Consider the following 72,089-nt stretch of genomic DNA (forward strand, 5'->3'; position numbering starts at 1 on the left):
AGTGATGTTTGTGGCTGTGCTTGTAGGGTGGTGTCACCTAAACCCTTGGAAGAAAAAGGTGTTCTCTCTTTCCACACTGATTTAATTTTTAAGGGACCAATTTCAGGAATTTATCAACCTCGACGGAGAACATCCTTCAGATCTAGTGTGAATCTTCTTTGCTGTAACATAATGCTGTAACTTAGTGTTTTCTCAGTTAAGATGCAGTACAACCATTACACAGTTCTTTCCATTTTGTACAGAAAACTTATAACAACCTAAGTTTTATGATGGCTCAGACTTTGTTTACTGTGTCATCTCCACAACCTAAAACTGACACTTAGAAGGCAGCAATATGTGTTCAGTGAATGAAGGGGTGATTGGATGAATGGTCATTTCCAGGATAATAATGTTCTTTTAAACTTTCTTCAGAGATTATATTTCACCTCCACCAAAAAGAAGTTTCATTGTTTCCTCTGTACCCTGTTTACTTTGGTCCTAATTAAACACAAAATTCTAGACCTTGGTAGCTATGTTGTCGTGTTTATCACCATCACTATCATCATAATCAAAAACATTAAAACATTTATATGGTTTATAAAAGAGTATAAAAGGATTCCAATGGGTGCTCTATTACAAGGTCCTCTTAAAGACCTATCATCTCTTTTCATTCAAAGCTTACAAATTTAAATGGTTTTAGTTTCAAAATTGGGAAGAAAGGAAATCTAAGAAAAGGGATGCTATTTCTCACTCTTGCAAAATATTTAAAGAATTCAAATTGTTTTTGTTTGGCAATTACTAGTAAAATGTCAAAATCTGAATGTCTATCAAGAGAAGAGATAAAGGATTTATAGAAAGTCTGTGCTTAAAAGTATCTGGATGACCTAAACTGATCTTCATGTGTGTTGTTTTCATAACTTTGTCAGGTTTTTATCTTTATCAGGCCAAGGGAAAGAGTGGCTGATTTTCTGTTCCTATCTCTCTTTCCACTTCCGATAGGATAACTGAATAATGTCATGTAACATCTTTCCTTAATTCTCTCTCTGGGAATCTTTCCCATGGAATGTGTTACCTTTGACATAATGTGTACCTAAGGGAGAGGGTGTGGTTTTCCCACATGATCTATGGGCACAGTCCTATCAAATTTTGAACCTCACTAGGTCAAGCAAGGAATTGGAGAGACTTACTTCTCTTTCCTTTTAGTAATATACTTTAATAATGATCAGACTGGCAGCTAATAGAGTATCAAAATGAATATTATTTTTTATGTTATAATTATTTTGAATAGTCTTAGAATTTATTTTTTATGAGAAAAATAAAAGCAGATTTTATTTAGAGATAGGAGATATAATTCTCTCCTAGAATTATTCCAGAGACTGTCATGTATCATGATGTCATAGTACTTAACAGGTTTGACCAGATGTTCTTCCTTTGGGTTCAAGAAATTATTTACTCTTTTGTTCAGTTAATAATTCGTATTGTTCAATCATACATTCAGGATAGGAAATTGTAATCTTCCTACTTTTCTTTATCATTTCTGAGAGAGTCCTCAAAGGAGACAAGTTTTACAAGTTTTACCTTCCTAAGGTAAGACCAATCTTAATTATCATCAGAATGAATGGATATCAACGGAATCAATGGAATAGAGTTGAGAGTCCAAAATAAACTTTTACATTTCTGTTTAATTGATATTTGACAAGGCTGCCAAGACAATTAAATGGGGAAAGAATAATCTTTTCAATAAATAGTGCTGAGACAACTAGATAGCCACATGCAAAAGAATGCAGTTTCGTACACCATGTATAAAAACTAATTCAAAATGGACCATAGACCAAAATACAACAGCTAAAATTTTTAAGAAGAAAACAGGAGTAAATCTTTGTGACGTTGGGTTACTCAAATCCTTCTTAGGTTTGACACTAAAAGCACAAAAGGCAAAAGAAATATTGAACTTCATCAACATTACAAACTTTTGTGCTTTGAAGAACACAAGAAAATAAGACAAACCATAGAATGAGAAAAGGTATTTGCAAATTATATATCTGATAAGGAACCTGTACCTAGACTATATAAAAAACTGTTATAAATCAAAACATAAAACAAAGCAAAAAAAACAAACCAACAATGACAAACAACCCAATTAAAAAGTGCAAAGGATCCACACAGAGATTTCTCCATAGAAACATACAAATACACAGCCAATAAGCACTTGAAAATATGCTCAACATCATAAGTCATTAAGAAAATACGCATTAAAACCACAACGAAGTGCCACTTCATAGCCACTAGGATAGTGTAATAAAAAATACAGACTATATTAAGTGTTGGGGAGGATATGGAGAAACTGGAAGCTTTATATGTTGCTGGTAAGAATGCAAGATTGTGCAACCACTATGAACACAGTTTGGCTGTTCCTCACAGGTTAAACACGTGATCCAGCAAGTGCACTCCTAGGTATACAACAAATATAGATGAAAACATATGTTCACATAAAACTTGTATAGAAACGTTCATAGCAGCATTATCTATAATAGCCCAAAAGTGGAAACTTATGAAATGTTCATCAGCTGATAATGGATAAGCAAAATGTGGTATATCCATAAAATGGAATATTATTCAGTAACAAATAGAAGTGAAGTACTGACACATACTTCAACACAGATGAACCTAAAAACATTATGGAAGGTAAAAGAAGCCAGTTACAAAGACCATATATTGTATGATTGCATTGATATGAAAAGATATATGTATGTCCAGAATAGGCAAACTATAGAGACAGAAAATAGATTAGTGGTTGTCTAGGGCTGGAGGGACTGGGGGGAAATGGGGAGTGATTGCTAATTGGCATAGGTTTCTTTCTTTTTAAAAAAAAAAAAATAAATTCATTTATTTATGTATTGGCTGCGTTGGGTCTTCACTGCTGCGCACAGGCTTCCTCTAGTTGTGGTGAGCGGGGGCTACTCTTTGTTGCAGTGCGTGGGCTTTTCATTGCAGTGGCTTCTTCTGTTGAGGAGCACAGTCTCCTGTTGAGCATGCGGGCTTCAGTAGTTGTGGCACATGGGCTCAATAGTTGTGGCTTGCGGGCTCTAGAGCACAGGCTCAGTAGTTGTGGCTCACGGGCTTAGTTGCTCTGCGGCATGTGGGATCTTCCCGGACCAGGACTCGGGAAGCCAGGTATAGGTTTATTTTGGTGGGTGATGATGGCTGCTCAACACTGAATAATCTAAGAATCACTGGGTTGTATACTTTAGAAGAGTGAACTTTATATAATTTATGCAAATTATATCTCAATATAGATGTTATTAAAAAATCTGGGGGATTGGCATGTGATTTAGTAGGTATTTATATTAAAGCACACCAAACTGCTGCTAATGGGCACTGTGCCAAGGTTGGAAGAATAAATTTTGATGTGGATGCAATGTGGTGCCAAGAGGAAGAGCACAGCCCTTACAGCTGGGTTGTCTGGATTTGAATCCTGAGATGACCTCTTATTAAGTCATGGGATCTTGGGAAAATTATTTACTCTGTGGCCTAGCTTCCTCACTCACAAATGAGAATAACGTTACCATGTTATCAAGTTGCTGTGATGTTTAAATGAATTAGATGCTTTTATGGTGCCTGGCACATAGTAAATCATAGTAAATGCTATGTAAATATTTGTTATTATTATATATAGTCTACACAATTCAAAACATAACTTTTTGGTGCTAACTGAATTCCAACTCTTCCTGCTTCCAACTTAGTAAACATATGAAAAAAAGGAGCCAAAGTTTGAGTAAGGGAAAACAGATTTCTAAGGGACAGATTTCAGACAGATAACAACAAAACAAAACACAGAGGAAGAAGAAAACAACATCTGCATTTGCCTCCTCATGTTGCTACATTCTAAGAAATAATATCTTGTTTCTGTGAAATGTGATTAAATATATCTCAAGAAAGAGGCAAGATGTCTGCATTTACCTTTGGAGAGCTGTAATTAGGAAATTCTCTAACTACTAACTCAACTACTGAGTTACTAAAGTTGTCAGCGTTGGGTTGCTCCCACAATTCTGGCCGAAGCTGCACTATGATGATCCAGTTCTTGGGATGATGGAAGAGTGGAGAGAAAGACTGAAAGAGTTCTAGCCAGAGGTGGAGTTATTAACCAGTGATGGGAAAAGAAAGATAGCTGAGGGCCAACTTGAGGGTCAAGGGCCTCAATTAGAAAGGATCATGGAGACGGACCTAGAAACTCTCATACAGAGTGAAGTAAGTCAGCAAGAGAAAAACAAATATTGTATATTAACGCATATATGTGGAATCTAGAAAAATGGTACAAATGAATCAGGTTTGCAAGGCAAAAACAGACACAGACGTAGAGAACAAATGTATGAACACCAAGAGGGAAAAGGGGGGGGTGGGATGAATTGGGAGATTGGGATTGACATATATACACTACTTTGTATAAAATAGATAACTAACGAGAACGTATTGTTTAGCACAGGGAACTCTACTCAATGCTCTGTGGTGACCTAAATGGGAAGAAAATCTGAAAAAGAGTGGATATATGTATATGTATAACTGATTCACTTTGCTGTACAGTAGAAACTAACAATAGTGTAAAGCAACTATACACCAATAAAAATTTAAAAAAAGAAAAGATCAGAATGCAAAAATCTAGACATAGTTAAACCACACTTCCTCTTCTGTGTTGCAAAGGGTTAAATTTTTTGAAATGAGGGAAGATGGTCTTCCTATATAAAAAACATTAATCAGTTAAAAACTTTTTCTGCTACCACAGGTTAGTCCTTCAAATGTAAGTAATGCATTTATTTCAGTGTATTACAAAGAAAGTTGACCTTATAGAAGTCAATGGTATATCAGGACATTAGTTTCAAAGGATTGCTCCTTCTCTCTTAAAAATAATATCAATTTTCTTGAATACAAAAGACGGTGTCATTAAAATGTTCAAAATTAAAGGTTTCAAAAAAAAAAGATCATGGAGGAAAATTGTACAGAATGATTCACGGTCTTGGGTTAGCAGGTCAGGATTCTCACATGGGGCAACTTAGTTGATTGGTGATATATCAGTAATAAGCCTAGTCCCAGGAAAGGTCCTGTTAGCACTAGGAGAATCTGTGTTAAGATTTAGGATCTCTACATTGGCTGATTTATTTTGAAGTCTCTCATTTTGAAAGTAGAAATCTTTCAATACCTATTTCTGCTATTCTGATGAACATTATTATTACTTAAAATTGAAAAGTTTTGTAAAAAATTCATTGGCTTTAGTAATTGATATAGTTGCCAAGTTGTCAGATTCATGTTCTCATTATTTATATATCCATGGAAGAGACCGTGTCATCTTCCAGGTTAAATATGATATGTATGACTCACATTTAACAAATCACAGATGACAGAGGACTAGCTGGGTTATCTGACCGAGGGGTTGAACCCATGCCCTCGGGCAGTTGAAGCTTGGAGTCCTAACCACTAGACCATCAGAGAATTGCCAGGTTATTGCTTCTTATTCATTTTTTTTTTTTGCAGGATTTCTAATCTTGTGGGATCATTTGAATGCCATTTTCTAATGTGGCCTTGATGGTCACAGTCAGTTGCTCAGTTGTTTACATCATAACTCAGGTTGGAATGACCTGTGTGCTACTTGACTTCTCCTCCGTCACTATAAGAGGGGAACTGAGGAGTAAATCAAGACTTCCACACATATGATAAGATGAAAGATGTAGCAACACATGGAGGTCTATTCTAGAGTAAAATGATAAAAAGGGTATTCTAGAAATCATCTGCAGTTAAATCTCATCAAAGGGAGATTAGAAAGAAATCCAGGATCAACTGGGTTTCAACTGACATTAGACATAGGGAGTGACGCAGGGCGAGGTTTCCTATACCTTCTCTTCTGGATTCCTGAACACTTTTAAGCTGTTTGGAAGGTTTGCAAGATTTTAAGGGATTGTGTAAACTAAATACCATTATGTTTAATTATCAGATATACTTTATATAAGCATTTGGTGTTTCCATATGGATGAAAAACACACATTTTCAACAGAGAAGAAGGGTGGTGTACATAGAAAGAATATTGAACTGGGCACCTTTAACTACCATTAACTGACTTCGTGACTTTACATACGTGATTTTATCTCTGAGTTTTCTCTTCAAATTAAGATATGGAGGGCTGGGACTTTAGGGAGGGGGAACAGGTGGGTGGGCTATATTGTTGAGGTTCATTCCTTTACTAAGATACTATGGTTCCTTCTGGAACTTCTTTGAAGCTGGATCTATTGTTCTTTTGTTGTAATGGGGGCGGAGTGGTGCTAGTTTCCTTTAGAAAAGTACATTAGGGTCAGAGAGCCAGCTGATTTTATTGTCAGGTCTCACTGGGGCTCTGAGGACGACCTTTGAATTACTAACAGGCATCTAGTCCTCTTTTCTTTCCTCCCTACCTTCAGAGTGTCATTAGCTGTTAGAGCTGCTTTATTGAAACTTTTCTTTCAAATTCTTTGTAAGAGAAGATACCCAGGAGATAAAATCATGAAATCTTTATAGCATGTAAAGAGTTTACTAAAGGTAAATCAGAGCTTAGTATCAAGTTCAAAATGTCCCTGGACAGCAGTATCAGCATCACTTGGGAACTCATTAGAAATACAAATTCTCACGCCCTACCCCAGACCCACTACATTGGAACCTCTGGATGGGGCCCAGAGATCTGTGTTTTCAGAAGACCTGCAAGGGATCCTGCTGCACATTACAGTTTGAGAGTCACTGCCCTAATGTTGATGTAGCTAACAGCTGGGAAGCTTTTATTGGATTGCTTGGAGACTGGAACAGTGAGATCTTCCCAAAGAGGAATTACTCGGTCTGCAGAATAGCTTGGGTAGAGGCCATGAAGCAGGAAGGTCTCCCTGTTTGGAGTGCATGGCTTTGCATTCTATTCCTGGGCCGCAGAGCCAGAGGCTAATAACAGTGTGGCTGGGTTCAGCAGACATCCAGGCTCACAGAGAGCTCTGTCTTTCCCATTTCCCAGCTCCTTTCTGCCCAGGAAGAAGTATGATTATTAAAATTGTGAAAAGAACATGGATTCAGGTTCCGCTTCTGACAGGCCCTTAGCCAGCTGTGAGAGCTTTGGGAAATAACTTCATTCCTCTGAGCCTCAGTTTCTTCATCTTTGGAACTAATACCTCTGGCAAAGCATAGTGCGGTTTATGTGCCTCACAAATAGTAGGTATTCAATAAACACTAGTCCCCTTGCTCCCCAGGTACCTAGGGCTGATGCTCAGTTGGTGCAGGATGAGACTGGCTGCAGTCACTCTGACTGGTCAGTGTCTGAGCCGTCCTAGCTGTTAGTTACATCACGTCAGCACCGCATATTTCCTTATAGGACGTTTCCTTATGTGGACAGTCTTACAAACCACACCTGGGGTAAGTTTAAAGTGTATTTAACAGATGAAAATAATGTTAATATTTAAGTTATTGACAAAACAAGACATTGCAAAAATTTTTTAATTGGTCAAACAAATTTTGGAAATATGGCTATTTCACAGTGATAACCTCTCTAGCAAGATTTTTGATATCTCCAAAGAAACCCTAGCAAGATTTTTTTTTTTGATATCTCCAAAGAAACCCTTGTTGGGAAGTTAAATGGAATAGCACTGACCGTGGTGCCATGAGGCATTCTAAGGAGACTGGCCATGACCAGGTCTGGGTGCAGTTCCTAAGCAGCTGTTGAGCCCAGAATTGACCCACCATCCCAGCTAGGTGCTAGGGGGCTGCTAGGCTGCAGCTTTTGGAGAGCCAGGTGCCATGTGGTTACTCTGAAATGCCTTCATCCCTGAAAGAAACCCACTGCATGAGCCTTGGGAGCTCTTCAAAGTCCTGGAATCTGGTTTTCATAAGATTTTTTTCAGCAAGGTATTAGTGCATCAATAAGTTGCATTTGCCACCTTGATAACTTTCTTAAATATAAAATCCTTTGCATAAAACTCCTTGATTTTCATTCTTAGTTCTAAAATGTGAATTCTAAACGATCACTATAGCTTTGCCCATCAAAATGTCATTTAAAAGCTCCAATTCTCCATCGCCTTCTGTGTGGCCTTTGAAATTTCTTCACCAGATAGGGAGAAATATCAAAAGCAGTCAGTTGTCTTTCATGTAGCCCAGGTGCAGTTTTACGCAAAGATCAGTATTCTGTCAAACACTGGTTAAATAAAACAGTGTAAAATAGAACATAAGAGAAACATTACCTATGACCTATTTTCTCTGGGGCACCACATTTCAGCCTTCTCTTAATTTTCTCTAATGTGGGCTTGTTTGAAGGCACTCAGTTTTTGGGGTACAGCTCACCCACTAGTGGAAACTATGCCATATCTTATTTTTGTTTCCTTCATGATTGTACAGCCTACTTTTCAAACTTGGCTATCGTAATTTACTCAGTTTGGCTTCTAGGAGGCAGTGAAATTTATTTTAGGTTTTGATAAAGACAAATTTGAATTACAGGAAAGTTGTGAGGGTACTTGTTAGATAGAGGGGATATCTGACTTCCATGCAGGGGAAGGAAAGCACACTTTCTTTCAGATAATTGTGGTACCATTAAAACAACTGGCTCATTTTTTTTTCTCAAGCTGTTAAAATTTAAGATGAACAGGAAAATATATTTATCAAACAATCTATTATATCTCCTCCTCACTTCTTCCTTCTAATTTATTGAAAATCCCACCTACATTTTCTTTACAGAGCCCCTGAAAGGCTCTGATGTTGACTGTTTTTATTTTTACTTATTTACTTTTTAAAAGATTTTTTTGATGTGGCCCATTTTTGAAGTCTTTATTGAATTTGTTACAATATTGCTTCTGTTTTTATGTTTTGGATTTTTGGCCACGAGGCTTGTGGGATCTTACCTCCCTGACCAGGGATCGAACCCACACTCCCTGCATTGGAAGGGGAAATCTTAACCACTGGACAACCAGGGAAGTCCCTTGGCTGTTTTTATATTTGTTTTTCCTCCTAAATTTTACTTGCTAAATCATTTTTCATCTAGTTCATTTATATAATTTTTGGCTTTCTTTTGTTAAATGACACTAAATAATTCTAGATCAGGCAAAGTTTGTATACTCACTTAGATGACTCCCTATCTACCATCTGTTGTTTTTTTTCTCCTAAGTGGAACAAACTTCCTTCTGAAATAATTTACTGCAGTCCCAAATGGCTGTTTATGGTCATTTGAGAGATAAAATTCCATAAACTCAAGTTAGCACTGACATTTTGTAAGTGCTGTCAAGTCAATGCTGGGGAATGGAAACCATCTCACTTGGTGCTGTAAAGTGGAAGCATCTTTTGTCTGCTTATTATTGATTGTGAGAAATGGCTGGATTAAAGCAGAGAAATGTTTCATGATGCAGAGCAAAGGTGGCTTCCTGTTTTGTTTTAGGGTTTGTTTCCTTCTCTTCTCAATGAAGGCTGTGTTCTCTGACGTTCTGCAATCCTTTTGCTCAGTGATTTCCCATTGAAAGGGCAGGGTAGGAGGGCCTCTGCAGGTCATTCCATTTACAACATGCCCTGAAACGGGAGGAAGAGGGAGAAGGAAGGAGAGGCAGCTCATTAGTGGAAGGAGCAGACCAGGAGGGGATCTGTTTTCCATTTCCTTTTCTAGATTGCGCTCGTTTGGATCTTGGAAAGGGTCTTGCTGTCATCAGTAACATCACTATCATTACCCGGGTGGTGTACTTTTCCTACACATTCCTCTCAAGTGTTAGATGAAATTATTGGTGAGAAGAGTTAATAAGTGCCATTTTATTTTAGTGAGTAAAATCAGAAGAAAAAAAATGACCAAGTACTTTGAAGCAGTTTTCACTTTGAAGCTGAAAAGCAAAACTCAAAAGTTTTAATTCTTCAGGGCAAAGGAAAAAAAATAAAAGAAAAAAACCAAACAAACCCGTTTCTTGCTTTTGGTGGCCTATTTGTAATTACGTATAGCTCTTCTTCTTTTTTTATGAAAGGCCATTCTGCCCGCCCCCACCGCCGCCCCAGTTATTCAAAATGCAGACCTCTGTAGTCAGGAGCTCTGGGTGGATAAGGCTCCACCACCGCTGCAGGGGGCCCTGTTTTCTGCGACTTCGACGTTTCAAGTGATGTTGCTTAAGTCTTTCCCCCTAAGGTCTGACTTTCTGCAGAGCCGGTGATCACAGAGGTGAGGCTATAGTTGGCGTAAAGGAACTATATCCAGGGAGCGTGGGGCTCGGGTGGGTTCCCATGTGGGCAACTGGGGGCACTCCTTTGTGGGGATTTGGGGTGGGCTCTTCAGTGAGAGGCTGGGGGATCTCTTTTGGAGCCGGGGGCGGGGGTGGGGTGCTCCCGCGTGTGGGGGTGGGGAAGAGGTGGTCGTCTTAAGTCTGCTCTGTCTTGGGTTATCGCATCCTCACTGCTTCTCCAGGCTTCCCGTTCCTCCGCCTCCAACCCGCAGACCAGTCTCCGGACCCCCCGCCCCCACTCCCTTCGCGGGAAGGGGAGCGGACGCGGGAGGGCTGGGACTGCACCGGGGCGGAGCTGCCTGTCGCGCCAGGAGGTGGGAAAGTGAAGAGCAGCGGGTCCAAGGCACAGAGCTCCCGTCGAGGCTCCTCCTGCCGGTCCTCGCTTGCCAGCCGCGGTCGCTGCAGCAGCAGCAGCTCACACCAAAAACTGGATCTTTTTGCTCAGCCTACAAGACTTACAAATTCTTACTGCACCCTCCTCCCCCGTTAGGAGTCTTTGCCCTGTATTTCTCCCTCCTCCCCATCCTCCCTCCGGTCCTCCTCTTCACTTGATAGAATTTCATGCTTCTTTTAGCACCTTTTCGTAATCCAGGGGACGTGACACCTACCAGCGCTCCAACTACCTCGGCTGAATTCTACTTTTGTTTTTATTTCTCCCTCGCTTCCTCTTGTTTTCCTCGCATTTGATTCATCTGCGAGGCCCGATGCTTCTGCCAGAGGGAGCGAGGAATAAATAGATGCTGAGGCCCCAGAAAGCTTAGACGTCGGGAAAGAGCAGCCAGAGCTGCAGGAGCGGCAGGGGCGGCGGCGGCTGGAGCTTAGCGAAGCTCGTGGGACCCCATTGGGGGAATTTGATCCAAGGAAGCTGTGAGGTTGCCGGGGGAGGAGAAGCTCCCAGATCATTGTGTCCACTTCCAGGGGGGAGGAGGAGACGGCGGAGCGGGCCTCTCGGCGTCCTCGGCACTGCTGCACCCTGCCCCATCCTACCGGGATCATGGTCTGCGGCAGCCCCGGAGGGATGCTACTGCTGCGGGCCGGGCTGCTCGCCCTGGCTGCGCTCTGCCTGCTCCGCGCGCCCGGAGCTCAGGCGGCAGCCTGTGAGCCCGTCCGCATCCCCCTGTGCAAGTCCCTGCCCTGGAACATGACCAAGATGCCCAACCACCTGCACCACAGCACCCAGGCCAACGCCATCCTGGCCATCGAGCAGTTCGAAGGTCTGCTGGGCACCCAGTGCAGCCCTGATCTGCTCTTCTTCCTCTGTGCCATGTACGCGCCCATCTGCACCATTGACTTCCAGCACGAGCCCATCAAGCCCTGCAAGTCTGTGTGCGAGCGGGCCCGGGAGGGCTGTGAGCCCATCCTCATCAAGTACCGCCACTCGTGGCCGGAAAGCCTGGCCTGTGAGGAGCTGCCGGTTTATGACCGCGGCGTGTGCATCTCTCCCGAGGCCATCGTCACTGCCGACGGAGCCGGTGAGTCCTGACACTGCCAGACCTGCCCCCCCACCCTCACCCCTCGTCTTCCAGCCGCGCACTTCTTGGAGACCTTGTTACTCGCCTTTACTCTCTGATTCTGTCTTCTCTTTTCGGATCATTTTTCTTAATCTCTCTCTTAATCACCCCTCTATCGAGCACCGTGCCTTTTCCCCCCTCATCTCTTCACCCTTCCAAACTGATGGACTCTATTCCAATAGGCGATCTGTCTTTCAAAAACACTCAGTTCATTGCACTCCCATCACACGTCTACTCAACACTGCCCCTTCACTTCCGCTCTTTAACATCCAAGTAACCACATCTTGTATAGTGATGCTCTTTTCTTTCTTTCTCAATTTGTTTATAATCACTGAACTTTCCTGCTTGATTCTCTTGCATTCTCAGTCATCAGTTTTCTGTATCCCTCCTGTTTAGCTATTTGTCGGGATTGTACGGTGAAAACAGAAAACCAAGGCACAGTTTTCTTCTAATCATTAAAAAATGCCAAGATAATTCCAGTAACCTTACTCCAACCCGCAGATGTTAGTGGCATGTGTTTGCTCAACATCCAATTTGAGCAATTACCTTCATCTTAAATTTCCCCCTCTTTTCAATGAGATAAATTGTTCTTCCATTGCAGACTGAAATAGCTGTGAAGCATTGCTATGCACTGCTAATTAGCTTCTGAGACTCACTCCAGCCACGGAGCTGGCGGAGTGAAATTGCTGGGCTCTTTTCACATTCCCACATGCCTCCAAGTCATTTTGTAAATGACATATGGATGAAAGGAGTTATATTTAAGGCGTGTTATCATCATACACTCATGTAATGTTATTTTTAATCTCACCCCTTATCCCACTCTTATGCTCTGCAGATAATTTGTCTTCGATACCTCTTTCATGCCCCTTCTCTGTGTGCATCAGCCACAGATTCTTTTCAATCTTTCCCTACTATAAAACTTTATTGCAGTTCTACATTAAATAGAATCAATCACAAGTTGTTTTCTCACTAGTATTTGGTCTAATTAGGACAGTCATAACTCAAGACCCCAACTAAACCTAGTTCATTATGGTCCATTTAATTCTAACTCAATATCATTCCCACCAATTACCCAAAACTTGAAAATTTCACCCTTCATATACTTTAAATATAAACTTAATCTTTTATGATTGGTCCTCTTTCACACCCTCCTCAGAGCAGCTCTGCCCTTAGATGTGATGATTTTATACTTTCTTCTCTGTTCATTTCTCAGGCATCACCTTTTTCTTCTTTTGCCTCTCAACTTGCCCAGCTTAAGTTCATGTCCTTAGTCCATGTCTAGGTAAAATAGTTCTTGGTGGTCAGGGAACTGATTTGGAAAAATTGCTTTCTGTGCACGTTGACCCACTTAACATACAGTGAGTGGAGAGCGGAAAAGTACTTGTACAAATAGCTGCGAAACCAAACTGAGCAGAGAGATTTCAAGAGCTTTCTGATGGTCACCTCACTTGGTTTACTACCTTTGACTACACCTATTGTCATCTTGATTTTAATGATGAACCAACAACTGGTTGTTTAAAGTAATCAAAAGTGTTTCTTATCAATCTTTGGGCTAAAAGAGCACTCTTGAGCTTTTCTACTTCTCCACATTTATAGGCTGTGCACACGCTGAGAGAGCTAAGTCAGTTGCTGTCCTGGTCTGCCAGGCACTTAGATCAGTTAAATGCTGGTGCTCCTCTCAGGCTGAGGGCTAGGAATGAGGTGACCACGGTTCACACTGAAATGCATTCCTCCTCTTGCTCTGAAACCTCTCTTAGAGATGGACCTCAAATGAGAGAGGTTTGGCAAGGTTAATGGCTCTCAAAAGCCATGGCCAATATGGATGGGAAGCGGTTTCCTTAAGTGTCCCTGAGGTACCTATCATCGTGGACCAAATGTAGAACAATTGCCTCATTGAAGCATTCGAATAGGACATGCATGGAAACAATTTGTCAGTCCATGGGACCTGGTTGCTAAGCTGCTTTAGAATGCCATAATGTGCTTTGCTGACAGCATTCTTGCTAGCAAAAGAAGTAGGGGTAGGTGGCAGTTGGAACTGTATTTTAGTGATGTCATCCCTACCTCCTCCCTTTATCATAACCCTCTGTTACAGTAAAGTCTCTGTGAATCAGAGATTGTGGTGGCAGGAGGGAGCTGAAGGGGAGGGGGAGGGGGAATGGAGCGGTAGATTCTAGCCTGAAGGGTCCCCTGGCTTCCAAGGCCAACTTGCTGAAAATTACATTCCCTATCCTGGGTCAAACTGTCAGGCACCTGGAATTACTTGGGAACTACCACGTGGCTAGTTTAATTTATGAGGCAATATGCTCCTTGGTTCAGTGGGAAGTGGGATATGATCGTTCACGAAGCAGGGTTGTTGTTGTTTTCTTTCTTCCTTCCTCTAGGTATAAACAGAGTTCCTAAGTCTTACGCCTAGAATCTAGCAGAATATAAAAGCAAGGTCTCCCTGAATAAAATGCAACCACCTTTTACATTTCTTCAATGTCAAGAGGATTTTCAAATCCTACCATTCACACAGATACTGTTCTCCGGTAGTACATTGTTACTCCACCAAAAAGTTTAAGGACATTTTACAAAGCAAAATGAACTGGAATATTGCTTATTGAACTGGAATATTGCTTTTTGTCTTGAGGTATTAAGGGCAAGCATATTTTTATAAAGAAAGTATCATATCCTCCTGTTATTACTAATAAATTCACATTAAATTTATTCTTTCTTCACGTTTTGTATTTACTATAGAGTTGTGCTGTATGTACACCTGCTTTATCTGTGAATTCAGTTCAATTTATTCTGCCAGTTAATTAAGATACTAGTCAAATCTTTACTATTGTATGGTGAGTAAAGGCTATGGGCTTGGAGTGGGGCAGACCAGGTGTTGAATCTTGACTCTGCCTCATATCGACTGTTACTATAGGGAAATTATATAACCTCTCCAATTCAAAATTTTCTAATCTGTAACATGGAGATACTGTCTGCATTCCATGGACATGGTGAAGATGATATTAAACAGCATATAGAGTATCTGGTACATAGTAAGTCCTCAACAAATTGCTGCTGTTGCTGTTGTGATTTTACCATTATTAGCATTTTTATTCAGTTGATTTTTTGCTTGGTTTTTTTGGACAAACATGGTCTGTTGGTAAATGCAGATACAGCCTAGAACTTTTATCAGCTCAACTCTGGGCAACACGCTTCACACTAAGAACGAAAGGAGAAAGCAGACCTTATTTCTCCTGAATATAAACTTAGTATTTCATCTTGCACAAATCGACCTGGACCTCAGGTGCAAGAACAAATCCCTTTGGGAGCAACAGGAAGAAAGAATGAGTCTGAGGGATGTCCGTTAATTACCAGTAGTTTATCTCAGGAATGTAGACGTTGAGTGTTGCAGGAGATTTATGGTATGATATTTAACAGCTATTTATACAGCCCCCCAGTTTGCCGTGCCGAAGGCTTTATAACTGCTCCTCAGTCATTGCTGCTTTTTGTTGTCACCCCAGCTCTTGCCCGGCACATTTCTCCCAGCCCTCTCTCACCTGGCAGAACTGGGCCAGCTTTCACATGCATGCACTGCTGTTTAATCATTTCTCCACTTTCTGGGGAACAGGCAGCCTTTTCTTTAGCCCTGGTCTACAAATATTTGAGGGGCCAAACACCAAGAAGGGAGAATTAGTGAGTGTGATATGAGGAGGAAAATGGAAAGGAAAGGAGAAATGGAAATTTTAGATGAAGACCAGAGAGAAAACATGATTCTAAAGCATCTTCATGCTGTCAGCTATTGGAGGGCACTCGGGTGGGGTAGAGAAGAGTATCTTGGAACGCGACGATGCTGAATTCTGTTTGTAGCTGGCATGATTATCAGTGGTAATGGAATCTTACGTCGTCTCCAAACCGTATTTTAATAATTCACTTTTCTCTTGTTCCCACAACATTCTAAACAGTTGTTTGCTATAAATAGCAAAATTGACTAAGTTATATTTGTCCTTTCTCCTCCTACTAGGTGTATCGAAAGAGGAGACCAACAACCACCACCTAGACATAGAGTTCTGAATGATTAAGAATTGGCTATGTAGCCTCAGTTTAAAGAAGACCAGTTTTCGAGTTATAGGCCCTTAGTTGGAATCCCAGATTTGCCATTAACCTTGTACCTTGAGCAAGTCATTTGACATTAACATTGGGATTGTGAAGAACAAAAGAAATATTCATGTGACGTGAATGATAAATGGTAAAGCAACAACAGCGTGATCAGGAAGATGTCCTTCTCAGAACAGGAGTCATGAGCAGCCACAGAATTAGGACTAATGACACTTCGTGTGTTCCAGGTGCCCCTCTAAGTACGTGATGCATAATGATTTATTTAATTCTCGTAATAACTCTCATAAATGGTAGGTACTAGTACTCCTACCTGTGGAAAGGGAAGCTGAGTCATATAGAGAAGTTAAGTGAACCAAGTCCATAAAGCTATTAGTGGAAAGAAGACTCAAACCAGGACCTGTTCTAAGGTATACTTCCTCTCTTATGAAGAAATAGGTGATGCTAACTGTAGAGAGAACCTGTCTTTTGACCATCAGATTTCAGTTAAAGGAATGAGTTTTTTTCATTGCATTTCAAAAGCCCATTTCTATATGGCCTAGGAGGATAGAAGGCAGCCCTGGACAATGGATTCCAAGAGATAACAGATAAGTACTTCTCTGCACTTCGGAGACAGCAGAGGACATGCATTCCAGACGCTCCTGTCTAACCCTGAGCCCCTCAGTCTCTGCAGGCCCCAGAGTGAACTCATCATTTCCTTACCCTCATACACCTATTCGCTTCTAGTATTTTCTGTATTGTTAAGAGGCACCACCACACCCATACTCCAGGCCTGGGAGTCAGCCTCGCTTCCACCCTTTTCTTTATCCCCCACGTTCAATAGGTATCAAGTGCTATTAGATCTACTCTGAATCCAATTCCCTCCCCTTCTTCTCTAAAGCTACTTTCTTTGTTTGGGCCTCACCATTTCTTCCACGCATTATGGAGCTAGAATGCTAATTGGCTTGCTGACCTCCAGTATGGCCCCTCCGTATTCCAACAGCGTGATCTTTCTGAAATACAAATCTGTTGCTTAAGATCCTTTGGTATCTGCTTCTAGCCTTCATGATCTCATGCCTTCTTACCTTTCTAGTTTCCGTCCTCTCTGCTTACACCGCTCTTTTAGCCCCACTGGCAGACTCGCAGGGCCCTCAGTGAGTCCTGTGTTTCTTACCCCACACCTTGACATGTGCTGTTCTCTATTTGGAAGACCCTCTCTTCCTTCCGCAGCTACTTTAGAACTCTTCTTCTGGAAACCTCTATGACCCCTACCTGAAATCCTTGGGGCATAAAACCTATTAATAATATGTACTATTTTAATTTAGGATAATTTTGTTAGAATTCCTAAGTTTAACTTTCTGAAAACATTTTTTTTGACTATTTATGATCAGAAAACTTTGGTTTTCTCTCTTATAATTCTAACAACTGATGTCTAAGCACTTTAAAAAGTGTAGAAACATTTTCCTATGAATAAGAATAAAAGAAGAAAAACAAACTCCCAGGTTCAGCTTCTTCAAAGCGGTTTTCTTCCAAGAGAAGAATTTTATTTTTCATCTTTATTTCAACCTTTCTACATTAAACAGTTATTTTAAATGTGGATCAATATAAATTTTTAATTTATAGAGAGATCACTTTTGTATAAATCATATGCATATTATCACATGATTATTAGACTTATTCAGGAATAGAAAAACCATTGGCACATTAATTTAATACTTGGATACATTTACAATGAATAGAGTCTTTGAATAGAGGTCATTAAATTCACAGTATCTGACCTGAGTGGAACCAAATGTTTTAGGATCAAGTATGTGTTATCTCTCTCTTTTTTTTAAATTTGGTGGCTGCTATCTTTCCTAGGATATAGCTTTTTAAAAAAGTGAGAGAGTAGCACAGACATATATATACTACCAACTGTAAAACAGATAGCCAGTGGGAAGTTGTTGTATAACAAAGGGAGTTCAACTCGAGGATGGAAGATGCCTTAGAGGACTGGGACGGGGAGGGTGGGGGGAGTCGAGGGAGGGAGGGAATACGGGAATATGTGTATAAAAATAGATGATTGAACTTGGTGTACCCCCCCAAAAATAATAAATTATTAAAAAAAAATTTATTTTTAATTTTTGCCCACATAGCACCACTTGTGGGGTCTCAATTCCCTGACCAGGGATTGAGCCCAGGACACAGCAGTGAAAGCCTGGAATCCTAACCACTAGGCCAGCAGGAAACTCCCTGGGATGTAGCTTAAAATGCCAGCTGATGACTACTAAGCCTGGGAAAGTAATTCATTAATTGTAATTTTGGGTGCTATTGTTCTCAAATGGTATTACCCCTCCTTGTTTAATTTATTCATGGTATGACCTATGAAGTAAAAGGACAGAGGAAGAACATTATTTTCTATTTGTATAAACAGAGGCATTAAACTCATTTAACATCAAGTGTTAGTACAAATGTAAAACGCTCAAGAGTACTGAGTTGAAGTGTCAATGAGAACATATAATTAGGTACAGCTTTGCTGGGGCACTCAGTGTTGTTCATTAGAGGCTGCTTTCTTCACTAGAATAAAGAACAACTTTACATAATTACTATTTTCATTACCATTTATCATTTTACCATTTTCTTGGATTTGGGGATCATGAACAGAGTCGATGGCAATTTCCAGTTATTACTATGTCTATTAATTGCACTGGCTTGGTAGGCTTCCTTTCAGCTAAAGAACTATTTAGTCTGCAGTTAGCCAGGAGCACAAGAATGCTTTCTGCATGTTTTCCTCGAGTACTAGGAATTAAAATGTATGCCAGTGAAGTGTGATACATCTATTTATTGAAGAGGTATATTTAGTTCTTTTAGCCATCAAGAAATGTGTTGGGTGAGTACCTAATATATGCATGGGCTTTATTGTTACAGGAAGTTTTTGTGAAACTCAAAAACTTTATTAAATCCTGAAATAGTATGCACACGATGAGGATTCAAGAGTATATCAACTTTCAATCACATGAAAATCACATCAATTTGACCTACAAATGATAGTGGCAACCTCAGGACGCTAATAAGAATCAATTTCCTTGAGACACCTCGGTCCTTACCCAAATCAGGTTGTGACTGAATTAGATTTTAATATGGGAATTCTTGAAATAATAGCAAATATGTTATGATTCTTGCTTTATTCTATCACCTCCTTTCAGATTTTCCTATGGATTCTAGTAATGGAAACTGTAGAGGGGCAAGCAGCGGTGAGTATATCACTATCTTCCTGCTTTTCTTTTGTGGTCAAATTAGTCTTGATGTTACCTAGATACTCAAATCTTATTTGGGGAACTTTGTGCCCTACATTTTAAAAGTAAACATAAAAATATTTCTTTATTTGTATTAATTTTATTTTTTAAGTTAACATGGTAAAATTTGATCTTTTCTTTTGGTATACAGTTCTGTGAATTTCAAGGCATGTTTAGATTTGTTGTAAACACCACCATAATCAGGATACAGAACAGTTCCATAAGCTCAAAACAAACAAACAAACAAAACCGAATTTCCTCAAGCTTCTCCTACCCTTAACCACTGGCAATCACTGATCTGTTCTTCGTTGCTATATTTTTGTCTTTTTGAGATAGTCATCTATGTGGAATGATTGAGTATGTAACCTTTAGACATTGGCTTCTTTCACAAGTGAGATACCTTTGAGATTCATCTAAGTTTTTGTATGTATCAATAGTCCATTCCTTTTTGCTGCTGGATATTCTATTACTTGTATGTATTACCATTTGTTTATCCATTTATGTCTTAAAGGATATTTGCATTGTTTCTAGTTTTTGGCAATCACGGTAGAGCTATTATAATCATTTGTGTATAGGTTTTTGTGTAAATGTAAGTTTTCATTTCTCTAGGGTAAATATCTAGGAATAGCATTACCGGTTTAAACGGTAAGCGTCTAAGTTTATAAAAAACTGCCAAACTGTTTCCAAAATGACTGTTCAATTTTGCACTAGCAATACTTAAGAATTCTAGTTACTCTGTAACTAAGAATGACTTTAGTTGCATCCTACAAATTTTGATGGGTTTTATTTTGATTTTTCTTCAGTTCAAAACGTTTTCTAATTTTCCTTGAGACTACCTCTGTGACTCGTGCATTACTTAGGATTGTGTTGTTAAATTTGGTGCTGTTTGGAGGTTTATCTGTTCTTTTTATGTTATTAATTTTTATTCTAATTCCATTATGGTCAAAGAATAGAATTTATATGATTTTTGAAAATTAATTAATTAATTTGTTGGCTGTGTAGGGTCTTCATTGCTGCGTGTGTCTTTCTCTAGTTGTGGCGAGCAGGGGCTACTCTTTGTGGCAGTGCGTGGGCTTTTCATTGCTGTGGCTTCGCTTGTTGTGGAGCATGGGCTCTAAAAGTGTGGGCTTCAGTAGTTGTGGCACGTGGGCTCAGTAGTTGTGGCTCGCAGGCTTAGTTGCCCTGCCCCATATAGGATCTTCCCAGACCAGGAATCGAACCTGTATCCCCTGCATTGGCAGGCAGATTCTTAACCACTGCACCACCAGGGAAGTCCCAATTTGTATGATTTTTAATCTCTTAAATTTAACATTTATTATATGACCCAGAATATGATCTATCTTGGTGAATATTTCGTGTGCACTTGAGAAATATATATTCTGATGCTGTTGGGTGAAATGCTCTTCAAATGTGAATTAAATTCATTGATTGGTACTTTTATTTAGTTCTTTTATATTCTTGCTGGTTTTTTATCTGCTACATCTGTTGATCACTGTGAGAGAAATGTTCAAGTCTCCAAATATTGTGGACTTTTTTATTTCGCTTTTCAATTTTGTCAGTTTTGTTTGATGAAGTCAAAGGTAACATTATTTCATGTGAACACATTTAATATTTTTATGTCTTATTGGTGAATTGACCCTTTTCATGATGTAATGTTCCTCTTTATCTCTGGTAATTTCTCTTCCCTATTTTGTTTTATGTTAATATAGCTACTCTGGTTTTCTTTTGATTAGTGTTTGCAAGATGTATCTTTTCCTATCCTTTTACTTTCAACATACCTATATCATTATGTTTTAAATAAATTTCTTCTAGGCATCATATAGTTGGTATTTTTGTTGGTATTGGTTTTCTGTCCATTCTGTCAACCTTTGTCTTTTGATTAGTATGTTTAGATCATTTACATCTGTTGTAATTATTAATGTTTGTATTTAGAGCCACTGTTTTATTTGTTTTATGTTTGTTCCCTCTCTTTTTCATTCCTGTTTCCTATTTCCTAGCTTTCTCTTGGGGTATTTGAATGTATCTCTCTCTCATTCTCTCTCTCTCACTCGTATGCGTGTGCGTTCACACACACACACAGACACCCATGTATCTATCTATCTTTCCATAAGCCAATGTTGTATTTTCTCTTTCAACCATTAATGTTTCTTTCAAACATTAAATATGTTTTAAACAATTCAAGAGGAGAAAAATAATCCACCGTATTTACACAGGTATTTATAATTTCTATTGTTCTTCCTTCTTCCTTGATGTTCTAGGCTTCCTTCTGGTATCATTTCCCTTGTGTCTGAAGAACTTTCTTTATTCTTCTTTTAGAACAGTTCTAATGGCAGCAGATTCTATCAGTTTTCCTTCATCTAAAAATGTCTTCATCACATGTTCATTCCTGAAGGATATTTTCACTGGTCATAGAATTCTGGATTGGCAGTTCGTTCAGTACTTAAGAAACGTTATTTCATCTACTTCTATCCTCAGTGTTTCTCATGAGAAATTGGTTGTCATTCAAATCATTGTTCTCCTATAAGTAACGCATCAGATTTCTCTAGTTGCTTTCAATAATTTTTTGTCCTTAGTTTTTAGCAGTTTGATTACAGTATGTCTGTACATTGATTTCTTTGGGTTTATCCTGTTTAGGATTAAATGAGCTTCTTGTATCCATAAGTTTAAACCTTTTCTCAAATTTGGGAAGCTTGCAGCAATTATTTCTTCAAATATTTATTTTTATACCACATTCTTTTCCACTTGTGAGTTTATGAGGACATGAATTTTAGATCTTTTGGTATTTCCCACAGGTCCCAGAGGCTCTGTTCATTTTCCCCCAGCCTTCCTCTATTCTTTATATTTGATCATTTCTGTTGATCTGTCTTTAAGTTTATTGACTCCTTTCTTAGTCATCTCCATTCCGATGTTGAACCCATCCAGTGATTTTTAAAGTTTCAGTTATTGCATTTTCAAAATTAGGATTTCCTCTTTGTTCTTTATTATATCTTGAATTTCTTTGTTGAGACTTTCTTCTCTCCCTTCATTTCAAGGTGGTCACCATTACTTTTTGGAGAATTTTTATAAAACTGCCTTAAAGTCATTGTTGGATAATTTGCATCATATGATTGCTTTTTTCCACACAAATTGAGATTTTCTTGGTTCTTCATATGCAGAGTAATTTTTTTTTTATTACATCCTGGACATTTTGAACATTATGTTCTAAGACTTTGGGTCTTTAAAATCTTATGGAGAATGCTAATGGTTTTGTTCTAGCAGCAGTCAGCCTAACTGGATTTAGACTGTAAATTCTGACTAGTCTTCTGTGGACTATGATTTCAAAATCAGTTACATTTCCAAAGGCATTTGCAGTGCTTTCCAGGTCTAGCCCATGTGTGTACTACTCAGTGGCCAGTGTGAGATCTGGGCAGTGATTTATATCAAAGTTCAGTTTTCAAAGTCTATAGTATACTGTTAAGTGTCAGATTCACACATACCAAAGGGTGAGGTCTGCTCATCTCATAAATACTTTTATGGGATCATTTCCCAAGCTTCTCCCTCTCCATGACTGCCTCAGTACTTTTTAGTTCCTTGGAGGCTCCCCCTTTGGTTCTTTGGCCAGAAAGCTGGGGCTTTATTTATCCCACCCTGTGATCTACTTCCCGTGACCTCTTCTGTATCAGGGGCCAAGTGGTGGAGGACAAAGCAGTGGGGGCTTGCCCCAGTCTCTTGACACTCCATGTCATCCAGTCAGAAAGGAAAGTTCTCCTCCATAGTTCTTCTCCAACTAGTTCTCCTCCTAGTTCTCCTAGGCTTCTGAGGACCTCCCTTGTAGCAGCTGTTTCTGCCACTACTATCCCAGGATAGCTTCAGAGATGGGATAGAAGAGAATGGAGTGTTAGCAGACCCTTTCCCACTTCCTGAGTCAGAACCAGAGGACTTTTCCTGGAGGACTCTGTCTGTTTGATACCTACTTCCAGGCTATGTTGAAACCAGGCTGGAAGGTACCAGAGGTGGAAAGAATGACAAATCTACTATCACTTTGATGGTACTGGGCTTCTTCCTCAAACTTCCTGCTACTGTTTACTTTTCAGAGTCCTTAAGGAGCTACTTCTTGTGTTCTGTTTTATAACTGTGTTCAGTGGGAGAGACATGATGGAGTCTACTTACTCCATCTTTCCATAAAATAAACCCTAAATGAAGTACGGCATATGTGCAGAAAAGGCACAAATCATAAGCATGCAGCCCAATGCATTTTCACAAAGTAGACACTCTTATGTAACCACTGCACAGATCAAGACGTATACCATTACCAACACTCCAGAAACACTTTGCTGTGATCCTTCCAAATCATTACTTCCACCTTTCTTCCCAGATGTAACCACTAGCAGAAATTCTAACCACATAGATTAATTTTGCCTGATTTTATATATATATATATATATATATATATGGTGTGTGTGTGTGTGTGTGTGTGTGTGTGTGTGTGTGTGTGTGTGTGTGTGTGTGGCTTCCTTTGTTCTTCATTATGCTGTGTATAGCAGAACTTTTAAATTTTCATTGCTATATAGTATTCTGTCATATGAATATACAGCACTTCATTTATTCATTCTAATGTTCCTGGACATTTACGTTGTTTCTAGTTTTGTTGTTGTTGTTTTTTTCAATATGACTAATGCTGCATTTATTTCTGCAAGAACATTATAACTACAATTAGTTACTGTATACTTCTTTTTTACTATCTGGAAATGGTAATTTGTACTGATTTGGATCTGTATGTACTGCCTTGTAAGGTGTCTTATACATAGAAGTGGAATCTTTATTTTATTAAGTTTTAAATAAGTTTGAAACATCAATTTTCATTAGACTGGAACAGTTTTCACTGTCAATTTCCACTGAATCTTATAAGAGTGACAAGCATTTGGCATGAAGCAATGTGCACCAAAGGTGTCCCAACATTTATCTTTTAAAAAACACAAGTGAATTAGAATGATTTATTTAGAATTATGTTGTGCCTTTTTAATGTAATTGAGAGTGTTCTTATAGTGTCATAAAACCTGTTGGAAATCACTGGTGTGCAGTGGTGGTGCTGTTGCAGAAAACTGGTCTGTCGAGAAACCAAGCACCACACTTGGGGGTTGGAGAACTCAGGTTTATTAAGCTGGCGGCCCCAGACGAGCTAACGCTCCAAAGTTCTGGGCTCCAAGCTCAGGAAGAGCTTTACTTTTATAGGGGTCAGTGCACATGTTTACAGTTAGCATGGGTAGGTTGGTTACTTGGTTTACAGAGTACAGAAGTTTCCAAACAGAAATTTACAAGATCAGGTGCAGAACATTCCATTTTTAGCAAAACATCTTATGGTTATATTGGATTGCTAGGTCATCCTGTTTGTTTGTTTTTTTTCCTTCGGCGCAGCAAGCATATTTTACAAAAGCAAAACAAGCATGGAGTTATTCTTAGCTGAGTGCGAGTTTCTAATTTTCCTCTTCAATGCCATTTTAAGGGTCACTCCTGCTATGATGTTTGCTCAAAACAAACCAAAAAACTTGTCTGTATACAGTACAATTAGTGAGTCAAAATTTCAGGCCAAGTGCATGCATGTGCTATCAGTTTGTCTAGAACTTATGGTTAGAATAATATAGCACTTCAATGTGTGAAAGAGAGAAGACATTTATGACACTATAAATTCATATACAAAAACAGTTCAATGTGTAAAACTACCTAGAATGAATACAGTGTTTCTGGGTTCAGTGTTTACTGTTCCTCTTTCATAAATGTTTACTGTCCCCTGGAATAATGAGAGTGATGAAAACAAACTAATAGGCTGGCAAAACCAAGCTCATTTGCTTGGGAAGGAACACACTGACATACTCACATGTTCCAAAAAGAAAATAAAATTTGTTCACATTCAAAATTTTTACTTTGGAGCAATGTAACAGCTGAGGTTGATTATGATAAAGCAGGAAATGAAGAAGACACAAAAACATTGTAACCCTCATAACCCCTCTTTCAAAAGTGTCAAGCTGTTTCTGTCTGGAATTTGGAAAAGAAATGCTTTCACTCCAGTTAATTTATCCTTTGCCTCAAAGCCTAACAGTCTTCTTTTTTTGGAGATAATGACTGTCTGAGCAGCTTCCAATTTGTGAGTGTGTTTTGCTGTTGTAAATCCACTATCATAATAAGGGGTACATTCCCGCTAGTTTCCATAACATGGAGTATGGAGAAAAACAATTTTAGTTCTATTCTGCTGAGCCACTTGGTCTGTCAAATCAACACAGAAAATGAAGGCAGGTATTCAAGTGGTGCATTGAAAAGATATGTCGTTTATTAAAACAATTCTGAAAAAGAATCCCCCTCAAACCCAGTTTTCTACTTGGTGATGGTGACCAATTTATGAGCTTTTGTAGTTGAAAAACACAAATTTCCCCAAAGAGGCGATATAGTTAGTAAATTCTGACACTAATTAACTGTATGAGCATGACCAAATTACTTCACCTGTTATTTTGGGTCTGTTTTTTAATATAAAATCAGATCATATTGACTGCTGAATTCTGATATATGCCTGATATATTTTCTTATTTTTTTTTTCATGTGGACCATTTTTAAAGTCTTTATTGAATTTGTTACAATACTGCTTCTGTTTTACGTTTTGGTTTTCTGGCTACAAGGCATGTGGGATCCCAGCTCCCTGACCAGGGATGGAACCTGCACCCCCTGCATTGGAAGGCAAAGTCTTAACGACTGGACCACCAGGGAGGTTCCATATTTGATATAGTTTCAAATTTGGGAAACATGAGTAACATCTGCTGGTGTAAGTTGGGTACTCTCGTAGTTTTCACCAACACCTTCCTGGCCCTTTTTCAAAGGTGCTTCAGAGAAACTCCTCTGAGCAGCTGAGCAACTGGCGATTCCTGTTTGCCTGCAACTGCCAGGCCTGCCCTGGCACCCCCCCTCCATTTTATTGGGATGACCAATGCCTAGCTTGGGTAGTATAGACCTATTCTCTCTCTTTCCTTCACCAAATTCGTTTCCTCCCCATTGGCTTCCTACTAATTTTGGGAAGGAGTCCAGTTTTGGTTTTTTTTTCCTTTGGTGCCAATGTTCACTGACTATAGAGGCTGAATTAACTTGTGGCAACTTCTACCATTTATTTGAAAATAAAATTAGGATAGATAAAAATAGTATTTTGTAATTATATAGTAGCTTACAAATATATGCTTTTTTCCCACTGCTTTGTAACATTGGACACTTTTGATTAATATTTATTCCTAAGCATTCTTTTCCCTGAACTATTACCCAAATTGTCCTAGTTCTTGTCCCCCTGTCCCCCAGCTGTGGGCATTCCCCAAGTTTCTGTGCTTGGCCTCTGCTCCTCCTTACAATGAGTTCTTCCTGTTGGAAGTCATCTAGCTACATAGACTTAATTATCACTCCTGTGACAGTTCTGATCACTCTCGCAGGTAGGGTTCCACATTTCTCCTCCAGCAAACACTTCTACCTGGGCAGCCTATTCGTACTTCAAATACTACATATTTAATACTTTTCTTTTCATTAAAAATTTACTCCTGGCAGCTTTTGTTTTAGTATGTGGCACCACTGTTTTCCCAGATCCCTGATACTGAAACTTCATAGTCCATCTACCAATAAACATATTAGTCCATCCAACCCACCATTCATTGCAAATTTAATGATCACCCCTTGTACCAGGTGTACTCGAAGCCAAGAACAGGGAGGGAGTGAAGAGTTGACTGCACTACCCTTTTCTCTCACCTCTTTTCTTTGTGGTTGACATTGAGTGGATGAATGATGTTCTGACTTTGCTTTTCTCTTAATTGACCTTTTTTTTTTTCTTTGTGCCACACTGCATGGCTTGCAGGAATCTTAGTTCCTCGACTAGGGACTGAACCCAGGCCCTCGGCAGTGAAAGCATGGTGTCCTAAACCCTGGACTGCCAGGGAATTCCCCTCTTAACTGACCTCTTTAGAGTACCTATGCATCACAAAACTAACACTTCAGACCTCGCATATTGGATTGGTGCTCTACATTTTGTACGTCCTGAATGACTCAGATCCAGAAACCTTCTGAAAGACAGTTTACTTTAAATTTTCCAAAGACATAAATCCTAAAGGAGTAAAACTAAATTTCTTTTTCTTATTAATATAGTGTTAGTTCCCTCAGTCTTAAGCAATTCCCTTTTATAAAGTGCAAATTACTGTGAACTGAGACCTTTATTACACTATTTGTGGTTTGTTTTTTCAGCTAAGTTGAGCAAATGTTAGTTTTGCTTTTCAAAGCCTTATTATATTACCTGATTTCACCAATCAACCTCATTGTGTTTTCCACATACTGCTCTAATCCAAAATAAAATCTAATATGATAGGGCTTCCCTGGTGGCACAGTGGTTAAGAATCTGCCTGCCAATGCAGGGGATACAGGTTCGATCCCTGCTCCAGGAAGATCCCACATGCCTCGGAGCAGCTAAGCCCAGGCGCCACAGCTATTGAGCCTGTGCTCTAGAGCCCATGAGCCACAACTATTGAGCCCTTGTGCTGCAACTACTGAAGCCCACGTGCCTAGAGTCTGTGCTCCACAACAAGAGAAGCCATGGCAATGAGGAGCCCGCGCACCACAATGAAGAGGAGCCCCCGCTTACCGCAACTAGAGAAAGCCCGTGTGCAGCAACGAAGACCCAACACAGCCAATAAATAAATAATAAATAAATAAAATTTAAAAAAACTCTAACATGATATTCTTTGCCCAGTGTATATGTTTAGGAAATAAATATTGTTTTAAACACATAATGAACAGCTGCTAAGTCATGACACTTTAATTTATGGAAAAATGAATTCATATAAGTATGAATTTTTATGTTAATGGTACTTACAGTAAAATGCCCAGTTCTTAAGTGTGTGGCACGTTGCATTTTGACAAATGTATATACCCATGTAGCTATCACCCAGATCAAGATAAAGAACATTTCCATCACCCCTGACAATTCCCTTGTGCCAAGTCAACCACCCACCCCACCGTGAGGCGAACACAGGTCTGATTTTTATTACCATAGATTAATGTTGTTTGTTCTTCACTTCATGGAAATGGAATCGTATAGTACGTACTCTTTCGTGACTGGTTGCTTTTGTTTTTGTATAATGCTTTTAGATTTACCCATTTAGTTTTGTGTATCATTTTATTGTGGAATAGCATGCTTTGTGTGAGCATAATACCCATGTGATTTCTAAATTTTATTCTTTTTATACAGCTCCCCCCAAACTAAATGTAATAATCTAAATTAAGTTTCTATCTCTAGAAAAAAAATTTAGCAAATTTTCCTAAAACTTATAGATGATTTTTTTGTTAGAAAATTGCCTCTTCTGTTTCATAAACTGCTCTTGAATTAGCATAAAGTATCTTCCGATCTTTTTGGTTTGCTTATATATTACTGCTGCTGCTAGCTAATATTCAATAAGTGATTAAGTACCAGGCTCTGTGCCAAATTCTTTATGTGAATTACTCTTTAAATTCTTACCATAACCCTATGAGGTAGCCAGCATTAGTTTAGAAATGAGTTTTGTAACTTGGCCAAGGCCACATAAGCAGGAAGGGACAGATCTGGGATTTAAACTCATGTGCCCTTAATCACTTTGCCATACTCTTTAGCACTAATGTTTATTAGAATGGCCACATTTTGCTTTGCTCCTTCAAGTTTTGGATGTGTACATAATAGTTCAAATGGACTTCCTACTTCAGGAAAGAAATTAGCTTGGTGTACCTGAATCAAAATAGATGTCAGGCACTATTGGAAAACACCTGATGGCTTTGCTTACTTTTGGTAGGCAACCACAGTTCTGTAGGTGGCAAGGAGCCTTGGGAAAATATTGTTTATCTTACTCATTAAATGGCCTCTACAAATGTGGGATTAGGATTCCCAGTGAATCTTATGTAAAAATAAAGCTGACATTTGTGGGCCATGGTATGCTAGGTAATAGGAAAGGTATTTTATGTGTATTATCTCATTTAATTCTCTCAGTTATTCTGCAAGATGCCACTTTTTAGGTATTAAAAGTTACATAAATAGTAAGAGATGGAGTCTACATTCAAACCCAGCTGTGTCTGACAATAAAAGTCCATCCTTTTAAACCATGGTTCTATACCACCTTAGCAGTGTAGATCAACATGGTTCCTGATTCTGCAAGAGATGCACTGTTGTTCTTTTTAAAAATTTTCCTTCATTATTGAGACTAGGACACTAGAATTCTGTCTTTTTGTTTGTTTGCTTTTGTTTTTTTAATGCACCAGGAACAATAATATCCTCTAGATTTTCAATAAAGTGTCCATTTCATGACTTATAATTTTTGGAAGAGGGAAGGTGGTCCTAGGGGTGGAATCTAGGCATGTTTCACCATCTCTTTGTTTCTAGAAGGATAGTGAAACTGACATCCGGAAGGCCAAATGATACACTGCCCACTCAGCTCTACTCTATCTGTACATGTTCCATGATGGCACCTATCCCTGCTGCCATTTTCATGACTTTGATGATCAAGTAGATCATCCATCTAGAGCCTTGACTCCTTCACTTCACTCACCTGTTTGTTCTACCCCAGCCGTCCACTTCCGTGGGCACTTTGTGTACCTTGCCATCTAGCAGTGGTGCCAGCTCTGTAATCTTAATTTCAAGTATCCCCTTCTTTGCCTACCATCTCTTTTCATTCCAGCAGATTTCCTCTAATATCATCACTGCTAAAATTTTACTCCCCTGGGACTACCTATTCATCACATAGCACTTACTATCATTGTTCAACCCTAACCTCCTTGTCTACCCGAGGTTTCATGGTCTATTGTAATAATCATTCCCTTGAAAATACCCTCAATTCCTTGCCTATCTTTTCTTCTGCCCTAGTCACCTGGCAAATTCTCAACTTCTGATGCTGGAGAAAATTACTTAGCTGGGGGTGACTTGTTTTACTTTTTCAAGACAAAATTCAAATACATGATCAAAATTACCTAGCAATCCTACCTTGTTTCTCTAGAAACTTTGCCTTTCCACTCAATGAAACAACTGTTTTATACTTTCTCTTCTCTCCATACTCTTCCATACCCTGCTTCTCTTAGCCCCTCATTCCCCGCAGTGGATGACTTCATCCTTCAATGAGAAAGTAAAAGATATCAGAAGGAACTCCCATCATCCCACCAACAGATTTATAAGCTGTCCACATCAGGACCCCTCTCTCCTTTCTCTTCTTGTGCGGTGGCTGGACTGTCCCTCTGGCTTTCACCCATCTTTTCCTTGCCTTTTCCTTCGTTTCCTTTTCCTTAATGTTTTTTTTGGCTGCCCAACATACTCGATCTTAGTTCCCTGGGATCAAACCCGCGCCCCCTGCAGTGGAAGTGCAAAGTCTTAACCACTGGACTGCCAAGGAAGTCCCCTTGCCAACTGAATTTAATGGACCACTGTCTCTCTTAAGTCATCTGAGCTTTGAGGGTGCTCTCCTCAAAGAGAGCTCTGCTCTCCTCAAAGAGAGCTCTCCTTTTCTCTTGAAATGCTATCTTTTTTCAGCTTTTTGACTTTACACTCTCCTGTATTTCTTCCCCATCTTTGGATGCTCCTTCTCAGTCTCCTTTATGAACTTCTTCTTCACGATCTTATATATAAAGATGTAGTTCCTGCCTAGATAACTACAGCTGATCTTCCAGGTTTCAAGCTTTAATGTCATTTCCTCAGAGGACTTTGAAGACCAGACTAGTTTAGGTCATCAGGTTGTATGTTCTCTTTGCACGTTGTTCTTTTCTTTCATGGTATGTATTATATATGAAAATAAATTATTTTGTGTGTAATTATTTGTTCAATGTCTGTATCCTACTCTGAATTGTCTGTATTGCCCATCAGGTGTCCTACATGCCTGGTACAGAGCTTGGCATGTAATAGACACCCAATAAATATTTGTAGAATAAATGAATTAATATGTAATATGTAAGTGACTCAAAGGGTTCAACAAATGTTAGTTCTCTTTTCCTTTCCCGTCTCATATTTAGAGAAACATAGTTATCCCAGGGTTGTAGAGTCAGAAAATGCTATTTATATAGAAGAAAGACAAGTTTATGGTGTGATGGAAGTTGATATATGTTTAAAATTACTTGAGCCATGCTCATGGGCACCGTTTATAGGCAATTGAAAATATAGATCTGGATCTCAGTAAAGAAGTCGTAGTTAAGGATCATAACATTTTATTTTTTACATCTGTTTTAAAAATTGTTGTGGTCTGCTCCTATGTGTCTTAAAATGGAGGGAAAATGGACAAGTGGGCTTTCAGGGTCAAATATATAACATTTAGTTCATTTTGGTACAAATTAAAATTATTTAAACTCTGATCTGATTAGACGCAGTCTTGAAAGAGTTATAATAGAAATTGTAACACAAATACAATTGTATTTGCTTTTTCCCCCCTACTTTTTGAAAATAAATCTTGAGCGTAGATCTAAGGCCTTTTCCTTAAAAAAGCAGAAAAATACTCACTAACAGATGGTAGTATTCCAAAGTCATGGTACATGAAAGGTTATAGGGGTTTCAGAATCTGCCAAAGTTAATTATAGTCTTATAGCTCTGGAGGAGACCCAAGAGAAGTCAATTTCAAACAAAGGTCAGAGTTCGTTAGAAAGTTGTATCACACTTAAGCTTGAACTCAAACAACGTTGCCTTAAATAGTTAAGGGCCAGTGAGTATCAAATTTCATAATTGTCAGGTACTTATAATTTTTAGACTTGTAGAATCATGAAACCCTTTAAAAAAGACATTTATGTATTTCAATAAATGAGCTGATTTTTTGTGTGTGTAAAAAAAATGAATAAAGAAGGACGTGATGGCTTCCTTCATGGACCTATGTTTCTAAAAAGCCCCAGTGTTGAGACAGTGAGGCTGTTCCTGGCTTGGGCATTGCCGTGCACTGTAGGGCAGCTCTTCTGAATTGCAGACCAGGTTCTGTGCAGCACTGGACATGTTAATTTTACAAACTCCCATCTGTTCTAGGGTGGTAAAATTCATGTTCATACTAATAAACAGTTTTCAGTTTCATTAGCAGAGGAGTAGGAGACCTGTGATTCTAGAAGAGTAGCTGAGAGAATCCAGCTAGAGAGCAGGAGGGAAAGCTGCCCAAGATGGTTTCCTGGTTGTGCATCATGGATGCGTGTGAGATTCATGCTGTTCTGTGATTCAGGTTATATTTAATTCTAGACTTCGAGGAGAATGAATTGCTAATATTAACATTTTCTCCACATTTAAAGAACTTCTTGTCACTTCTTGGTTTTGTCGCCACCAGCTCCCTTCAATTTTCCATATTTTTTCCTGAGATAAGAGCACCAAGGCTGTTCCTTTACATGTTTTTCTTCTCAACGGTGGAATGCAAGCAAATCAGTATCTACTGGTCTTTGTGCAAAGCTCAGTAAAATAATAGATTTAACTGTGCAACTTAGGGAAAAAATAAGACCTTGTGCCATTGGGAAGCTGGGGGAGGGAGACTTCTAGCAAAATTATTGGTGAATTAAAGTAGAAATGATGATAATGCTGCTGGCCCAATAAAAAGTCTGAGAAATCAACTGTTGGTAGTAAAATGTAAAAAAGCTGTTGTGGTCTGATTTAGGGTGGCTGGTATAAAAAAATGTAGTAAATAATGCACGTAGTGTATTCCTCTATGATTTTTTTTTTTTTTTTTTTTGGCCATTTCCCAGGTCTTGGGCTTTTGGACATATATGTGTAGATGTGGGTAGAAATACTTTAGAAGAGGGATAATCTCCCAGATATGTTGATCTAAGGTACACTTTTCATGAAAACCTTCAGGTATGAATATGTTTGTGTTGAGTTAGCATAAACAAGTGAAAGTTCTTCTGTATTTGAGCCTTATGGATATAAAATCCCACTCCTCCTTATTACTCTGTTATTTTATTGAGTTACTAGTGAATTCAACTAGACAGATATTTGCTGATGGCAAGAGCTAGGGATTGGAGCACAGGGAAGGTTTCAAACATAGTATGGCATTGCCACCTGTGCGGCCAGCAGGAGAAGCAGATGCATTGAGGAGGAACAAAGTTTAGTCCCAAGAAAATAATTGCTGAGGTCATTAGCTATTAATAAAGAGCCTAGCTAATACATGTAGTTGTACATATGGCTGTGGAAACACCTACTTGAAATCTTTCTAAATTATTTTACGATATAATTTTTTTGGAAAAATCTCTGCCTGGAAAGTTTTGTGGAATCCATTTTTTATGCTTCAAGCAAAGTTATATGGTAACAACATCATATTAGATGTAATCCAGTGACAGCTGGTGTATTTTTGCCAAGAATTTGTTATTAGAACGTGTGCAATTTTCTGAAGAATTACAAATATGTAGATAATTTATCTACATGCATTATTTTTAATGAATAGATATCTATTTTTAAAGAGCTAGAAAAGCACAAGTCCATATCTACATATGGGTGAGGATAATTTGTAAGTCAAAGACCATAGCATTTATTTCTTCAGAAATAATGTCATCTCAAGAATATCTCTCTTTTAAAAATGTGTAATATTTTGGTACAAAGTAAAACAACTGTACAATAGAACTAGATAACTTTCTGTTCTATTTTAAATGGGAATACAAGTGTTTTGCTAATAAGAGAGTTATTTTTTGAACAGTCTTCAAAATAGCAACCAGCACTAATCTTATCTATTGTTTATTGGGCTGGGATTGTTATTCCACAGAAACAGTGTTAAAAAATCATCTGCAGAACAAGGAAATTGCTGTGAGTGGCGTTGAGGGCATCCTCACTTCTCCCTGGGTGAGAGCAACGGTGGTGCTGCTCCTGCCTTGGAGATTAGCACTTGTCCCCAGCAGAGATGCTTATTTCTAAAATTGAAAAGCAGGTAGTGAAGTGTTACTTCCTTTGGGACTTCTACTTCAAAGCATGTTATCTGTGAGTTCAACTGGAAATAAGATTTATGTTGATTAGAAAACACACTGTCAAATGGTCAACAAAAGCTTCTGCCTTTTGTTAGTCTCCATACTAACATAAAGCACTTTTTAAACAACATTTTTTTTGTTGCCTTCTTTTCTGTGATTCATATGTTCTTTTTTCCTCCTTCTGTGTGAAAATAGAAGGAACACATACCATTTCATCTTAAACGAAGCTTTCTCAGGGGTACTTTTTTTTTTTAAGTTTTACTTTAACAATGTTATGTATTTTATTTTATTTTATTTATTTTTTATTGGAATATAATTGCTTTACACTCAGGGGTACTATTTTAAAGAAATCTTTACATAAACTAAGATGCTTTCTACGGTAATTGTGTATTATTTCCTATTTTTATATTGACTTTAATGACTAAGAATTTACTACGGTTATGATGTATATATGTTGTATATTTCTTAGCTAAGTAACCTATAAACAATATAGACAATCCACTTTCCAAGATGTCAAATGATTTATCCAATACATGAAACATTTTGAGATAATTACAACATTTATTACATACACCTGTATTATATTACCTAGAAAATGTGTTCTGGTCACCACTCACCAGATATTTAAAAAACACAGAACTTCTCATTTCAAAATATGAACATAGTAATTTCCTCCAATAAACATAAAAATACCACTGAATTTAAGAGCAGTTATTCTGCCTGTAGAAGGTACTTATGAGAATCACTATGTTGTACACCTGAAACTAATATAATATTGTGAATCATTTATACTTCAGTTAAAAATTTAAAAATTAAAAATATTAATTAAAAGAAGGAACTCATGCCTCTCTTAAGAACTTCAGTAAATTCGCTGGATTGTAATAATACCTGCTTATCTCACTGAGTTGCTTTTAGATCCAGAAACTAATATTTGGAGGGGTACTATGTAATCTGTAAAATGGCTATGAAAGCAAGTGGTCCTGCACAGGGGTAAACCAGTTACCCGAGCATAAGCATAAATTGCCTCTCAGTTGGCATTGATTCTACTGCCACAAGCACTAAGCATGTGTCTTTCAGAATTCTGGGGTCATGCTCTCCTCATGCATGGGGGTGAAGAGTATTTCCTCAGCATTTGGGTGGTTTGTTGGAGACTGGGAATTTATGGGCATATTGACATTCAGTAAGAGTCTCTGTAGATAGAATAAACGTGAATATAGTTCCAGGAGAAAGAGACCAGACACATAGAATTGCTAAGAGCCTCCTTGCTACCAAATTTGGATCTAATATTACCAAAATATGTGCATAAACAAAAGAAAGCTAATATGGAAGTTTTGCTTATAATAGATAAAATGTTATGTTTTTTAGAACGCTGCAAATGTAAACCTATCAGAGCTACACAGAAGACCTATTTCCGAAACAACTACAACTATGGTAAGGATAACGTCATGATTGATTTATAAACTGCTGGGTTAAGAAAGGATGTGTGTGTATATGTAAGTAAGAATAAGGCTTAAAAACAAATAAACAAGGACAACTTTTAGAACATAGTTTCCCTGTTCCTAGCAATTAAAATGTCTCATAAAGGGACCATTCTAAACAAATGCTTGATTTTTTGAAGCATATCAGGCAGCATTGCTGGCATCTTAGAACTATGCAATCAAGTACGCAGAGATACGTTTCAAAACAGCTGGGAGGGACTCTTCCCTTTCTGACAGGCCGGGGAGGATTTGGAGCTGCAATAGGTCATCAGTTGTGATTTAGCGGGGTGAAGAGTAAGTGGGGTAAACAAGGGGCACTTCAGTGCGTCTGAGTGGTTAAAAGGGTCAAACTGGATTTCTTCTGTCTATCTCAAGGAAAACATTGAGAGTTGGAAAGTAACACAGAGATTGTTAGTATTCAATTAAGGAAATGTTTTGTTATCTAGCCTGATCTAGACATGTGGTATTCTGATAAACAAAATGTTAATTGAAGAGCTACCGATCTCAATGAGCTCACAAATTTAACTGGAGGAAGAAAAAGCCTGCTGTCTCTGTGCCAGGTACTGTGTTAGGTGGTTTCCATACACTATCTTCTGTGATTTTCTCAACTGCCCCATGAGATGGTCTGTTATCCTTATTTTATCAGTGATTATTGAAACTAAGTTGTCCTTCCTTTGATTATTCAGAATGTACTTTTGGATACTGGTACGCTTCAGAGTCACAAATATCAATTACCATTATATTTCGAAGGTTCAATTAATAGAGTTTTCCCGTTGATAAAATAAGGAGCAAATCGGTATTTACTGTATTCCACAGGCGTTTTATTATGATTCCCTGCCCCCGGCATTTATGAGATTAATAAAGTTCATGTTACTATCTTTGTTGATGCTGAGTAAATAAATAAACATGGCAATTAAATAGATTTTTAAAGGCGCCTTCCTTATTAAAATGAGGGCTTTATTGTTGAGTTTACACACCCTACTTTAGAGGATATAGGACATACACAGGGGACTTATTCCTACTTTTATAATTTTGGAAATTGGAAGGAGAGAAATGGGTAAATCTCCATAAGAGTAATCTTTGATATCTTTGTGAGTACTGTGTATTGAAAGGTATCAAGTAAAAAATTCAGTGTAGTTAAATCTCTTTATAATAAGTATACCTAGTTTCTCAAGTTTTTCTTCAATGGAATCAATTTTTATTTTTTGTTTACTAATCATCTTTAGAGGAATCTATAGTTTCTCTTAGCCAATGGTAGACATACTTTCCAAGGTTGAAATATTTACCTAGGAAGTCAAATGCCTGGCTGCTCATCTGAGGACCCTCTCCTCTACAAAACGATATGAAATATCACAAAGAAAGGGAAGTCTTGATTTTTAGGAGCTTAGCTTTGTAAGATTGAAAAATGCTATATGAACTTTTAAGTACAGTTATATTAAAAACTGTACTTATTTTACTTATTAATTTTTACTATATCCAACCTTCTTAGTGCTGCAATGGTTAGCGCTACTATTTTCGTTAAAAGATAAAATACTACTGGTCACAAGTCATGGGAAGAGAAAAATCTCCAACAAGGTAGCTGAGTATTATAACAGAAAATGGGATACGGAAAATGGAAAAAAATAATTTCTTTCTCATAGCCAAATAATAACAAGAGTGCCCATAGTTTAAGGATTTTCGCTTGTCTGAGGCTTACTCAGAGCTTCTTTGGGGAAAGCAAGCACTGAAATGATTAAACAGAGGGAAAAACCCTGAAAAGAAAATATGTTTTAAATTCCAAAATATGTTGATTTTTCTCTTTCTTAAATACCTACATGTGTCTACTGAGAAAACAAAGTGGGGGTGGGAACAATTGATAATTCAGATAAAACCTCTGCTTCATTCAGATTACTTCAGTTAAAAGCGCTTGAGCTTTAACAAAATTACTTGAATAATAAAGTAAGTCTTGTAGAGAGATATTTATTTTGGAGTGGGTACATGTGCTAAAAATTTCTAATGAAAATAGTAGACGCACTGGGTAAATAAATCATTAGTTTGAGAAGGTTTGCACAGTTCACTAATCTCTGATAGTTGATGAACACTATGAAGCACATTCACATAAGCCAGGACACACAAAAAGGTCTGCTCGTTAGAGCTGTGAATCTATCATCTGATTCTCCCAAATGACATTTCAAAAAGGGCAATCTTATCCTTTGTTAAAATAGGAATAGAACACTAATAAAAAGGGACTGCTTTACTAACAAATCACACCAAGCAGGGACAGCTGGGCAGTTGCATTTTGTTTGCTATACGCTCTCGTACTTGAGAAAACTAATTCTGTGAAGATTGAAATACCTGTGAGGCAAAAAGGAGGTTTTGTCCTAAAGTTTTTAGAATTAGTAGCTTAATTTTTATTGTATGTGTGTTGTACTGGCGGAATGTTGTTGAATAAGTTTCTGTATGGAATTGGGGCGTTGATGGGGGGCAGTGGTTTATTAGCTGGCTTTATATTTTCATGGATTACTTTTTTCTTTGTAGTCCAAAACCCCTAAAATATGTGGGAAGGGACTCAGATGAAAGTGGTTTACAGATATGTGCCTAAGAGGCTTTCAAAAAGTACATTCATTTGGATATGTTGTGTTTTCCTCTGTATAATGTCCATGGATATTGAACTAGAGCAATGAGACTGCCTGGGCAAAAGCCATTGGCTTCTTACTAATTGACATTTTTGCTTCTTAGGCTTTTTCAAACTCTCCCTTTAGAAAAAAAAGTAAAAAGCTCCTTTACCAGAAGTAGGAATCTAAAGAATTTGGCTCTTCCAAAGGAGAGAAATACAGAGAAGAAGCAGAACTATACTTTCTAGATTCTGAGTCAAATACTTTGACTTTGCAACTGAATTGATTATTTTTAAGGCAGTTTGTCTTTATATTGAGAAGTCAAGCTGAGTCTCATAAGATAAATTGGGTGCTCGTATATCCCTTGAGAGAGGTAGATTAATGCAACTGACGTGTTAGACCATATTCCATAGAACATGAGTGGGGACGGTTTTTATTCAAAAAGAAAATGCAGTATACCTAAAGGAGAAAGATTTGAAAGATAATCTATATTGAAACAATGGAAGAAAGAAGCTGATGTCTGAACGGTGAGCTAAGATGAGGAAGGTGGAAAGATTGAAGAACCAGTTTGGGAACACCGTAGGACAAAACAACTTGACGACACTAAAGAAAACCCCAACTCTTTAGAAAAGCTATTAACAGACCTGATAGAAGAATGCTGACAAAGAAACCAAGTATATTTAAGTACTAGATCTTTACATATAGTGAAATTGATATATTAAATTCCTCTTGGCATAACTGAAACTGCGCATACATACACCCAAAATGAAATTTTGAAGGAAAATTATATCCAGATTCACTCAATCTTTGATTATCTAAATGGTTTCTCAGCATGAAATACATGCACAGACATATGCATGCATACACGCAAATATAAACATACACACAAGTTTGAAGGGGATCAGAGCTGAACATTAAGGGGACGCGTGTACAGTGTGTCAAGGCAAAAATATCTGGTTGAGTTTTCCTCTGTATTCATTGAGCATCAAGTGGATATGAATTGACTAGAAAGAAGCCTACGTGTCTTTTTTTGAATGGGGGTGCCTATTGTGTATCATATTACCACATCAGCTGTATTGTCTTTTATCCAGTCATTCGGGCTAAAGTTAAAGAAGTAAAGGTCAGGTGCCATGATGTGACTGCAGTGGTGGAGGTGAAGGAGATTTTAAAGGCTTCTCTGGTAAACATTCCAAGAGACACTGTTAACCTTTACACCAGCTCTGGTTGCCTGTGTCCTCCACTTAACGTTAGCGAGGAGTATCTCATCATGGGCTATGAAGACGAGGAACGCTCCAGGTAATTCACTCTGTAAGGTTTCCAAGTAATGACTCCAGGGTCCTTACTCTGGGATCCGTCTACCTTCTGGGGGATTAAAGACGGTTTTAGTTGGATCCTTCAATTTCATGTATTGGATAGGAAAGTCTCTGCGGGAAATTTGTGGGTGTGCATTTTCCTGGGAAGAGGGATCATAAGTTCATTTGTTCTTAAAGGGGTCCATGACTCCCAAGTAGTTGAGAATTGCTGTTCTAAAACTTGGCTGTCCTATTCTGGTATTAACAATAAGTCTTTCTTGACAATAATTCCTTGTGCTTTTCAGTAATATATTTTAATATTTCAAAAATGGTTGCTTCTTTAAAAATACAGATTGCTGTTGGTGGAAGGTTCTATTGCTGAGAAATGGAAGGATCGACTTGGTAAAAAAGTTAAGGTAAGCCTACATTTTGTATTCAAAGGGAAAAACAGAAAACAAAAGTAGAAAGCCAGCCATTTGTCATGTAAACAAAATAGCTGCCCTCAACTACATGAGAAATATTAAAACCTGATACATATATATTTAATATTCTAAGAACTGAGTTTGTTTATACTGTCTGTTTCATTTAAGGAGCGAATTCTCTGTATGTGTATCAGAGATGTAACTACAGCTGCCTAACTTCTCATCATGGGAAATCTAGTTGTAGTTAGTCCAGCCCTGCTTGGGTGGCTCCACGTTATCATTAGGGCTCCAGGCTCCTTCTAGCTTACGACTCTGTCATTTTTAAAGATATTGTTTCCATGTTCAAGTTTAGCTGGAGGTGACAGGATGGCTGCCCTACCTCCACATCACATCTACATTTCAGGGAAAAAGAAAAGGGAGGTAAAAAGAGATTCCAGGTGTCCCACATAGCAAGTTTACTTAGGACTGGGTCTCCTCTCCATCCCTAGCTGCAAGAGAAGCTGGAAAATGTAGTTTTTTTTTTAGCTGCAATATGTTGGTTCCTTGAACAATTGCAGTTCTGTGAGTCAGAGAAGATGGGGAGAATAAAGCATGGGTGGAAAACTGCCAATATTGTCCCAATGCATAGACACCAGTTCCTATGTGCAAGGTGCAGCCACTTTCATCTGTGTATAAGAGATCTGACCAAACTAGGTCCTTAGAGCAGTAACATAGCTTTATTATTAAGCCAATGACTCTTAGATTCTGCGAGTGATGCATTTTTAAAAAATCACAGTAAATCACCATATTATAGAAGGTTCCATTTCCCCTTACTAAGCAAATCTGTTTCAACACAAGGAATGTGTGGGGAGTATACACAGAGGGGCAAAAAATCAAAAAGGGTTTGTGTGTATGTGCGCGCTTGCGTGTGTGTAGTGGGCAGGAAGTGGGGGGAGGGGAGAGTGGGAATTGTACCAAACATAATACATCCTCTTCCTTCTGTGAGTTTGAAGGCTTGGGAAACATTTACAGGGTAAGTTAAACACCCCTGGGCAGTTTATCTTATACATCTGGCACTTGACACAGCAGACACATTTCAGTTTAAGTGACCTACAAAAATGTAGAGGGCATTATTTTGCAGAGAGAAAATACCCTCCAGTAAGCTTTTTTTTCTCCCCCAATATTTTGTCAAAAGTGAGATGTATTTCAAGTTCAGACTCATGAGAGTTCTCTATTTGTACCTCTTTTCAATTTGTTTGGTGTCTGTTAAAAAGTGGGTCTTCTTCAGTATGCTGGAATCTCTTACTGTTCTTTTAATTCAGTTTTCTGCTTGCTAATGCAGAACAGGAATTTGTCCTAAATTCCTGTACCAGTTGGAAGAGCTTTCAACATCATTGCTGCAAAGCATATAACACGGCTTGCTGCTTCTCTTTTGGTACCAAAACAATTATCATCATGTAAAGACCCAGGACACATGGCTTGTTTGTCCTGTTTCTTAGTAAGGCAAACATATTTTCCATTGCTTTCTACAGGGAATTCACAGTTATTATTGCAAACTCATTTATATTTTCAGTCTGGATTTAAACATGCTGAAGGGAAGAAATAACTCGAACAATTTTTAATTCATATGCAGAACTCAGGGTTAAATACCATGAATGGGAAACCTCTTTTGGCTAGAATTATTGAGATCTTTAGTTTTCCTGTAAGTTTTGAAGATGTAAAAAAGAGTTTTATGGAGGATACTGTTTTTTTTAAAAATACGAGTTGTCCTTTTCAGCTGATTTTATTGTTGTTCTCAGGAATAGATCAAGAATTAAATAAAGACCTCTTTATGGTTTTGCCATGCAATTTTTTTTTTTAAACCTAAGTCTCTGTAATAGCAGGTTGTTTAAATCAAGATATTTGGCCTGCCTTGGGAAGCTGAAAATCAGACTTTTTTTTTTTATATATGAAAACCCACACCTACTCCACAATAAGGTTGTGGAATAAGTATGCTAAAGTGAATAATTACTTTCAGTTGTTGAAAATAGAGAATTTGTTGTCTACTAAGAATTTTACACATTTTTCACCTGTTAATCTTTGGAACACTAAGCAGTTGCTAGAATTAATTCTAATGTTTAGGTGATAAGGTATAGTAAGTTCAAGAATCTTCGAATGGTAACTGATGGAGTTAGAATTTGAACTTGGGCCATCTGACATTAGCTCCTTCCTGCTCAAAGTGTGGTCCCTGGACCAGCAACATTAGCATCACCTGGGAGCTTATTAGGTATGAAAATCTTGGACCACATCCCAGACCCACTGAATGAGGATTTGCAATTTTAACAAGATCTCCAAGTTATTTCTATATTTGATGAAGTTTAAGAAGTACTGGTATAGGCCTTATTCTTATTTACTACCTATAGCACCACAGTATAACTTCCTTTTAATTTATTATATTACATGTAAACATTATTGAAATTCTTAATATGAAATATTAATAAGCTTGGTTGTAGTTATTAGAAACATGAGTGATGTCTGCTTTGTAAAACGTGGAATGAGGGCAGAACTTTGTTCTGTTTTGTTGCATTTGGTAGATATTATTTAGAAAATATTTTTAAGGGACTCTACCCCTTCTCCCCATTTTCATTTTTTTCACTGCTCAAATCACATAGGTTTAAAAGGCTGTGTTTTTACGGGTCATAAGAGAGGAAAATAAAAAGTAGCCCTTTCTTCAAATTTTCTATGTAAATCTTCCATTTGCTGATCACCCATAAAGTACTAGACTGTGTATGTGACCTCAGGAAATACCCACAGATATCGATATATATTTATTTGTGTCACCATTTACTGGAGATTTTAAGATTTGATATGAAAGCACTACTGATATATTACAGGTGGCCAGTTTTGTGCTTTTTCAAATCAAAGGATTATGTTTATATAGCATCCATCTCATTGTTACCCCGGGATATAGATTTTATACTTTTGGAAAAGCAGTAATGTGCTTTCGAGATCTGATTTTGCAGTCTTATTCAGTTGTTAGAACAGTAGAAATGATGACCCTGGTAATATGTGCTTGTGACCATTTTCTGTTTTAAATTTCACAGCGCTGGGATATGAAGCTCCGTCATCTTGGACTGAATAAAAGTGATTCTAGCCATAGTGATTCCACTCAGAGTCAGAAGTCTGGCAGGAACTCTAACCCCCAGCAAACACGCAACTAAATCCTGAAATGCAGAAAATCCTCAGTGGACTTCCTCTTAAGACTTGCATTGCTGGACTAGCAAAGGAAAATTGCACTATTGCACGTCATATTCTATTTTTTACCACAAAAATCAGGTGGTAACTGATATTACTTCTATTTTCTCTTTTGTTTTCTGCTTTTCTCCTTCCCTCCAACCCTACCCCCCTTTTTTGTGGGCTGGGTGCAGACCCTTAAATATATTATATGTATTCTATTTCAGTAATCATGGGAAAACTGTTCTTTGCAATAATAATAAATTAAACATGTTGATACCAGGGCCTCTTTGCTGGAATAAATGTTAATTTACTGTTCTGCACCCAGATTGGGAATGCAATATTAGATGCAAAGAGAGATTTCTGGTATACACAGAAAGCTAGATAGGCTGCAAAGCATACCTTGCTGATCTAATTACAGCCTCATTTTTGCATGCCTTTTGGGCATTCACCTCACGCTTAGAAAGTTCTAAATGTTTATAAAGGTAAAATGGCAGTTTGAAATCAAATGCCACACAGGCAAAGCAGTCAAGCACCAGGAAGCATTTATGAGGAAATGACACACAAGATGAACTATTTGCAAGATTGGCAGGAGGCAAGATAAACAGTGTTAGGAGCTGGGGAAAGAACATTTTGCCTGATCGAGAAGCACAACTGAAACCAGTAGCTGTTGGGGTGCTGACAGCAGCATTTTTCTTTTGGCAATACATTTGGTTTGTTTGTGAATATATTAATCAGCATTAGGGAAGTGAATTATAACCAGACATCAGCTGTTATCAGCATAGCTCTGTTTCATTTGCTTCCTTTTAGATAAACCCATTGGTGTAAGTCTTTTTTCGTTTTCTTCTTCTTTTTAAAATAAATCTCACTTGTGCTGCATTTGACCAGGAAAAGAAATTGTGTATGCATGTGCACCAGGGTGTTATTTTTAAAAGATATGTAGCTCTATAAAATGCTGTAGTTGCAGGATGGTAAAATGTGCAAGATTCTGGGTGTGTGTGTGTGTATGTGTGTGTTACCGTGTGTGTGTGTGTGTGTGTCCATACACTCACACCCAAGCTGAACTGAATTACAGGCCTGTGCGGTGGCCTGCATTTTATCATTTGGATTTGTGCTGTTTAATGCTAAGTAAAATGTGCTTAATAAAAGGAATTATGGTTGTCAGGAGAGAGGTGATTCTGACTTTTGAAACAAATGCTCATTCTCATTACCCAAGCTGCAGTGGTCCCTCGGGGACCATGGGGAACAAATGATGCTCTTACATCTTCCTCCAGCAGGGTTCTTTAGAGCCTGTGCCCATCACTTGAAAGTCTCATTCTCATAAATTTACGTATTTGATATTAGTATTAGTAGAGCCAAATTTCTAGGCTGTGGTATGCTGAAAAGAAAACACTTATGAAGCAAATGGTGCTGTTTTCTTCCACAAGGACAGACATGCAAGGATGAAATTCATTCCTGAGCAAAGATTTCCTAAAATGGTAAATAACAATTCATCTACATTCTCTTTTTTGGAAGTAAGAGAACATCCCCGCCTCCTGACTGATCCCCAAGCCCCAACAATTTCCACAATTCCGGAAGAAGGAGTTCTCAGGACCACATAGTCTTTGAGCTGCCATATGGTTGCTTTCAGGTATTTTCACCGTCTGCCCTTTGGGCTTTATTCTCAGATGGCTGACAGGGCATTTCTTTCCAGATGCTGCTGTTGTAGTCCAAAAAGGGGAGTTTGCGTGTCACGGGATAGTAGTGAAGTCCCACAGTAGATGAACTGCACCTCAGTATCTCTCATCCTGATCTCCATTTGAGCTTCAAGGACTGAGGGCTGGAAAGTAGTGCTTCTGCATCTTCCTGTGTCTCTCATGCCTTTCTCATGTTAACGATGAAGGGCAAGAACTGACTGCAGGAGGTTTAAAGGAATTGGTTTCTCAAATCCACAAAATGTCATCGACTCTTCGAAACCATAGTAAGAGGAATTTTAAGTAGCAAAATCTTTTGATGTATAATGAAAGCCACAGCTGTTTCCAGCTCCTGCAGTTTTCTTTTTTTGGGGGGGAGGGGAATAATTTTTGTGTAGAGATTTGACACAATTTATGCTCAACACACACACAATTGTGATCTTTATAAGCAAAAGAGGATCAGAGTTTTAGATGCAGCTGTGTTTTTTTCCACCCTCCATGGCCCTGTCAGTCACAGTTTCTAACATAAGGTCTAACATACAGTTTCTAGTAGACGGTCCATGAGTAAAGTACATTTGCTTTTTCAGTTTGAAAGTTAGAGTATCTCCGTTAATAAATTATGTATAGCCCCTTTTGGAGGATGACATGATTTTTTATCTTAATGGTCACGTTTCTAATCAGACTGCAAAATCATTTCTACTCTGTAATTGCCAGAATACACATACATCTAATTAATGCCCCTCTATGGGCTTTTCTGACAGGTATTAACTTTCAAAGCCACTAAAAATTTAATATATATGCCTCCTTGTCAGTAACCTTGAGATCTACAAAATTCATTTAACATTTCTTTGGAAAATTTTGTTCATCTTCAGGATTTTAATTTTCCTAGCCAAATAAAAACATCAAAATGTTAGACACATGCTGAATAAACTAGCAAAGACTACAATAACAGCAAACTTGGATCCTCTTCATGGGTACGTGAGTATGTTACTGTGTCACATCCAGAGTGTAATCTGCTTCGATGCCATATGTTGCACTGAGCACTGGGGGTGGGGTGGGACAAAGCCCTGTCATTCCACATCTGTTGTAGATTAAGAAGGCAAATACAAAAATTATAATCACTGTGAGTAAATAGCACTACTTATTGTCTTCTGCAAGAAATTATTTGCTATTATCCTTCAACAAGTAAAATGACTGAAAAATTAGATATTTCAAGAATGGTGTTTATTTAGACTGAATTTTAATATTTTAATAATACAAGCTTTTAAGAACATGGGTGAAAGTGACGTAAAGAGGAAATGTCTAATACTGTTACTGAAATCCAACTGATAGAATTTTAAAATATGGTTGCCGTCTGTACTAATATTACCGAAAACAGTACAGTTATACCTCTGATAATTTACCTCCTTGGGGTAATAATGTCTAACAGTGGCTCCAGCAAACATTGGCATGTGTATTACCTCATGTCATCCTTGAAAGTCTGTGAAGGAGGAATTTTTATTTCCATTAAACAGATGAAGAAATCAAGAATTTAGAACCTCAGAGTTATGTAAGTAGCAGAGCTGGGCCTCAGACCACCTTATTCTTACTCCCCAAGTTATATGTTTTTCACCAATGCGATTGCTGATAAAAAGATAAGTGCTTCCTGACGTTGTAAACACCCAGTGCATCAGCCTGGAACTACAGCTGCCCTCACTCCTTTTTCCTTAGAGACACTGTCGTTCAAAATGGTCCCCATATCATACCTTGAAAAGACCTTTGTTAGGGCACCTGGATTCAAATTCTTGCTTTGCAACTTACTGGCTGTTTCGTCTACACTCCAAGTTTTAAGATCAGGTGAGCTGAGCTGGCTGGAGCCTGCTGGGCAGTGCTTAGAGCATGGGAGGTGTTTAGTAAGTGTCAGAATTATTCCACCTTTTACTCTTGAATACTTTCTATGAGTTAGTTCTCAAACAGGGCTCTCACAAGTGCTTAATCGGAGAAGAAAAGTGGCTTCCAAGAGACGCTGGTCCCTGCCCTGTTCTCTCTCCTCCATCTTTATGATGCCAGACTCAAAAAAATCCCCCAACTCATCCTCAAGTTGAAGATGATTGAAATCGTTTTCCTTTTCCTCCTCCGGCCCAGCAGATGTGCTTAGAGAGTAACATGATCAGGAGACTAAATGAATACTTCTTCATTTTTTTAAAAGATAAGATTTTGTAAAAATGACATAGTACTCAATTCCACAAATACTGGGTTGGCCAAAAATTTCATTCAGGTTTTTCCATAAGATGTTACAGAAAAGCCCGAACGAACTTTCTTGGCCAACTCAATACTTACATCACTGATACAAAGTTATTTCAAATATGATTTATTTTGGAGATCAACCAAAATACTTCTCCAGTCACTTTTAAATATAGAGGATGGTAAACCTATAGAAAGCTTCATATCTTTATGCTGGTTATCTTAATGGAGATGTCAACTTCCAGATTAATTCACTTAATGTTTCAACTTTTAAGTGGAATTGGACTTTTATACTTAACTATTATCTATTATAAGTAATAAATTATTTCACATCATGGGGCAAAGCAGGTCAAACAATTTTCTCTTAATGTTATTGGTAAAAGTTTGGCTCTCTGAAAAGGTTATTGTTCATGGTTTAGGTGAGCAAGGAGAGACCTCTTGCAAAGATATGTGTTCTCAGTGTGAGCTGAATTTTGTCAGAGGAGCTTCTTGGTGTTTTTCATTTCCTAGGGAGTTCCAGAAGTACTAAAATTATATTGAGACAAAGTGTTTATGTTTCAAAAGTGCAGGCTCTGCATTCCAGGCTACACACTGAGGGTTCTCAAAACAGAGGCAGCTTTTACTGAAACTTGGAAGTAAGAATAACTCACAAGGGCTTGGACTAATACATACTGGAAAAATAGAAGATAACCTAAGAGCCAGCTGAAAAAGGGAACAGCCTAACCCAGGGATTACATGGTAAATACTTAAGGCTTTGTGGGTCATACAGTCTCTGTTGCAAGCTCTGCCACTGAGGCTCAAAGGCAAACATTGACAATACGTACATGAATAAGTGTGGTGGTGTTCCAATAAAACTTTATTTACAAAAAACAGGAGGTAGGCTGGATTTAGCCCTTGGGCCGTAGTTTGCCTAGCTTTGTGGATCTAATCAAATGCTCCCTGACTAATTTGAATTATTTTATATTTTGTTGGACTTAAGGAAATAGGTGGTTTTGGTAGCATAGAGAAATTAACTACTAAGAAAAGTTAGACTTGTGCTTAAAGAGAATTTTACCTAAAATTTTATCATTAGAAATTCAACTTGTGGGTTGAACATTGTTCTCTTTAGGAATCTGCTTAAAATGCAAGGGCTTAGAAATATATCAAGTCAGCATTTCCTAGTATTAATTAAGTAGCTAGGGCAGAAAGAGGCCTAGAAGCTGCACGAGAGTACATAGGGCCTAGAGTAAAGAAAAGGGGATTGAAAGGGGAGAGCCATGAAAGCGAGGTGTTCATAGGATCCATGTGACCACCCAATAGTGTTATGTTGTTGTTGTTGTTGTTCCTGCAAAGGCACATCCTTTAGGAATAAAGTCCTGCGTGAATGGGTGCTCAGGTATCCAGACAGAGAGTGCCGCTTCGTTCTCTGCACATCCATTCAAAAAACACCTATTTTGTTTCAAGGCTCAGGGCTAGGAAGTGAAGGTCAGAAGTGGAATAGATAACCCAGCAGGGAAAATCCACATATAATACAAAATAGTAGTATCTACAAAAGAAGCAAGAACAAAGGGTAATTCTCTTAAAGCCCCTCACACTGCCAGTCTCATTACTCTCCTGCCCTCCCTCCCATTCATTCTAGTTTTGTGTATTGAAACATGTTCCTAGTGCTAATTATTCCTCATTTTTCAAGCTGGTATGACAGTAACAGTAGAAAACTATAAATATGGTTGGTAGTTGTCATTTGTAAAAACCTTATTTACTCCTTGCTATTTCCTTCACATTTCCATTTAAGTTGCTAAAACTAGAAAAAGATACTGGGAAGTGTTGCTCCTGCACTAAAACCCCCTTGTGTGTTTAACCCATTCACCATAAGCTTGATTTACAACTGCTTTCCTTGCTTGATGAATCCCACATGCCCCATAATTTAAACATCTTAATGTGCCTCTCACTGGAGTGCCCTTTTATTTGAATGTAAATTGATTCTGAAAATGCTCCCAGTCAGAAGTTTGTGTTTGATACACTGTAGCTTAGAATGGAATATGGTCATACCAAGGTTCAATTTGCAAGGTATAGGATTGAGGTTCAATTGCCACCATAATTAACTTAGTTCAGGGTAATTTAACCGTAAAATAGACACTGCAGCTGACTGTTTAAACTGCCACAAATAAATGAATAGTTTAGGTCCTGAGCCACTCAACAAATGAAATGTAGTTTGTTCATACAAATACAGAAGAACCTCGAGTTCATTTCTGGGTTTATTCAGCTTATTCTTTTTTGAGGACATTGAGGGATTTTAAATGGGAGGCAGACACGATTTTTGTAGCATTCTGAAACTGAGAGCAGCCCCACTCACCTTTGTCTATTCCAGGTAAAACCAAATTTCAATAATTTACGAAAGTGGTTTATTTATCATCCCTCCCATTCAAAAAGAGTACGCTGGAAATCATTTAATGATTTTCCATTTGTACATAATTCTGAGGTTTAATAATTATTCCTGCTATTGGCAGGTTACCCTGCAGGTTTTAGCACAAGAAAACGTCGATTTACATAAAATATTTAGCTACAATTATAAAAGCTATGCTTCCCGCCCCCCAAGTACCTGCTCAACACTCTACACTAAATTGCCAAATTGGAAAGTATTTCAGACTTAGGTTGACTATCATCTTAGCAAGTCTGGAAAATTTCAAGTTCTACTTTTCTCCTTCGAGTTCAGGAAAGAGTGTGTGAGTTCCACATACACCTGGCTTAAGGTGTTAGCTCTCCTTGGAGAAAAACTCCAGGCCCTTTCCATGATGCTCTTCTCAGAGCCACAGCCCCAAGACTGGGGAAACCTCTTGCAGTGATGAGGACAGGCCAACAAACAAAAATGTGAACATAACAAGGCAATGGGTGCACAAACATATCCAGAGAGGAGAGGCCTGAGCCTGGGAAGAGCCCAGGGCTCCACAGAGGATGCTGGCGCCTGGTTCCTGACGAGCGTCACCAGCCAGAAGCCATGTTGATGCAGAACACTTCCCCCAAAACACAGAGGATGGTGACTTTGACCCAGGTAACCAGGCCCACCCTCTTAGACAACAGATTTTTTGTCTCTGGAAATTAGGTGGCCTTAAAAATTCCTGAGGCTTGGAGTGGATAGAGAGGACATAGCAATTGTTTCTTCCGTACCAGGAATCATGTCATTCCCTCTCTCTCTCTCTCTCTCTTTGGCCACACCACACGGCATGTGGGATCTTAGTTCCCCAACCAGGATCAAGCCTGTGCCCCCTGCAGTGGCAGTGCAGAGTCCTAACCACTGGACCACCAGGGAATTTTCCTCTAAGTTTCTTCTCACGGGAGAGAGGGACAGAAAACAAGCCTGCTTTAATGACATGCAAATGTAAATTGTAAAATAGTTCTTTACATTTATCTAGCATCGTTCAACTCAAGGGACAGTTTGTCACACACTCATTCAATGGCACTTTGATGTGATGTTGGGTGGTGGGCTTTTTTGCATGGTACCCGCCCTGCTGGAATGTACAGTCTGATGCAGGAGGCAGACAAGTGACAGATGGTGAGAAGGGCTAAGAAGGGTAAAGAGGCTGCGCTAATAGAGACTGCGGAGTGGAGGTGGGGTGGGGGTGGAGAGGACCTGCTTACAAGAATAGTCGTGGAGTGAGAATCACTCTGAAGTTAATGACACTAACTTGAGGGTCCTTCACTTGTCCTGGCCAGAGGAGTCCCATGATCATGTGTTTTTATAAGATTTACAAATTTAAGATTTAAAAGTTTTCCAGAAAAAAGTTTCTCCCAAATTGTTTAAGCTTCAGGGCTCACAAAATCTGAATTCATTCCTGGTGGTTAGGGAAGTTTTCTCTGAAGAAGAGGCATTTTGGTGGATTCCAATAAGATAAGAAGAAGCCTGCCATGCTTGATGTGGGGGTAGTGGTCCAGGTGGGTTGAAGGGCCATTTGAAAATCCGGAAGCTGGAAATTCCCCAGCCACTTGGGGGACGTGTGGAAGGAATAGAATGGGGAATGGAGAGAGAGACAGGAGGAAAAGTTGGAGAAGGAAGCAGAGCAAACATGGAGGGCCATAGTGGCCATATGAGGGAGTTTGGTTTGTGTCAAAGTGATATGGAAAACCATTGGGGTGTTCTAAGCAGGCAAATGACATGATCAGATTTATGTTATATATATATATATTTAATTTTATTTATTTATTTATTTGTTTATTTATTTATTTATTTTTTTGGCTGCATTGGGTCTTCATTGCTCCACACGGGCTTTCTCCAGGTGCAGTAAGCAGGGGCTACTCTTCATTGTGGTACTTGGGCTTCTCATTGCAGTGGCTTCTCTTGTTGCGGAGCATGGGCTCTAGGCGTGCGAGCTTCAGTAGTTGCGGCTCAGGGGCTCAATAGTTGTGCTGCATGGGCTTAGTTGCTCCGCGGGGCATGTGGGATCTTCCTGGAGCAGGGCTCGAACCCAGGTCCCCTGCATTGGCAGGTGGATTCTTAACCACTGCGCCACCAGGGAAGTCCCCAGATTTATATTTTTAAAAGATTGCTCAGACTATAAGAATTGATATGAGGTTGGGAGCATGATTAGAGAAAGGAGACTGTGGCACTATTCCAGGTGAGAGATGGTGGTGGTTTGGATTAGAATGGTGGTCGTAGTGGTTATGGAGAGAAGTGGACAGGTTTAAAATACATACTAGATTTTGAAATCATAGCTGACGGGTTGGATGTAGGAAGCTGGGCAGAGAAAAGAGTCAAAGATGACTTAATAAAAAGATATTGAAGGTGGGGCAGAATTACTCCCAGAGGGTTGCAATAATCAGAACAAGTTATGTTAGGAATATTTAGGGAGGCATTTATTAATATAATGGATAGGGCTTTATATGTGTGAATATGTCAATGCTGACATCTCTTTGAAGGTGATGTAAGAGCAGGATTACAGAGTTAGACATGATTCTGCATTATTTAATCCCACTCGAGTGTGCAGGAATGAATTAGGTATGTGAAACATGTATACCATCTTCATAAATCAGACTTTAACTTTGCTATCAGAGTTAGTTTACATTTCTTAGTGGCCTGTGGGAAACAATTATATGACTACCACTGAATCATTCCAATCAACGAACGGACCAGGCTTTGAAAGCATACATGAAATGTGGCCAACATTGTGTTTGCCTGTGGATTAAGACCTTGACTTTAGGACGTTTCATTAGGAGATGTTTTGCTAGAGTTAAAGACACATTTTTGCAAACAAGCAGAGAAGAGAAGTATTGGCTCATCTGGTTCTCTAATTTCTTTCAAGTGTAACTGAAAGCTCTAAGTGTCAACTATCATTAAACACAATCTGAGGGTTTAGGATCCTGAAAAATGCATATTTGTGTGTGATGGTGTCTGTAGCATTAGAGACAATTTGAAAGAACTGTAAAGTGAAGATACTGTAGGGAGAAAGTAACTGCTATGCTGGCCTTAGAAAAAATTCTTACCTTTCCCTTAGGGGATATAGACCAGTAAACATAATCGGTAGTTGCAAGTGCAATGAAAGTTATATGATTCTTGAACAATTACGTTATTCATTAGGCTTTTAGAAAATACACAGGCACTGAAGTAACCATGGAATTCAAGAAGGAGATCATTAGGCTACAAAGTAAGGTTCTTAGGGACTGACATCTCTGTGCAGGATGGAGAATGTCGGTCAACCCAGCATTCAATCTTCTAAGAGCGGATTTTATATAAATGAGTTTCCATCTTATTTCAGAACCCTTGTTTAGATTCTTCTCTGTTTTTTGATGAGAGTTGGTGATCTAGGAGTTTTTATATCTCATCTTTATGGGACTTCTGCCCTCCAATACCCTCACACACACACAATTCCTGAAGCCTAGTAGTATTTGACGAGAAGGCTAATCTAGGGGAAGAAAAGGTAGGCACGAGGAAGGCAGCAAAAGATGATGAGCGCCATAGGAAAGCCAATGTAAGAACATTGGGGGTGAAATGAATACCTTTGGGGTTTCTTACATTAGAGTGTTAAACCCTAAAGAAGTACAAAGTAATGGCATGATGAAAACATTTTAGAGAAAGGTAGGAAAAGAGGCAAAACTATGACAGGGTTAGAATGGAATGATTCAGAAACCTTGCCGATAGTGCTGGAAAGAAAATAATGCAGTTTCAAATTCTGCCCATTGTAGAATTTTTGGTACGTAAACTAAATGGCTAGTAGAACAGTCACCCTAAGCTGTTTCCTTGTGAGGTCTCTGCCTCCACCTCAGGCTCTCTGTAGCCATCAGCCAAGAGTGATGTCCAAAGTCAAACTAAGGCATTAGAAGTAAGTGTTAGCAGGAATTCCCTGGTGGTCCAGTGGTTAGGACTCCCTGCTTCCTTTGCAGGGGTCATGGGTTCAATCCCTGGTCAGAGAACTAAGATCCTGCAAGCTGCTCATTGCAGCCAAAAAATTAAATACAAAATAAATAAAATATTATCTTATTAAAAAAAAAGTGTTAGCATCTGGGAAGCCAATGTCACCAAGTGTGAACTCTGAAAAGTGACCCTTCCCTCCTTCTGGCTGTGACAGGCCAAGGGTCTGACAGTCATCCCTGCTGCTGTAGCTGATCTCAGTGCCAAACTCCTGGAGATGCAGCCGTCACTTCCGAGCTCTACCAGGCATCCCAGGGAACCAATGCCACGCAGCTTCCAGAGAGTGGCCGCACCCAGTAGAACATGGACCATCTGTCTGGAAACTGCCCCCAGATCCATTTACAGAGCCAGATTCCACCCCAGGAGCTTCTCCCATTCTGCCCCTGGAGTCCCATCAGCTTACCTACCTACATGCAGCTGTTGGCTCTGTTTGGGTTGTCTCACCAGTTACACTGGAGCTACCATGAGCAACTAGACAATTCAGTATGTTCATGGCTGCCAAAATACAATTGCTGAGTGGGCTATCTATAAAATACCCTTATATGATACTTATCTTGTTTGCCTGCCTTTAGTTAAAAAAAAAAAATCGGTTTTTACTAAAAGAACACCCTGAATGAATATGAGGTCTTTATCTTACTGTTGCTAAGTATGGTTTTTGTTAAAGTTTGAAGAGCGAGAAAATGGATAACTTTCATCCGCCATCAATGGGGGGAATAAGCTTAAATTTGTGACTTTCCATAAGATTAATTTAAATCTGAGAAAACTGACTGGACTTTCCCCTGTCTGTTGTGTTCTTCAGTAAGTACACGGCATAAATACATCGCAGCCAATTTTGCCCCTCTGCTTTGTATATTAATAAAACTGGTTGTTGTGCAGCTCGGTAGACCCTGCCTCCTGCAGCCCACAGCTGCTTTGGCATGCTAATTGAACTGTCAACAATAAACAGTGGAAAGGAGGCACTTCAAGCTACCATGTCGGGGCCACAAAACCTTCACGTAGCGGCTGCCTGCTGTTTCTCCCAACTGTGCATGAAAAGCAATTAAGAAAAGTCTTGTGTAACTGTAGTCTGCTCAATCAAGGATAAGCTGTACGTTGGAACTAACAAAAGACACACAAAACGCTTGCAAATCTTCTCAGAACCAAACCGTGTGCAATGGTGCTTGTAAGAATGTGTGGCCCAATTAATGGAAAAACACTTCACTAAAAGTTAAATTGTCCTGTTGCCTTTTGCCCTATAAACTGGTGTCTAGCCTCAAGCATGAGAACCCTAGATGAATGCTTATTTTACCAAGGCAGAAACACAATGAGCCAGATATGAACCAGCCTAATAACTTTACCAGTCCTGGGCCAACTATTAATGCTCAGAATTTATACTGAATGAATACATACCTCTTTGTTATTTCTAATTGTGCTGGTGAAAAGGTTACTAAATTCCCACACGTGATGGTATACAAAAGACACTGTACGAACACAACAGCTCCATTTGACATCCACGGAAGCAGGGACTGCAGGCTTGTAGGCTGAGTTAAAAAAAAAAAATGAAATAAAATGAAGTTTGTATTTGCTGGCAAGTAGATGTGCCACAGTAACAGAAACTTAAGTTACTAGTTTTTAAAATTGTGTGAAGTCGTTCTCTTGTTACTAATAGGTTACAATTTTGACATATATTTTATTACTTAAAGTTATTTATAAACTGTTCTAAACTCCTAAAATATTTTGGTTTGAGGTGTTATTGAAATAATCCCTCGAATAAAATCCCTATGAGACTTATTTTACCCCTAAAGCTGTTCCCTGATGTTGTAGTGTGTGTAACAGCAAGGGTTACCCATTAACCTGGTTAACCCAGGAGAGGCCGTGAAAAGTGGTCCATAGGATCTGGAGGCATATCTAAAGATGCCAGTCAACATTTTCTTAAATATAAGATTTTGAAAATACTGAAAGTAAAACTCTGAAAGCTGCTAAAAATAGAATAGTTTAAAAATTGTTCCCCATTAAAAGACATTTTAACCCTACATTTAAAATTGAAAGTAATTTACAATCATTCTTATGTTGACAAGCACCTAGTGAAAATATATATAAGCTTTAAAATGCTGACATCGAAGTTTTTAAATTAACATAGAAGGCTTGAGTTGTGGGAAGTGTATACGTGTGTGTATATATATGTATGTATATGGCTATTTAATAGAAGTAAAAATATTTTCATCAGCTGATTCCAATTGATCCTCAGTTGTGTTTTAAAGATTCGAGTATGCCATAGTGTAGTAATTTAATTTTTTAAGGGCTATTTTTGTTTTTTCAAGTGTGCCTTTACTGTAGACAGCAGTATTCTTTGTTCTGTGAAGCAAAAAGCAGCTGTAATAAGATTGGGTTCTTTGCTTCTGTCTCTATTTTTAGTAAATCAAGGATATGTCCTAGAGAATGTTTCCTATGATCATTTTTTTTTCTTTTCCTTACAGTGCCCAATGAAAATGAATCAACTTTAGGAAAATTAAAGTCTAAATTATACAGCACGTTGATTCAAATTCTGTGGATTATGTGCGTAGAATGGATTTAACATTTCTTTCTAATAACAAAATGACTGCAACTACATATTAATATCCCTGCTGAATGAATAAACATGATATTGATAAATCTGCATCTCTCTCTCATAGAACCTTTCTTTGTTTAATCAATTAATTCAGGTAAAACATGGTACATATCAGGAAGAGCTTATAAACCAAAGCGGTAGGAAAAGTTTTTATTTCTTTTTTTCTCTTCTCATTTTTATTTCATTCTTGCTTATAAAAATCCTGTGGCAAGAGTTACTGGTATTCAAAACATGTTCTCTGAAGTTACTGTCCTTACTTATTGATTTGAAACAGCTGTAAAACCGGAGGGGCTCAAATGAGTTTCCAAACACTGCTGTTTAGAAGTACCTACGATGTATCTTGGATGGTCAGAGGGTTGCTTTGCATTCTTGGGGTAAAGCTTGCTGGGCTCCTGGGTTCTCCCTGGGCCTCAGTGAAGGCTATGTAACTCCTGTGTGTACTTTTGAAAATATTCAGATACCAAGTAGAAGCTTAGCAAAGGGAAGAAATTTAGCTAGCACAAGACATTGCCCCTAAATGTTTGCATCAATTAAAGCCCTGTTCAAGGCTAGCGTAGCGTTCCTCCAGCTGCGGTGTTCCATGTAAAATAAAATATTGCCAGCTGTGGTCAATTATTTGATTTCCCAGTGAAACACGAGAAACGTGTAATCACTGTTAATATGGTAAAAATTGATCAAGTGTGACAGGCTATGTAATTTACTGATTGCAATAGCCTTTTAGGTACCAACTCCGAGAGCAGGACCCACTGATTAGTTTCTGGATCTCTAGGGCTAAGGTAAGAATTAACGGTAACTTTTATACTTCAAATTTAGCTTTATGTCTGTCACGTGACAGAGGATTGGTTAAAAGGCCTATGATTTAGTTGAGAGAATACTATCAACTATTCAAATATTTTTGTAAGATTGTTTAATAATGCAAGAAAGTCTTATGATATAATTTAAGTGAATAAAGCAGGACTCAAAGTTGCCATATAATGATTACAGTTGCCTAAAAAAATATCTGAGGTTAAAAAAATGCTAGAACATCAAAACATCTTTTTTTTCTGGTTCCTATTTCTATTGAGCCAAATGTACTGATTCAAAAAGTATAGTTTGCAGTCTGCATATGACTTGAGAAAGATGCAAAGGAAAAAATAATGCATTAAAAGCATCAAAAATTGTAAAGTACCAAAAAAAAAAAATAGTAAAAAATAGAGGGATCCGAGAGCCCAAGCTTTCACATTTACGACTTGTGCCAAGAAATTAATTCTCATACTACATGTGCTTTGGTGATAAATATCCTTGGGGATCTTAATGCACTATATTTAGAGGAGGTCATCAAGATGAGGCCATATAATCATGTCATGGTCAGGAGAGTGAGCTCTGTCAGATTTCAGCTTTCTCGTCTCTAAGCGGGGAGTAATACCATTACCCACCCAACAGGACTACTAGACACTCAGTGAGGTGATGCACGGAACACACTGAACATGCTGCCTCACTAACTGTTGACATTCTTAAATATTGCTTACATTTGTGAGTTTTTAATTGCCTACATTTGCATTTTTCACATTATCAACTATAGTCTATAGGTTTTATTTTTATGATACGATCTATAAATCAGCATCTTAAAAGTCTTTTCTTTTTATTTATTTTTTATTTATTATTTTTTTGGGGGTACACCAAGTTCAATCATCTGTTTTTATATACTTAAAAGTCTTTTTGTGGGCACAAAATATTTTAAATTTTCTCTGCTGAAGTGCCAGGGTTTTATCTTTTGCTGCTCCTCTAGATTCAGTAATCCTGCCCTTTGATAATGTGACTAGTTTATGCACATCTTCCAAGATTCACTCCAACATTGCCTCCTCTGCATTCTGCTCTTTCTTCCTTCCTTTCTTTCTTCCTTTTTCTTTTTCTTTCCTTCTTTCTTTCCTTCTTTCTTTCTTTCTTTCTTTCTTTCTTTCTTTCTTTCTTTCTTTCTTTCTTCCTTCCTTCCTTCCTTCCTTCCTTCCTTCCTTCCTTTCTTTCTTTCTTTCTTTCTTCCTTTCTTTCTTCCTTCCTTCCTTTTTCTTTTTTCTTTCTTTCTTTCTTTTTTTTTTTTTTTGGCTGCACTGCATGGCTTGCAGGATCTTAGTTCCCTGACCAGGGATTGAACCCAGGCCCTTGGCGGTGAAAGCACCAAGTCCTAACCACTGGACCGTCAGGGAATTCCCCTCTGTATTCTGCCCTTAAATTCAACCAAGGTTTACATAATCATTTTGCTGTATTCAAAAATCGTGTAATTTTGAAGCAGAGAAAGTCCAGTTTTAACGTTGGCTCAATACAGCCTGACGAATCAGCAGACTCCTCAGAAAACGGCTAAGGGCTAAAGGCAGAAGTCATGTCAAGTCATGTTTCCCCTTTCAGGGCTGATGATGTTATTTAACTTCAGTAGAGGCTCTTAAAAAGCTCATTATATTTTAAATTCCAATTTTTACTCTTTTGTAGTTCCTTAGAATTAGAATTTTATTAGTAATAATGACTCGAGGAGGAGGAGGCATTCGATCTTGGAGTTTTCTATGTATATTTGGTCCATTTTAAGAAACCCAAAAAAGCATTGCCTCAGGGTTTGCAGGCCCTTTGGCAGAACCTCAGAAGTGTGGCTGGAGTGGACTTTGTTGCTGTGGCTGCTCTTACAGGTCTAATGATGATCCCTGCCTTGGGGCCACCTCAGCCAAGAGGGCGCCTCACCTGGGTCAGGTTGAGGACTGGGATCTACCACCACCATGACCTGGAAGCTTTGTCTCCCTTTGGTGACCCACTGGTTGCAGTGGCCATGGTCCCCGGCTGGTCTCTCTACTACCAGAGTGTGTTTTTATTTCCTGCTGCTGGGCCTTTCTTTGCTCAAGTCCTTCTGGGTTCTCTGACAGGTGTCAATCACTTGGAAACTCAGAAGGGGCTGGAATCGCCTCATGCAAATTTGCCCACATCTTGCCCAGCTACTTTCAGGCTCTGCACATCAGTAGTTTGCAGGGGGGATCATTCAAGTTCCATCTCTCTACACTGTTTCCTCCAACTTCTGTTTTCCCTGAGTTTTGCTAATAACTTCAAAGGTGAAGTTCAAGATTTTATGGAATTCTCAGCAGATAGTTTTTTGCAGTGAGTATCCATTCCCAGCACTGTTCATCGTGAGCAAAAGAACAGATGTGCTTTCACTCAGAGGACGACCACAGTGCTTCTCTTTTGCATGTCCTTTATGCTCATTTAGCCTAGTGCAAGCACAGAATAGATATTTAAAGGGTTTTATTGCCGTTGGGCACAGAGACAAGCTGGCACTCGAGTTCCCTATAAATACCACATGCTTTTGGTATTTCTCCCTGAACTGCAGCTTAGCCATTGTTCATGGGGGAACCAGATAACACAGTGGATTTTTGGCTAATTGTGTTGCAATTGATTTTCCAATCAGGGTAATTCATGCAACCAAGTTAAAAATACTAAAACTTGAATACATTGGTCAACTTTTAAGTTTCTTGAAACGAAAATGTTATACTACTTCTAACTACATGCCAGGTGATTACTTAAATTGAAAGAAAAAAAAAAAATCCCCAAATCAAATCAGCTGGCAGTAATGGAGGCAGATTAAGCCAGGAAAAGTAGTGATTTGTGTGACTATGTGCTATTTCACCTAAACATAAACATCATGATTGAACTCCCAATGCAGTGTCTCATTTCCATGAGGAGTATTGCAGCTGGTATTTTTTCCATTGTCCATTTTGGTCCTTATGAAAACAAAGTGGAAAAATGGCCTGATGAGGTGGCATAATGCTTAAATCCACACCAGGTCTCTAATATTTTTCCCCATGGGTTTCAGTCTACAAAGTCTTTAACACTTGCTGCTATTAATAAAAGCTGAATAAAATGATGCCTTTGTCTGAAGACATTAGCAGAATTGTAGTTGTGTTCCAAAGGATTGGGGGCTGAGAGGAGGGTGTGAGAAGGCCAGTTGCCCAGGGCACCAACCTGAAGGGTTGCTAAATTTGTTAAGGGGGAGGGCACCCAGCCAGCCATCAACGAACCACAAGCTCTGTTGCCAATCTAGGTGTCCATGATGCTCTCGAAATAGTTCAGCTTACTTTAAGCAGTTCTACTACATGTGCTCAGAAATTCTGATGATCGTTTATATATTTTATTTGAAGCAAGATTTAAGACATTGGACATGCAGTCTTGCTCCATGCTCATGTTAATGACTGCTTTAGAATTAAGGTTATAAAGATAGCTGAATATTTTGAACTTAAACCAGGAAACCAGCACCATTCCTTTTCTCCCCCACCCCCAAAACACTCCACAATAGAAAAAATTGTTTCCCTACTTAGTTCTTATTTGAGGATACTGCAAGGTCTCAGCACTCTGGCCAAAGAGTAAAATCACCTAGAAACTCTGGGCCCCATTATAGTCCAATTGAAACTGGTCTCTGGGGGGTTGATCTTAAACGCTCGCTGGGGATTCTGATCTACACTCGTCTTCAACGAGAATCACGTGACGGTGGTTACTCTTATACCCTCAAAATTTAGCTCACATCGGAAACACCTGGAGGGCTTGTGAACCGAGCTCACAGGCCCTACCCCCAGAGTTTCTAAGCAGGTCTTGTGCGGGGCCTGAGCATTTCTGTCTCTGTCAAGTTCCAGTGCTTGTTGATGCTGCCCCAGGGACAACACTCCGAGGACCACTGCGCTAATGCGCATCCTGACTCATTCTGCGTATCCTAAGGTACTCCCACTCCTAGAAAACTTCTGGAAGTGTTATTGTTGTTTATGGGGGAGATTTGGAGAAGGGGCGCAGTTCGTGCCAAAAGGGCAGGGAATGGAGGGAAGGGACTTTAAGAAAAAAAGTTAAGATGAGAGTGTTATCAAAATGGAAGAGGGGAAGGTTTGAACTTTAGAAGTTTGGCTGGGCAGAGTTTTACCAAGGAAGTTTGAGGAGAGAAGACTAGGGGAAGCTCTAATGGATGTAAGAGGATTTAAGGGAAATTTTAAAGAAGTGTCGTCAAAGTCTCTTTTTTTCCCTCAATGTGATGAGAAATGTGAGGAAAGGATGGTTTTTGGTTGTGTCACATCTTGTCAGTGCCCTGCCGCTCTGGGATGGACCATGTGTGTCAGGCTTTTATAAGTGTTACATTCCCCACTTTTTCCCCCCCTTTCTTCAATCTCCTCTCTAGGAGAACTATAGCAACCTAACTTCAACTCTGTAAAGAACCAAGAATTAGAAGGAATGATGGTTTCAAAGACTCAAAAGACTGTATTCTTGGGACTTAAGGAAAAAGGGATTTGCTCGAGTCTAGGAGAGACTGTGTTCAGGGCTACGATGGGTGTGGAGCAAAAGGTGGAAAAATGTATCCAATGGCTCCCTTTGGTCAAAAGAGAACCTGGAGTGTGAAAGCCCCTGCACTTCAGTTGTGTGTGTGTTTGGGGGAGTGGGGGGTGGGATTAAAGAGTTGCCCAGGAGGCAAAATGGGAACATGGGCTCTGATTATCAATAAACAGAATGCCATCTTCTAAATTAATGAAAGTAGGTACGACTGAGATGAAGAAAAAATGGAATTCAGAATTTATTTTAGAAGAATCAGATGGGATACACTATTCCTTGGAAACACAATTTTTTAGCCACATATATTTGCAAGTACTCTAAAAGGATACCCACAGGTAGTGGGAGATGAAGGAGTCAGAACACCTGAGATCTAATCCTAATTTATTGATAACTAGTAGCATGTGGTCAAGTCACTGACTTCTTGAGTTTCACTATCTTCTTGCAAAATGGAGGTCTCTGAGGTCAGTCCTGACAAATACCCTATGAAACAGAGATGAAGAATCTGATATTAGGTCGTAGTTAGGCACCAAGTTTTTAAAGCGTAAAATAAAATTGTATTTCTTGCCTGTCTTTAAGACTCAAATTAGGTAAAGCTCAGATTTTTTTTCCTTGGGTTAGGGGTGAGGCCAAAATAAGGTTTTAGAAAGCACAAAGAAATCAGTAGAGCCTTGTCTTTTAGGTAAGAACACACAGGGCAAATCTTAGGACAGTTCAATTTTGGTAAACAAGAAATTTAGCTACATTAGCACAACGCTGGAGTAGAGTTTAATAACTGTTCAGTTTTTTTTTTTTCTGAAGGTGGGGAGAGTTTACATTCCTCAAAGGACATGGACTAAAATAAATGAGACTTAGAATGAAATCTTTTTTGTAACAAACAATGAACCTATTTCTCAGTTTCTTCTGTCACCCTGTATTGGTTCTGAAACTGGCAAAGCAGTACAATATTATTTTAAATTTAAGATTCAACCATTTATTTTATGTGAAAATTAAGCATATGTGTTCTTTATTCTTGGCCTTATTTCTGCCTCACCTTCAAAGGTAATATGTTTTATAGCTAAAGTAGGAAGTTTTTCTAAAAATTAAAATTCTGATGGAGCAAGTATAAATGATAACTGGGTTAAGAATTTCATCAGGAATTTAAAATCGGATATAAATATTAGCTATTACTTAGAATTGCATGAATTAATCAGTAAGAAACTAGTATTTTTAAATAATTAAAAATCACCCTTTAGAGATCATCTGTGGCTTATCAATGACATTCTGCTGGTCTTACTGAACCTTAATTTTCATTGTATTATCAATATAAAATTCATCCTGCCAATGGTTTCTGAGCTCATCTCTTGCCCTCTCACTGAGGTTTCTCTTTCTATTTATCTGTCTCTTTCCTGTGTCTGAAAACTCTCCCTATTGGGTTATTTTTGCCTCCACGTATAAATATACTCCATATGTTCTAATTTTGAAAATAATTAGATTCCATCTACCAACTGCTGCATCTTTACTTGTTTGGCTTATCTTTCTTTTTTTTTTTTTTTTTTCATTCTTTTTCATTTTTTCTCTCCTTTTTTTCTCCTTATCCCTCCTTCCCTGTCCTCCTTCTCCCTTCTCCTTCCCCAGCTGCTCCCTTTCATTCATTCACTGGGTAAGTGCTTTGGAGGGTCAGGGTGTATCCTATGTGTCTCATACTGTAGAGAGTTCGAGAAAACATGACTATACTGGAAATATTGGGCTCTGCCCTCATGGGGCTTAAAATCTGGTGAAGGAGGCAGACATTTGATAAAGAAGCAGGCATATATCACCTCACCTACACTCTTTATCTCCAACTTATTGCAGTTCAGCTTGAAGCTCTAGCCCAGGCCATCAATGATCAATCAGTTCCAAAAGCATTGAAACCTTTTTGTTTTATTTACACTTTCAATTTCTTATAGAAGTTCATCACCTCATTCTTCTGGAAACTTTCTTCTCCTTTGCCTGTGTCCCCACGCTTCACTGGTTTTCTTATTCCTTCTTATCCCCTAGGCTCTTTTGGTACCATTTCTTGTATTCATCAGTGAAATGGGTATCATTTCATAGTATTCTACCACCAGTTCTTTTATGATTTTTCTAATTTCTAATTTCAAACCTGCCTATTCTCATGCCTTCTGCTGCCCCCATGCACTGTAACTACATGTTCAATCATATCTCTTTCCCAGCCATTCAAAGGCCTGATGGCATTCTATCTCAAACTCAATAGGTTCTGAACCAAAATCATTTTCTCCCAAACTGTCTTCCTCATGTGTTCCCTGTTTTATTTTATAGAATCACCATACACACAATCACCTAAATGAGACTTGTTGTTGTAAATAAGAGCAGCAAGATTTTCAAGAACTGGCTTGTATAGGTGATATTCAAATTGACATTTAAACGGCAAGAGGTGGCCAATCACACAGCTCTCTGGGGGACAGAGTATTCTAGGTAGAGGGCACAGAAAGTGCAAAGGCCTAATGGTGGAGAATGATTTTGAGGAGTTCATAGAACAGAAAGATCAGTGTGGCTGGAAGGTAGTAGGCAAGAGGGAGGGCAGTGCCAGATGAGCTTGAGAAATTGGCAGGAGTTACATCACCAAGACTGTGGTAGACCATGGGAAGGGTTTCATTTTATCCCAAGTCAAATGGGGTGCCGCTGAGGGATTCTTCAGCCAGAGAGTGACATTTAATTTACACTTTGTAAAGATCAGTTCTACTACTCTACGAATAACAAATTGTGGGAGAGCAAGAGTGCAGACATGGTGTCCAGCTAAGAGGCTGTTTGGCTTTCTAGGCAGGAGATGCTGAAAGCTGGAAATAGGGTAGTACCAGGGGAGCTGAAGGAGAAGTCAAGATATATTTCGGAAGTAGTACCAATGAGACTTCCTGATGAACTCTATATAGAAGGGGAGACAAACCAAGGCATTAAAGACTATTCCCAGATTTCTGGAATGAGCAACTGTGGGGCCATTTTACTGAGATGAAAAGGTAGGGAAGGAACAGAAATGTTTGGCACAGGTTCAGGTGGGGGGATGTGGTAAGGCAGAAAGCTTTGTTTTGATTATGTAAAGTTTGATATGCCTTTAAGATCTCCAAAAGAAAATGTCAAATAGGCAGTTGCATCAATGAATCTGGAGCCTAGAAGAGAAGTCAGAGCTGGTGACCCAAATGTGGGAGTCACTGACAGGTAGATGGTATCTGAAGCCATGGGAATACATAAGATTGTCCAACAAGTGAATGTAGGTGGAGAAAAGCAGAGGGCAAGAGGGCTGAGGATGGAGTCCTGGGTTACATTAATGTTTAGAGGTCAAGCAGGAGAGAAAGAAACATATTAGTTAGCCACACTAGTGAGGACGGGAAAGACTAGGAGAATGCAGTGTCACTGAAGTTGAGAGAGGAGTTTGCTCTACTGGACAGTGATCAGTGCTACCGAGAGATCAAGCAAATGGAGGGGAGAAAAGGGATCTTAGGATAGAGGCTGTCGATGACCCTGACAAGGGCAGTTTCAGAATGAAAAGTGTCCTGCCTTTACGAGTGAGTGCTTCAAATCACCCTGACATAATTCCTGCTTCAGCTCCCCTGGTACTACCCGATTTCCAGCTGACATTAACTTCTTATACTATTATTCATTAAGCTTCTGTATTTTTATTCTTCATTAAATGGCCATTTAATATTTCTATAGTCCTTTATAATAGGTAGTAATAGTCTGCTGATGAGAGCTTATTAGAATAGCGTGTGCAAAGGCATAGAGACATGAAAAATGCATTAGTTGTATATGGCCAGCATGTATAGTATGTGGGTGTGAATGAAGATGGAAAGGATCAAAAAGAGTGAAGATAAAGTTGGACAGATAGACAGGACAGATAAAAAAGAGTGGTGTTTTACAGTTTTGTAGTTTTTCAGAGTTTTGTCATTTTGCTCTTTTAGATCTTATACATATTTTGTTAGATTTCTACCTAAGTATTTCATTTGGAAGGGTGCTAATGTAAATGGTGTCGTGTGTGTTTTTTTTTTTTTAATTTCAAATTCCACTTGTTCATTACTGGCATCTAGGCATACCTCAGAGATATTGCAGGTTCAATTCCAGACCACTGCAATAGAGTGAATATGCAATAAAGTGAGTCACATCAGTTTTTTGGTTTCCAAGTGCATATAAAGGTTATGTTTATACTATACTGTAGTCTAGTAAGTGTTAATAGCATTATATCTAAAAAAATGTACACATCTTAGTTAAAAAATACTTTATTGCTAAAAAAAAAAACGCTAACCATCAGCTGAGCTCTTCGATGAGTTGTAATCTTTTTGCTGGTGGAGGGTCTTGTCTCAAAATTGATGGCTGCTGACTGACTAGAGTGGTGGTTGCTGAAGGTTGGGGTGGCTGTGAATATTTCTTAAAAGAAAACATTAATAAAGTTGGCTGCATCAATTGACTCTTCCTTTCACGAACAGTTTCTCTGTAGCATGCAGTGCTGTTTGTTAGCTTTTTACCCACAGTAGAACTTCTTTCAAAATTGGAGTCAATCCTCTCAAATCATGTTGCTGCTTTATCAACTAAGTTTATGTAATATTCTAAAGAAATTGCCCTTTCTTTAGCAATAAAGTATTTTTAATACCACAAACTTTCAATTAAAAAATGTGATATCTGCAAAGTGCAATAAAATGAATTATACCTGTGTAGGAAGGTGACTGACTTTCGTACATTAACTTTGTATCCTATAACCTTATGATAATTGCTTTAGGAGTTTTCTTTTAAGGGTTTTTTCTTGTTGTTGATTCTTTAGAATTTTCTACATAGATGATTATGTCACCTACAAAGACAGTTTTATTCCTCCCTTCCCAGTCTGTACGTGTTTTATATCATTTTCTTATTGCATTAGCTAGGACTTCCATTACAGTGTTGAAAAGCAGTGGTGAGAGGGAACATTCTTGCCTTGCTCCTAATCTTAGTAGGAAAGCTTCAAGTTTCTCATCATTAAATGTAACATTAGCCATAGGGTTTTGTATATAAATATTTTTTTATCAAAGTGAGGAAGTTCACGTCTATTCCTAGCTTGCTGAGAATTGTTAGCATTATGGACGCTGGATATAAAAAATTTTTTTTTCTGTATCTATTAACATGTTCATGTGCTTTTCTTTAGCCTATTGATGTGATGGATCACATTTTTTAATTCTAACTTTTTACTTTTAGGTAGCTTTCTACTTCTAAGGAGCTTTTACTTTTTTGCTCTCACTTTTTTTTTTTTTTTGGCTGCAGCTTGTGGCATGCAGAACCTCCCAACCAGGGATGGAAACTGAGCCCCCTGCAGTGGAAGGGCAGAGTCTTAGCTACCACACCACAGGGGAAGTCCTGCTTTCACTTTTAACATTTTGCTTTCCACTTTTATTTTTCACTTTTCACTCGCACTTTCTACTTTTCTTTTTTCCTTTCACTTTTCACGTTAAATGTCCACTTTCACATTTTACTTTTACTCCTACTTTTCACTTTTATTTTTAACTTTTCATTCTTACTTTTTACTTTTACTTTTCACCTTGTTTCTACTTTCACTCTTTACTTTCACCCTTTACTTTTTGTTTCTATTTTTTACTTTTACTTTTAACTTTTGACTGTTACTGTTTATTTTCACTCTTTCCACTTTTACTTTTGCTTTCACCTTTTAATTTTCACCTTGCTTTACACTTTTACTTTCACCTTTTACTTCTTACTTCTACTTTGTACTTTTTGTTTTCACTTCTTTACTGTTCACTCTTACTTATACTTTTTACCTTTACTTATTTCATTTTGAATGTTGAATCAACCTACCTGGGATAAATCACGCTTGGTTATAATATATAATTCTTCTGATACTTCTGATACATTGTTGAATTTGATTTTCTAATATTTTATTGAGGATTTTTATATTTATGTTCATGAGAAATGTTGGTCTGTAGTTTTCTTATAATGTCTTTGTCTGGTTTTTGTATCATGGTATTTCTGGCTTTATAGAAGGAGTTAATTTTCTCTGCTTCTATTTTCTGAAACAGATTGTAGAGAATTGGTGTAATTTCTTCCTTAAATATTTGATGATAGAATTCACCAGTGAACCTATCTGGGCCTGGTGCTTTCTCTTTTATAAGGTTATTAATTATTGATTTTATTTCTTTAATAGATATAGACCTATTCAGGTTGTCTACTTTCTCTGTGAGTTTTGTCAAATTGTGTCTTTTAAGGAATGGTTCACTTCATTATAGGTTATCAAATTTGTGGGCATAAAGTTGTACATAGTAGTCTTGTATTATCCTTTCAATGTCCTCAGGATCTATAGTTATGTCCCCTTTTTTATTTCTGATATTATTAATTTGTGTCTTTTTTTTTCTTAGTTAGCCTTGTAGTGGCTTATAGATTTTATTGATCTTTTTAAAGAAACCAGCTTTGGTTCCCCTCCCCCCATTTCCTGTTTTCAGTGATTTCTGCTCTAATTTTTATTATTTTCTTCTGCTTACTTTGGATTTAATTTGCTCTTCTTTTTCTAGTTTTCGAAGACAGAATCTTAGATGATTGATTTTAGATCACCTTTTATAATACAGTTGACTCTTGAACAATGTGGGGATTAAAGGCATCAACCCTCCAAGCAGTTGAAAATCTGGTATAATTTTATAGTTGGCCCCCTTTTCCTTACATGCATTTCTGCATTTATGGTTTCAACCAACCATGGATCACTTAGTACCATAGTATGTATTTAAAAATCTGCATATAAGTGCGGTTCAAGCTAGTGTTGTTCAAGGCCCAACTCTATATACATTCAATGCTATATATTGCCTTCAAAGCACTGCTTTCACTGTAGTGTACCCCACAAATTTTGATGTCTTGTGTTTGCATTTTCATTTAGTTCTAAACATTAAAACTTTTTTCTTGAGATTTCTTTTTTAACCCATGTGTTACTTAGAAGTGTGTTGTTTAATCACCACATATTTCAGGACCTTCCAGTTATCTTTTTGTTATTTCTAGTTTAATTCTATTGTGGTCTGAGAGCAGACATTTGCATGATTTCTATTGTTTTAAATTTGTTGAGGTGTGTTTTATGGCCTAGAATGTATCCTATCTTGATGAATGTTTCATGTGAACTTAAGAAGGATGTGTATTCTGCTGTTATTGGATGAAATAGTCTATAGATGTTCATTATATCTAGTTGATTGATGTGTGGCAGAAAATCAGAACATAGTTCTGGATCTGGATCTGTGCATTTCTGACAGGGGCGTGTTGCAGTCTCCAACTATAATAGCTGATTCATCTATTTTACCTTCCAGTTTTATCTTTCTTTTTTTTTCTTTTGCTGTATGTATTTTGATGCTCTGTTGTTAGGGGCATATATGTGAAGGATTGTTATGTTTTATTGGAGAACTGACCCCTTGAACATTATGCAATACTATTCTTTATCCCTGATAACTTTCCTTGCTCTGAAATCTGCTTTGTCTGAAATTAATATAGCTACTCCTGATTTATTTTGATTGGTATTTGATGTATTTTTCTTCATCACTTTACTTTTAATCTGTATAGACTTTAAAGTGGGTTTCTTATAAGTCATTATGCTGTACACCTTTAACTTATGCAGTGTGGTATGTCAATTATATCTCCAAAAAACTGAAAGAAAAAAGTCATAAGATAACAAATTTTGGTGGGGATGTGGAGAAAAAGGGAGCCCTATATACTGTTGGTCAGAATGTAAGTTGTTACAGTCACTATGGAGAAACAGTATAGAGGTTCCTCCAAAGATAAAAAATAGAACTATCATATGACCTAGAAATCCCACTTCTAGATATATATCCAAAGGAAATAAAATTACTGTCTCAAAAAGAATAAAAACCCTAGATTTCTTTTGGACAACATATGGTTGGGTCTTGATTTTTGATCTACTCTGACAATCTATATCTTTTAATTGGTGAATTTAGACTATTGACATCAGAGTAACATAGCTAACACTGCTGCATGTTATACATAGAAAAGTTAAGGGAGTAAGTCCTAAGAGTTCTCACCATAAGAAGAAATTTTTAAATTTTTCATCTTTTTTTTTCCTTGTATACATATGAGATCAATGTTAACTCAAGCTATTGTTGTAATCATTTCACACTATATATATATATCAAATCATCATGCTGCATGCCTTAAACTTATACAATGGCGTATGTCAATTATTAATAAAATTGGAAAAAAATCAGAAAAAGGCGAAAAATTTTGTTTATATAGTTGGTTAATGTCTATTATGTTACTGTTTTCTTTTTTTAAAATAAATATTATTATTTATTTATTATTTATTTATTTATTTATTTATTTTTGGCTGCTTTGGGTCTTCGTTGGTGCACATAGGCTTCCTCTAGTTGCAGCGAGTGGGAGCTACTCTTCATTGCAGTGCACGGGCTTCTCATTGCCGTGACTTCTCTTGCTGTAAAGCACAGGCTCTGGGTGTGGGCTTCAGTAGTTGTGGCACATGGGCTCAATAGTTGTGGCTTGCGGGCTCTAGAGCACAGGCTCTAGTAGTTGTGGTGCATGGGTTTAGTTGTTCCCAGGCATGTAGAATCTTCCCGGACCAGGGCTCGAACCCTTGTCCCCTGCATTGGCGGGCAGATTATTAATCACTGCTCTACCAGGGGAGCCCCTACGTTACTGTTTGCTATTTGTTGATTTTTTTTCTTTGTTCCTATTTTTGTCTCCTGCTCTTTTTCTGCCTTTTGGGATTGGAGTTGGCTATTTCCCTTCCCCCAAGTCAGTTAGGTTCTGACAAAACATCAGCAGGTTAGGCTCTGGTTAAATTGTTTCTCCAGAGGGCAGGTCTTGTTAAGAACAGGATGCTCTACTATATTTCAAAATGGTTCCTTTTTCCCTCCGCCTGCTGGAGCATGAGGAGATTTTTCTCTGATAGTCACTATGAGAATTTGGTAGAGTTTCAGGAGGTAAAACACAGGAGTGTGAGGGCCCCTAATGACTGGATCCCCTAGGAGTTTTTCTCTGACTTGTCCATAGTTAGCCTCTAGCAATTCGTCAGTTATAGTTCAAATTCAGCTGCCCCCGCATGGAGGTTCTATTTACAGGTTTCTGCTCTGGTAAGTTGTTGATTCTCTGCATTCACCTGTTGGTCTCTCCAGTTTGGCAGGGGAGGGGGTATTGGTTGACCCTGTGGCCTCACTTCCTTTATGGATCTAAGAAGAGTTGTTGTTGTTGTTGTTTTTTGGCCACATCACGTGGCTTGTGGGATCTTAATTCCCCAACCAGGGATTGAGCCTGCACCCCTGGCAGAGAAAGCATGGAGTCCTAACCACTGGACATCCAGGGAATTGTCGATTTTTTTTAAAGACAATTTTTAAAGAACAGTTTTAGGTTCATAGCAAAATTGAGAGGCGTATATAGAGATTTCCTATATACTCCCTGCTCTACACATGTGTAGACTCCCCCATTGTCAACATTTCCCATCAAAGTGATACGTTTGTTATAAATGGTGACCTGCATTGATACATCATAACTCTCCAAAGACCATAGTTTACATTAGGGTTCACTCTTGGTATTGTACATCATTATAATATTATACAGAGTGTTTTCACTGCATGAAAATCCTCTGTGCTCCACCCATTCATTCACAACTTCTGACCCTAAATTGTTGATTTTTCAGTTTGTTCAGTTTTTTCTCTGTTGTTAGGATGAAGTGGTGACTTCTAAGCTTCTTACATGCCGGAATGGAAACCCCTTAACCTCATTTAATTTTTTTAAATAAAGGTTAAGAGCAAGAACTTTCTATTTAACTAAGAGCCTTGAGTGAGTTCGGGGCTTAATCAAGGTTTTATTGTATTTTAAGCCAATTGAAATGGTTCTTCTGAAATATATTGCAGCTGAGAACACAAGGAAAAATCCACTGTTCATACTGGGGAAATATTATTAAACTTCTATAAGCAATCTCATAACTATTGTTTTAGTTTAGAATTATTCACTTTTGAACATGAATTTCCTGGCTTGCTCAATTTTCAAATCTCTAGAACTTTTGAGTCTAGAACACAAACACTAACATGCTCAAATGTGGCAGTCCCACAGTGCAGTTTTCCTGTGATGAAATAGGAATAATAGGCCAAATGCAATTACTTGAAATTATGCATTTTTCATTACAATAGTCATTGCTATTTAAAATTGAGAGCTTAGATGAGGACTTTAATTTTCACTATTTAGAAAAGAATGTGTTTTTGGTTTCTAATACTTGAAGCATCAAAAAAGGATGATTGTTTCATGACACTGTTGATGTATTTCTGGCAATAATAGGCTTAAGGGAAAGTTATTTGAAAGTAGAAAAAAAAAAAGAGGCAGTCTTGGTGTGTGTACCACTTGTCCTGTTTTCTGTTATCTGTAGATCTAGTCATTCATATACTGATAACCTAAAAATTGGATCGAAGGTGCTTTAAGAAGAGTGCCATGAAGATTGCCAATAGAAAACTTTTTCCGTCATATTTTATTTTTTATTTTTACTTTTAAATTTATTTTTAATCGATGTATAGTTGATTTACAATGTGTTAATATCTGCTGTACAATGAAGTGACTCAGTTATACACATGTATACATTCTTTTTAATATTATTTTCCATTATGGTTTATCCCAGAATATTGAATATAGTTCCCTGTGCTATACAGTAGGACCTTGTTGTTTATCCAGTCTATAGGCAATAGTTTGCATCTACTAACCCCAAACTCCCAGTCTATCCCTCCCCCACCCCTCTTTCCTCATATTTTAAAGTGCTTTACTGCCATATCTTAGGTAATTATTCTGGATAAATCATATTGCTGGAATTCTTGTATTTTGCCACCTTTAAAAAAATATAATTGCTATTATGAGTTAGGATCTTAGTCACATTGCATTTACTAAGCAGACATTAAACACTAAAAAGTTTCATTAATGTGGTTTTTATATAGCAATACAAAAGGCAGAAATATAGAAGTGAA

General features: G+C 38.3%; 1 protein-coding gene across 1 annotated transcript; it reads left to right on the forward strand.

The window, feature by feature from the left end:
• Positions 1-10,410: 10,410 nt before the first annotated feature.
• FRZB (frizzled related protein) lies at positions 10,411-44,123 on the forward strand. The gene is made up of 6 exons (XM_057745628.1): positions 10,411-11,689; positions 18,982-19,029; positions 35,344-35,409; positions 39,142-39,346; positions 39,695-39,758; positions 42,827-44,123. Exons 1-6 carry the CDS (start codon positions 11,212-11,214, stop codon positions 42,941-42,943), a joined length of 978 nt encoding a protein of 325 aa, XP_057601611.1. The 5' UTR covers positions 10,411-11,211; the 3' UTR covers positions 42,944-44,123.
• The last annotated feature ends 27,966 nt before the right edge of the window (positions 44,124-72,089 follow it).

The sequence above is a fragment of the Hippopotamus amphibius genome, chromosome 8 (assembly GCF_030028045.1).
Source record: "Hippopotamus amphibius kiboko isolate mHipAmp2 chromosome 8, mHipAmp2.hap2, whole genome shotgun sequence".
Lineage (NCBI taxonomy): Eukaryota > Metazoa > Chordata > Mammalia > Artiodactyla > Hippopotamidae > Hippopotamus > Hippopotamus amphibius.

What these genes read in the sequence shown, in the direction of transcription:
- FRZB (XM_057745628.1), top strand. Translation starts at nt 11,212, where the DNA reads ATGGTCTGCGGCAGCCCCGGAGGGATGCTACTGCTGCGGGCCGGGCTG. An exon ending in CGTCACTGCCGACGGAGCCG is followed by an intron (nt 11,690 to 18,981) that starts GTGAGTCCTGAC and finishes ACCTCCTTTCAG; the next exon opens with ATTTTCCTATGGATTCTAGT. An exon ending in GAAGACGAGGAACGCTCCAG is followed by an intron (nt 39,347 to 39,694) that starts GTAATTCACTCT and finishes TTAAAAATACAG; the next exon opens with ATTGCTGTTGGTGGAAGGTT.